Source organism: Ovis canadensis, chromosome 2, assembly GCF_042477335.2.
Source record: "Ovis canadensis isolate MfBH-ARS-UI-01 breed Bighorn chromosome 2, ARS-UI_OviCan_v2, whole genome shotgun sequence".
Taxonomy (NCBI): Eukaryota; Metazoa; Chordata; class Mammalia; order Artiodactyla; family Bovidae; genus Ovis; species Ovis canadensis.
In genome coordinates this window covers 251376275-251446007 of record NC_091246.1, presented here as the reverse complement: position 1 = coordinate 251446007, position 69733 = coordinate 251376275, and the positions used below count along the sequence as shown (strand labels likewise).

The window sequence follows — 69733 nt, the reverse complement described above, 5'->3', positions numbered from 1 at the left end:
CAAGTCTGGACACTCCCTCCCAGAAGTGGGGCCAACAGGTAGGACAGCTCCAGGCCCAGAGATCAGGTGAGTCCCCGATGCAGAGGTCTCTGAACCCACACTCACCTCCCTCCCCCTGCACCTGAGCACCCTCTTTCCTTCAGGAGGTAAGAAGGGTGGGGTACTAGACCCACCCTTAACACATCCTGGGCCCGAGGGACACACACAAATGGAGGTCTGCATCAGGAGCACCCCCCACCCCTCCTCTTCCCAGCACAGGTCCCATCTCCGCACGGCCCTCACCTGCACAGGTGGGGCCTGTATGCATGTGGCCAGGCCCTACCCACAGGCCTGCCAAGGGGCCACCCTCCGGTCATGCCTTAGACTTAGGGACACACACATGGGAAGTTCAGTCCAACAACAGAAGGACCCAGGGAAGAGGCCCCTGCAGGCCCTGAAAGCAAATTCAGGGCCTGAGCCTGGGAGGAGGTGTGGCTTCTGGTGGACATGCCCCCTTGACTTTGCAGGCTGCTGGCCCTGCGCTAATGGACTTGGCCCAATAGAAGCCAGACCCAGACCTTCTAAAGCACAGGCCCTGGAGGGAACACCCTGGAGGGAACGCCCTGGCGGGCCCATGGTTTGGACTCTGCGCTGCCGCTGTCTGCTGGGGTTTCGCTCCTGGTCTGGGAACTAAGGTCCTGCAAGCCCTGCAGTACAGCCCAAAAAGGAAACGCATAAAGCAGAGGCCCTGGGTAGTGGGCCCAGGTCCAAGGGCTAAGGGCAGTCCTGGGGAGTTTCGACTCTGGGGTCAGGTCACAAGAGGCTTCGGCGACAAATGCCAGGCGGATGGGCTTAGCCTGCTCTTCTGAAAGTCATAGACCTCCACTGATGAGTTCTGGGGACTCAGGAGGGTCAAGAGCAGATCTGGATTTGGAAAGATTCATTCAACATGTATCTGCTGATCATGTACTTCGTGCCAGGGCCTTGACCAGGAGCCAGAGAAACGACCACGTCCCCAGAGTGACTGTCAAGGAAACAGCTACACCTAAAGGGGAAGAAAAGAGAGAAGGCAAGTTCAGTTCAGTTCAGTTGCTCAGTCGTGTCCAACTCTTTGTGACCCCATGAATCGCAGCACGCCAGGCCTCCCTGTCCATCACCAACTCCCGGAGTTCACTCAAACTCACGTCCATTGAGTCGGTGATGCCATCCAGCCATCTCATCCTCTGTTGGCCCCTTCTGCTCCTGCCCCCAATCCTTCCCAGCATCAGGGTCTTTTCCAACGAGTCAACTCTTTGCATGAGGTGGCCAAAGTACTGCAGTTTAAGCTTCAGCATCAGTCCTTCCAAAGAACACTCAGGACTGATCTCCTTTAGAATGGACTGGTTGGATCTCCTTGCAGTCCAAGGGACTCTCAGGAGTCTTCTCCAACACCACAGTTCAAAAGCATCAATTCTTCGGCACTCAGCTTTCTTCACAGTCCAACTCTCACATCCATACATGACAACTGGAGAAACTATAGCCTTGACTAGATGGACCTTTGTTGGCAAAGGAATATCTCTGCTTTTCAATATGCTATCTAGGTTGGTCATAACTTTTCTTCCAAGGAATAAGCGTCTTTTAATTTCATGGCTGCAATCACCATGTGTAGTGATTTTGGAGCCCCAAAATATAAAGTCAGCCACTGTTTCCACTGTTTCACCATCTATTTCCCATAAAGTGATGGGACCAGATGCCATGATCTTCGTTTTCTGAATGCTGAGCTTTAAGCCAACTTTTTTACTCTCCTCTTTCACTTTCATCAAGAGGCTTATTAGTTCCTCTTCACTTTCTGCCATAAGGGTGGTGTCATCTGCATATCTGAGGTGATTGATATTTCTCCCGGCAATCTTGATTCCAGCTTGTGTTTCTTCCAGCCCAGCGTTTCTCATGATGTACTCTGCATATAAGTTAAATAAGCAGGGTGACAATATACAGCCTTGATGTACTCCTTTTCCTATTTGGAACCAGTCTGTTGTTCCATGTCCAGTTCTAACTGTTGCTTCCTGACCTGCATACAGATTTCTCAAGAGGCAGGTCACGTGGTCTGGTATTCCCATCTCTTTCAGAATTATTGCAGTCCACACAGTCAAAGGCTTTGGCATAGTCAATAAAGCAGAAATAGATGTTTTTCTGGAACTCTTGCTTTTTCGATGATCCAGCGGATGTTGGCAATTTGATCTCTGGTTCCTCTGCCTTTTCTAAAACCAGCTTGAACATCAGGGAGTTCACGGTTCACGTATTGCTGAAGTCTGGCTTGGAGAATTTTGAGCATTACTTTACTAGCGTGTGAGATGAGTGCAATTGTGCGGTAGTTTGAGCAGTCTTTGGCATTGCCTTTCTTTGGGATTACAATGAAAACTGACCTTTTCCAGTCCTGTGGCCACTGCTGAGTTTTCCACATTTGCTGGCATATTGAGTGCAGCACTTTCACAGCATCATCTTTTAGGATTTGAAATAGCTCCACTGGAATGCCATCATCTCCACTGGCTTTGTTCGTAGTGATGCTTTCTAAGGCCCACTTGACTTCACATTCCAGGATGTCTGGCTCTAGGTGAGTGATCACACCATCGTGATTATCTGGGTCATGAAGATCTTTTTTGTACAGTTCTGTGTATTCTTGCCACCTCTTCTTAATATCTTCTGCTTCTGTTAGGTCCAGACCATTTCTGTCCTTTCTTGAGCCCCTCTTTGCATGAACTGTTCCCTTGGTATCTCTAATTTTCTTGAAGAGATCTCTAGTCTTTCCCATTCTGTTCTTTTCCTCTATTTCTTTGCATTGATTGCTGAGGAAGGCTTTCTTATCTCTCCTTGCTATTCTTTGGAACTCTGCATTCAGATGCTTATATCTTTCCTTTTCTCCTTTGCTTTTCGCTTCTCTTCTTTTCACAGCTATTTGTAAGGCCTCCTCAGACAGCCATTTTGCTTTTTTGCATTTCTTTTCCATGGGGATGGTCTTGATCCCTGTTTCCTGGACAATGTCACGAACCTCTGCCCATAGTTCATCAGGCACTCTGTCTATCAGATCTAGTCCTTTAAATCTATTTCTTACTTCCACTGTATAATCACAAGGGATTTGATTTAGGTCATACCTGTATGGTCTAGCGGTTTTCCCCACCTTCTTCAATTTAAGTCTGAATTTGGCAATAAGGAGTTCATGATCTGAGCCACAGTCAGCTCCTGGTCTTGTTTTTTGCTGACTGTATAGCGCTTTTCCATCTTTGGCTGCAAAGAATATAATCAATCTGATTTCGGTGTTGACCATCTGGTGATGGCCACGTGTAGAGTCTTCTCTTGTGTTGTTGGAAGAGGGTGTTTGCTATGACCAGTGCATTCTCTTGGCAAAATTCTATTAGTCTTTGCCCTGCTTCATCCTGTATTCCAAGGCTAAATTTGCCTGTTACTCCAGGTTATTCTTGACTTCCTACTTTTGCATTCCAGTCCCCTATAATGAAAAGGACATCTTTCTTGGGTTTTAGTTCTAAAAGGTCTTGTAGGTCTTCATTGAACCATTCAACTTCAGCTTCTTCAGCGTTACTGGTTGGGGCACGGACTTGGATTACTGTGATATTGAATGGTTTGCCTTAGAAATGAACAGAGATCATTCTGTCACTTTTGAGATTGCATCCGACTACTGCATTTCAGACTCTTTGGTTGACCATGATGGCTACTCGACTTCTTCTGAGGGATTCCTGCCCGCAGTAGTAGATATAATGGTCATCTGAGTTAAATTCACCCATTCCAGTCTATTTTAGTTCGCTGATTCCTAGAATGTCGACATTCACTCTTGCCATCTCGTTTGACCACTTCCAATTTGCCTTGATTCATGGGCCTAACATTCCAGGTTCCTGTGCAATATTGCTCTTTACAGCATCGGACCTTGCTTCTATCACCAGTCACTTCCACAACTGGGTATTGTTTTTGCTTTGGCTCCATCCCTTCATTCTGTCTGGAGTTATTTCTCCACTGATCTCCAGTAGCATATTGGGCACCTACCAACCTGGGGAATTCCTCTTTCAGTGTCCTATCATTTTGCCTTTTCATACTGTTCACGGGGTTCTCAAGGCAGGAATACTGAAGTGGTTTGCCATTCCCTTCTCCAGTGAACCACATTCTGTCAGGCCTCTCCACCATGACCCACCTCTCTTGTGTGGCCCCGCAGGGCATGGCTTAGTTTCATTGAGTTAGACAAGGCTGTGGTCCTAGTGTGATTAGATTGACTGGTTTTCTGTGATTATGGTTTCAGTGTGTCTGCCCTCTGATGCCCTCTTGCAACACCTACCGTCTTACTTGGGTTTCTCTTACCTTGGACGTGGGGTATCTCTTCACGGCTGCTCCAGCAAGGCGCAGCCGCTGCTCCTTACCTTGGACAAGGGGTATCTCCTCACCGCCGCCCCTCCTGACCTTGAACGTGGAGTAGCTCCTCTCAGCCCTCCTTTGCCCGCGCAGCTGCCGCTCCTTGGATGTGGGGTTACTCCTCTCGGCCACCTCCCCTGACCTCGGGCGTGCAGTAGCTCATCTCAGCCACCGCCCCTGACCTCAGACGTGGGGTAGCTCCTCTCGGCCGCTTCTGTGCCGACGCAACCTGGCACTCTCGGTCGCCGCCCCTGACCTTGGGTGAGGGATAGCTCCTCTCGGCCACGCTTCTGAATGGTCTATCTCTGGATTTTGGAAAGATTCATTCAACACGTATCTGCTGATCATGTACTGCGTGCCACGGCCTCGACCAGGAGCCGGGGAAATGACCACGTCCCCAGAGTGACTGTCAAGGAAACAGCTACACCGAAAGGGGAAGAAAAGTGAGGAGAAGGCAAAGGGAGCATCTGTTCTGTGCTAGACTGAGTCCTGGGCATTTCATAGCAATGACCTTGGCTAATCCTCCCAGTAACCCATGAGAGGGGTGCTGCTGCTCCCTTTCACAGGTGGGAAAATTGAGGCTCCAAGTGAGCTGTCCTAGATTACACAGTCAGAAAGCTTGCGCATGCTGCATTCCACGGGCCGCAGAGGATAGGGCACAACTTAGGGCTGAACAACGACAATGCTCAGTCAGAAAGGGGTTGAGCTTGACTTGAAACCGGATGTGACTCCAAACCCAGGGTTCTCTCTGCTTCCACGGGGCATGGGAGTCTTCCTGCAGTGCCAGCGGAGGCTGGAAGATGGCTGCATTCCACAGCAAAGGGGGCCGTCTGCCCCTGAGGATGGGAAGCCCACAGCCCAGCCAGCTAGAGCATCACCATGGCCCTTTTTAGAAAGAATTAGAGGCGATGCAGAGCCGCTGACTCCCGTGGAAACAGCCTCCCGACTCCCTGGGATTTCACCGCCTTGTCTTCCTCCAGCACCTTGAATTCTCCATTCTCCTCTCAGAAGAGCCAGAAGTGAGTGAGGGAAGGGAGGTTCTTCCTCTCCAGGAAGCTTGGTTCTTTGTATTCTTTGAAGAGATTAAATATGGAACCAGCCAGGGAACAGCAAAAAGAAGGTTCCCCAGGATTTACTTAAGTGGAACCAGTAGCCAAGGCATTAAGGAATCTTCTGCCGAGACTACAACCTGTGAGTGTCTGTGCGTGCGTGTGTGTCGAGGTGCTCGCCTCTGCGTGTGTCTCCGTGAGTCTTTCTCTTTGTGTGTCTGTATTTCTATGTGCAAATCTGTGTCTGTCTGCGTGTGTCCAGGTGTGTCTGTAGGCATGCGTGAGTATGTGTGTATATGTGTCTTAGTGTGTGTCTGTGTGTCTGTATGTGCAGGTGACCCTCTAATGGCACAAATATTCCCTGTGGGCCCTGGGCTCTGGTTCTGTCTATACAATTCATTGGCTGTGGGATTCCTCAAGTTGCTTAACTCCTTGAGTCTCCTTCCGTTCCCCGTGAAACAGAGTGAGTGATCCTCTTGGCATCTAAGTTGCGGTGACGATTGAATGATGTACTATGAGCACTGTTCCCGTTACAAACCTATGGTAGATTTTTATGTTATTAGGGTCTTTTTCTCCTATTTTTGCTGATACCACTTTCATTCATTCATTCCACACTTTACTGAACCCCCGTCGTGTGCCAGGCGCTTTAGACACAAAATACCTTTTCTCAAAGGTGATAGAAAAGGAATAGAAACCAGACTCAAACAGTCCGGTTCTTACATATTCATTCATTCACTGAATATTTACTGCGTCCCTTTCTAGTTGTCCAACCTCAGGCGAGTCCTGTTCCTTCTAAGTCTCCGCTTCTTAATCTGTAACCAGGACATGGAAATGATGCCCACCTTGTCTGTGCATTGGAAGGACAAACTGAAAACAACAGAGTTGGGGCTTCCCTGGTGGTCCAGTGGTTAAGAATCTGCCTTGCAATGCAGGAGATATGGGTTCAGTCCCCGGGTGGGGAAATAAGATCCCATTTGCTGTGGAGCAACTAAGCCAACGCGCCACAAATAAGACCTTATGCAGCCCCCCAAAATAAATATTTTTGAAGAGGAAGAAGAAAACAGCAGAGTATAAAAGGCCTATTTCACAAACACTGCACAAATAGTAGCTATTACTCATGTGAGGCGGTACACCTCCATTTAGAGTACAAAGCTACACAGCTCAACCAGAGGAAATTCCAGGCTGCAAGTGATAAACACGGTGGAGATTCGCAGGTGCACAGCTGAACCCCGGAATGTCATTAGAGGACCTCACTTTACCAGGCTCTTGCTGACTCCATGCCCAGCCTGGTCCAGATGGCGCTGCTTTCTCTGGGCCTGCAAGTTCTTCCTTCCTCGAGACATTCTCCTTTTGGGTTGCTCCCAGTTCTCAGAGCCTTCTAATTAATTAGCTTCTGGCCAGCTCACACTCCAGAGACCATCATCCGTGGCCTCTCTTTCCAGGATGTAGTCACTCCTCCTCCAGGTCCAGCTGATCTCCAATCAGCTGTCCCCCCATCTGTCACTCTCCAGGGTAACTAACAACACATCCCCCCACAACGGAAACTTTTCAAGAACCTGGGTCACCCATGGGTGCTAAGTCGTTTCAGTGACTCTTTGCAATCCTACAGATCATAGCCCTCCAGGCTCCTCTGTCCATGGGATTCTCCAGGCAAGAGTACTGATGGGGGTTGCCATGCCCTCCTCCAGGGGATCTTCCCAACCCAGGCACAGAACCCTTGTCTCTTACATCTCCTGAAATGGCAAGTGGGTTCTTTACCACTAGCACCACTTGGGGAGCCAATGCTTACCTTCCAAAATGCTTTTGATTTACCAGTTGCCCAGGCCTGGAATTCTGCCTCCTACTCCCCTCCATAGGCCATACACACACACCAAAGTCTAGCAGAGAAGCAGCGGTTCAGGGCATACCCCAGTTCTACCTCCGATAACTGCACTTCCTGGTGAGTTGCTTCAGCTTCATCCCTTCATCTGTCAGACAGGGAAAGTGAGACACATCTCATAGGGTTTTTGTGAGAATCCAACTAGTACGTACAAAGTGCTTAGAACAGTGCCTGGCACATAGTCTGTGCTCAGTAAATGTTAGTTTACTAGCTCATTTTGCAAGAGTCAAGTCAAGAAGCCTCCCCTGGCCAGACGCTCTCTGAGCTATTGCTGACACTTGTGTGGATATTGACTTTCTCCCAACTTCATCCATTTTGTAAGCACTCATTGAGCTCTCGCAGAGAAAAGTAAAGCAGGGCACTGGCCCCAAGGCTCTTCACCCCACTTGGGAGGACAGGGAGACAGATCATCGCTGTCTGGGGTAAAGAGAACAGGGATGCAGACTGCCCCGGTGGTCCAGTGGCCAAGACTCTGAGCGCCCAACGCGGAGCGCCCGGCCTTTTGTTCCCTGGTCAGGGAACTAGATCCCATAAGCCTCACAGCGAAGACGGAAGCTCCTGCATGCTGAAACTAAGACCCGGCACAGCCAGAAAAATAAATACTTATTTTTAAAAGGTAGTGTGGAATCAGAAAAGTGATAAAGAGATCAATGGAACAGAAAAAGAACCAGATCCATACTTAAAAAAAAAATTCTTCCTAGGTGAGCTGACTGCAGGGAAGCTTAAAAGATGAATAAGTTGAAGGTTGAGAAAGGGAAACGGGTCTCCACAGACAGAACAGCAAAGGCCTGGCCTGTTGGAGGAACTGCAGGTAATTCAGGGTGGCCAGAGCAGACAGGGATGGGGTGATGGGCTCGAGATAGGCTTGGAGGTAAAAAGACACCAAGATCACAAAAGGCTCCTTATGCCCTGTTTAAAAGCTAGGACTTCTGGGTGCAACCTGGTATCCAGAAAAAGGATGATACTGGAAAAACAGGAGAAATCTGAAGGAAGTCTATAATTCAGTTAATAGTATTGTCCTAATGCTAATTTCTTGCATTTAACAGACATACTGTGGTTATGTGAAGTGCTGACATTGGAAGAAAATGAGTAAAGAATGCACGGAAACTGTGATTTTTTACAACTCTCCTGTAAAGAAGAAAATTATTTCAAAACAAAAAGTTTATTTTCAGAGCTAAGACTTAATCTTGGGAGTTATGGGGGAGCTGGTGAAGAGTTTATGGCTATGGAATAACCAGGTCAGACTAGTGTGCTATAAGGATTACTCTGGCTGGAACGAACTTACGGTTGCCAGGGGGAAGGATGAGGGAAAGGGATAGTTAGGGAATTTGGGATGAACATGTACACACTGCTGTATTTTAAAATGGATAACCAAGGATCTACCATGTAGCACATGAAACGCTGCTCAGTGTTATACGGCAGCCTGGATGGGAGGAGAGTTTGGAGGAGAACGGATACATGTATGTACGGCTGAGTCCCTTCACTGTCCACCTGAAACTATCACAACACTGTTAATCAGCTATGCCCCAACACACATTAAAAGGTTTCTTTAATAAAAATTTACTTTGGGTAAAGTGAGAGACTGGAGTGGGTGAGCCTAGACCCAGAGAGAGTCGTGAATCATCCAGGACGCTGTGGGGATGGAGAGAAGTGAGCAGAGGTTAGAACTCATTGAAAGATAGAGTTTAAGAAATCTGGCTTCAATTGGATGGGGAGGTAGAAGGGAGGGCTGAACAAGGAAGACGCTTGAGTTGCTGATTGGAGCAATGTGATCACAAGGATTCTTGGATGGCAAGTGACAGAAAAAGAACCTGGGCAAAGGGCAAATGCATTACCCATCCACTCACCCCTGCCCTGAAAACCAGCTGAGGAGAAGTCAGAAGTGGAGCTGCCTTTAGAAGCCACTGGAACCTGGGCCTCAGGTGCCTGCAGGATGCCCTCATCTGTCTTGGTACCACCCTCTACCCAACTGCAAAGAGCTCAGGACTCTTATCGTTAGAGCCCTATCATCATCCAGGAAAGGACATTTCCCTACCAGTTGCCATTAGAAGAATCCCGAGGAAGAGCTCTGATTGGCCAGGCGTGGCCCCAGGCCCCTCTCTGTGCTTGGTGCTGTGGCCTGAGGCCTGGGCAAATATGATTGGCCTGATTGGGATGATTCTCCCCCCACAGTCAGAACAGGTAGAATGCTAATGGGCTGGTTCTACCAGAAACTAAAATGGGGGGAGGGTGGGGGTATCCCTGGGCGTTTAGTGGTTAAGAATCTGCCTTGCAATGCAAGGGACGCTGGTTAGATCCCCGGCCTGGGAAGATTCCACATGCGCAGACTAACTAAGCCCATGCTCCACAACTTCCGAGCCTGCGCTCTAGAAGCCGGGAAAGGCCACAACTAGTGAAGCCCTCGTGCCTAGAGGCTGTGCTCCACAAGAGAAGCCACCGAAAGGGGAAACCCATGCACCCAGTGAAGAGTAGCCCCCTCTCTCTGCAGCCAGAGAAAGCCCATGGAACAGCAACAAAGACCCAGCCCAGCCAAAAATAAGTTACGATAAATAAATAGATAAATAAATCTTAAAAAAAAAAAAGAACTAAAATGCAAGAACAATTATGCAAAGAGAGCGGTGCTGTTACCTGAAGAAATGGGGAAAGAAGGATGAACAGACAGGCAAAAGGATTAGATGGTGCAGTCATTTCCGGAGCAAGAGAGAAGGGCAGGGAAAAACCAAGTGGAGGAGATGATGCAGAAAGGAAACGGGTTTACTTCTGGCTCGGGGGAGTTTAAGGTGCCCGGACAGCGTTAGGTGGAAACCCCCACACCTCAGGAGAAATGGAATCCCTCTCTGGGAATTCCACATGGCTTCCTGAGAGCTTGGAAGAGCCGCACTGGGCCAAATGCTTTCCGCCTTGATTGGTCCTCCCTGGCCCGTTAGACACACCGACCCATCACTGCCCGCTCACAGCAGAGCTGCACACCTCAGGCGGCTCTGGTCCTCCCCAGGGGACAGGATGGGAGAGGACGGCTCTGGCTGCCTGTGGGGAGTCTGTCTTCCTCCTCACCTCTGACCTGGCCCAGACAGAAGGCCCCTCATGGCTCTCTCTCTCTTCCCCTCTCTCCCCAGGGGCTAAGATCAGGAGCCTCTGTTCTTAGTAGAAAGGAAGTGGGAACAGGACAGGGAGAGGGCCAGAGCTTGTAAAGATGAAGACTGGAGGTGAGAGAGATTAGCACACTGTGGGGAAGAACTACAAGACAGCTTAAAGCATCCCCCCAGAAATATCCTCCACCACGGGGAAGCAAGAGGCCAGGGTGCTGCAGCCAGGTGACCAGGGCCAGCTCGCTCTGACACTGACCAGCTACGTGACATGGGCAGGTTCCTAAAACTCTCTCCGTGATACTTTCCTCATCCGAAACACGGTGATAATGATCCTGCCTCATGGAGTCCTGGGGAGACTGTAGCTTCATTTACTCATTAGTTAATACTTGTGCTACATTAGCGTCTGGGCTTCCCGGGCGGCGCTAGCGGTAAAGAACCCACCCGCCAATGCGGGAGACGCAAGAGATGAGGGTTGGATCCCTGGCTCGGGGAGATCCCCTGAAGGAGCGCATGGCAACCCACTCCAGCATTCTTGCCTGGAGAATCCCATGGACAGAGGAGCCTGGCGGGCTGCAGTCCCTGGGATCGCACAGAGGCAGACACGGCTGAAGGGACTGAGCGCGTACGCACACCTAGAGCTTAGGAGAAAAGCAGCCCCGGGGAAAGGATGTTTGCTTGTAGTCCGTTCAGTGTGGCTTCACTTGTGCAACTCTCTTGGGCTTTGAAAGAATAGACGCATGGTCACCTGGATATACGATGGATATACGATGGACGGAAAATGGTAGACAAGTGGTTAGCAAATGGACGACTGTAAAGATGCATGGACGATGTCTGCCTGTTGGGTGGATGGATGGACGGGCTTCCCTGGTGGCTCAGCTGGTAGAGAATCTGCCTGTGATGTGGGAGACCTGGGTTTGATCCCTGGGTTGGGAAGATCCCCTGCAGGAGGGCACGGCAACCCACTCCAGCATTCTTGCCTGGAGAATCCCCATGGACAGAGGAGCCTGGCGGGCCATAGTCGTGGGGTCACAAAGAGTCGCACACGACTGAGTGACTAAGCACACACATGGACACATGTTTGCTTGCTGGATGGATAGGTCGTTGGATGAGACACTAACATGTCTAATACAGATTTTCTAATACATATTTTCACTGAGCTCATAGTTCAGCGGAAAACAAAGGCACAGAAACAGATTATTACAACGACAGAGGGAGGCAGAAAATCCAGCTAGGAGAGGGCAGAAGGTAGCCGACCAGGAGTTAGCCTGTCAGAAGAGGGGAGGTAGTGGGGGGTAGTTTCTGCCCTTAAGAAACTCACGATCTAATTAAATAATTTGCCCCTTCAGATTCTTTTTCAAAGTGAGCCAGGTATAAATAAATCTGTAAACAGAACAGTTCAGTAAACAAGGTGTTCTTTAAAAAGCAGTGAGCTCAAATGTATAATAACTCCCAATTCAAAACATCATTTCCTCCTTGGAACAGCCTCAGAGTTAATTCCCCAAATTCGCCAGAACACACACACTTCTTTGTCCCTGCCGCTCGGCGTCACCTCCTCTCTGGGCCTCCTGCGCTACCGTGGTAGGAAAATAAAGACACGAAGCCACCCCCACCGGGCACGTCCCCGGCTGCATGCTACAGGGTAGAACGGGCCTGATCATCACAGGGAGCACTCTGCTCCCACCCCCGAAACAGGGGCCGCACGTCCACAAATTGGTGCGCTGCGTGACTTCCCATTAGTGGGTTAGGCTTTAGGCCTCAAAAGGGAAATCATTTATGGCATGAAATTTGATAAACACCCAACTAAGGGTCATGGAAGGCTGCCCCGGTGGCTCAGCAGTATAGAATCTGCTTGCAAGGCAGAAGATGCAGCAAACTCGGGGTTCGATCCCTGGGTCAGGAAGATCCCCTGGGAAGGAAATGGCGACCTGCTCCAGTATTCGTGCCTGGAGAATCCCATGGACAGAGGAGCCTGGCGGGCTACGGTCCACAGGGTCGCCAAGAGTCGGACACGGCTGAGGCAACTGAGCACACACACGGGTCGTTGATTTCACATCTCTCCTCCCAGCAGCCCCAGACTTGGCCTTGAACCCAGCTCTGCCACAGGTCACCGTGCAACCGGGTGGCGGGGCAGCGGGGGGCACCTGACGTCCCCATCTGTCAAACAGAAGGATCTGACGGGGGGTGACTTCTAAGCTCTCAGGTCTCACATTCAGCAGCATATAATTTTTATTTGTAGGTTAAAAATGAGAGACTATCAAGAGTTTTCGAAAGATCAAATGGGCTGAGGCGAGTCGCCGCTCCTCTAGGAGCCCCTGTCTGTCATCTGATGACAGAAGGCCGTCATCGTCCAGCCTCACGGCGACCTCCAGCCTCCAGTGCGACCGTGTCCCCGTGAAGGGGACAGTCCCCATGAAGGGGCTGAACGGTAGAGCTCCACCCCAGTGAAGAGGGAGGTGGCGTTCTGGCCATTCGAGGGAGGAAGCGGCAGAAGCCCGGGCAGCATCCACACGGCACACCAGCTCAGAAGGACCCTTGGAGATCCTTTAGGTGGGCAACTGAGGCCCAGAGGAGCCCCGGGCCCCCATCCCGAGTCAGTGGGGTGCCGGGACTAGACGCGGATCTTCTCACGCCCAGGAAGCTGCTATCACAGGTCCAGGCGTGGCCAGTGGGGGGGCTTCCTCCTCTGGGGTCTCAGATCCCGGGGTGAGGCAACAGCAGATTCTGCGTCTCTCCTCCCAGCAGCTTCCCCAGAGACGCAAACCACACGTCGGGGGGTGGGGCAGGCGAAGACACCCACCCTGGCGGCGGGAACAATGGTGTTCCCTCGGCAGCTGGGGAGTGGGTGGCCGAGAAAGGTGGTGTTTTCTCCTTGTGATACAGGCACGCTGGCGAGGCTCGTGAAGCTTGCTGCTGCTGCTGCTGCTGTCTCAGTGTGGGGAAAACGGGGAGGGGGACAAGAGACGAGGGTCTTGAAGCAAGTGGCAACAGTCTAGAGCCACCCCTGTGGAAAGGGGCGTTAGCCCCTTACTGCCCTTTGCTGGCTGCCTGTGACCAGGCTCCGGGGCCAGGCTCCGGAGGATGGTTGGAAGCTGTGTTGTGGAGTCAGGTCCCGAGTTTTACCTGTGTTCAAGTCCAAGCTCTACCACTTCCGATCTATGCAGCTGCAACAGAGATCTCACCTCTTTACTCCAGTTTCCCTGGGTGTTAAAAGAGTTTAATCATGGTATCTCCCACAAAGGATTATGGGGAGGATGACATGCAACAGTCCAAAGGGCTGTCTGACATCAGACTCCTGAGAAACATCCTCTGAAATGGACGGTCTAGATGCAGGAGGTTTGTCAGGGAAGGCTCTTGGCAGAAGGGTGGGTGGAGCAAGCAGGTCTGGGCAGAGGGAAAAGAGGACCCACTCCGCAGCTGCCACCATCTGAAGCTCCGAGGGGTGTGGGAGAACTCACCCTTTGCATTCTTCTACACTGAGGCCAGGCCGCTGTGCCCCAGGAACAGGCGTGACCTTGACTTGGGCTGAGGACAACACTCCTGGAAACCGGGAGATGAGTGTCTTGGTCCTGAAGAGGGAACCTCAACAGTGCATTGCATCACCCACTAACAGAGTTTAGGACTCAACACTGTTAATACCATCATCATCACCATCAGTGACATTATCACCACCACCCCCATCATCATCTTGTTTAACCTTCCTTCAAAACCACCCTGGAAAGTGGATGCTGCTAATATCACTTTACAGAGAAGAAAACCTAGGCTCAGAGAGGTGAACTGACCTACCCAAGGATCCACAGCTCTGCGTGACAGTCAATACTGGGAAACCAGACCTGTCTAGGCTCATTCCAGGGCTCACACCTCTTCACCCCAGGATGAAGTCTGTCCATCCCAATCACCCTTCCTTCCAGAGCTGGACAGATAGCCCCCTACGCCAAGAATGGGAGTTCACTCCCACCAGGGCAGCCAGATCCAGCACTGAGCCCTGAGTGATGGGGCCCAAGTCGGCTCTCCAAAGCCTTCACCCACTGAAGCCCTAGATCCATGTTGAAGAAGCCTGGCTCCCTCTCACATGTGTTTCAACCAGAACTGTCCACTTCCAGGGTGAGAGAAGGGAGCCCCAGGGGGTGGCGCTTTGAAAGAGCTGAGAGTCATAAGCCCACCCCCGTGTCTTCCCACGTGCCCGTGAGATGCACTTGGCCAGACTCCTTCCTGGAGAGACCCTGCTGAGGGGTCCCCAAGGCCCCATCCCTGACCCCCTGCTTCCCACCTCCCATCACAGCAGCCTCCAGTCCTCCCCACACACCCCGCCTGTTCTCACCCTGCCCCTCTGCCAGCCCCTTGCCTCTTGTGGGTGCCCCCCTTACCCAGTTCCTCTCCTGCCTTCCCTCCATTCACTCTGCGGGCCCCAGCTTAGACATCAGCTTCCCCAGGCAGCCATGGCCTCCAAAGCCCAGGCCCAGGGCCTTTCCTCCGCACCCCCAGTGCCCTGTGCCTGCTCTCCGCCCACCGCACCGAGAGCCTTGTGCGGGTGGGGGCTGTATTTTGTTGACCACGTGCAGCCAGTAACCGCACGTAGCCCGTGATGAATGAAGGATGGCAGGATAGTCACTCGGTGAGATTTACCCTCACTGCCTAGAGACAACCCAAGACAGGAGAGAGTCCTTGCCCCAAAGTCTCAGGACTCCTGACCCCTGTCCCCTGCCCCACATCACTCCCCAGTCTAACATAGAGGGAATCTCCCTGGAACCCAACCCAGTGAGAGCCAAACTGGCTCCCAGATGGCCATGTTGCAATTGTCCCAAAATCATAGCCACTAAGAGCTGGTGATGGACAGGGGGGCCTGGTGTGCTGCAGTCCATGGGGTCGCAGAGAGTCGGACATGACTGAGCGACTGAACTGAACTGAACTGAAGGTCCTTATTGACGGCAGATTAGGAAGTGAAACCAGAGAGGGCAAGCAAGCTCTCCAAGATCACACAGCAAGCTAGCAGCCCAGCCTGACTGGCTGCATCAGTCAACCATCCCTCCCAGGACCCCTGGAAATCCAAGCTGCCTCTTTCACAAAGTCCTAAGAGGCCTGCAGCCCCACTGGCCACTCCCTCTGGAGGGATCAAGCGGAGGACACCTCTCTCCTCTTTGTGCCGGGAAGTCCTCTAGAGTCCAGAGACCCCTGCCTCCCCTCATCCCCCCTTTCCTGTCTCCCTCCTCTCCTTGTTTCTCGGGCTGCCAAGCTCTGCAGGGGCGGGGAGCGTGGGAGGTTGGCACCAGGGAGGCTGCAGGTTGGAAATAAATTCTAATCAAACACAGAATCATTCCATCTTCTCCCTCTGCTCCGAGGACAGCGTTTTTTACTGGGTATTACTCATATGTTCGGAGAGAAATCTTTTGAGGCTTTCTCAGAGCCAGAGGGGAACTTGCAGGGTTGGGAGGATAAAAATCTTTTCTTTTTTTCCCCCCAGGCTGGCTCTTGCTTTTATTATCTTCTCTCTCTGCCTCTCATTAAGGCAGGACTTTGAGCAGATAGATTTCATCTGGCCCTTCTCTTCCCATCTTAAAGGCACAGGACGGTGGGGGTGCTCACAACTGACTAGAACCCAAAGGCAGAGAAATGCCAAGGTCAGGAAGGGTGAAATGGAGGAGAGGCAGCCCTACCTGTTACGAGAAAGAGACAGGAGGGGATAGCAGGGGATGGATTCTCGTGGCCGATGACGGCAGGGGCCACGAAGAGCAAGGAACTCACTGGGGAAAGGATAACCTTTCTCAGAAGCAAGGACCAAAGGAGCGCAGGATAATAACTCTACTGTTCAAGAGGACCTTAAAGCCTCTCTGTCCCGTGCTGTGCCAAGGCACTCGGTCGTGTCCGATTCTTTGGGACCCCGTGGACTGTAGCCCGCCAGGCTCCTCTGTCCATGGGATTCTCCAGGCAAGAACGCTGGAGTGGGTTGCCGTGTCCTCCTCCAGGGGATCTTCCCAACCCAGGGACTGAACCCACGTCTCTGGCAGGCAGTTCTTTACCGGTAGTGCCTCCTGGGAAGCCCTAAAGCCTCTCTACCCTTTAACTCAAAACCCACCTCCCTGGAGGAAGTCCCAGAAGACTTCCTGGGTGGCCCGGCCGTTAAGAATGTGGGGTTCGATTCCTTGTCTGGGAAGGTTCCGCCTGCCCCAGGGCAACTAAGCCCTAGAGGCAAGTACTGAAGCCCGCCTGCCCTAGAGCCCACACTTCTTGGCGAGAGAAGCCGCCAGAGGCCTCAGCACCGCAACTAGAGAGCAATTGCCGCCCAGCACCAGAGAAAAGCGCTCACGGCAACGAAGACCCGATGGAGCCCAAAATAAATTTTGAAAAATCTTTAAGAATATTATTTAAAAAAAAAAAAAACACTTAAGAAAGTTCCCAGGGTAGGGGTGGGTGGGAGGGAAGGGTCAGTGCTTAAGAAGACTCTTCTTCCAATGCAGGGGGTACAGGTTTGATCCCTGGTTGGGGAACCAAGATTCCACATGCCTTGCCACGCAGACAAAAAACAGAATAACAACAACAAAAAAACATGCACTTTAATGCTATCTCTGTTCCCAGATCAGATGCACAGTCTAACCACCTGTATCTCCCCTCCCAGCCAGCACCCAGTCCCGGCTGTCATCACGTCCTCGTTAAGCACTGTAGCAGCCCCACTTGCCCCCCACTCCGTCTTTCCCACCCAATCCCGAAGCCCCTCTTCCATCCAGCAGCACCAGTGAGCATTCAGAAGTTGAAAGCGAGCCACGTCACCACCCTGCTCAAAGCCCTTCGCACTGTGTGCCCAGACGCTCAGTCATGTCCAACTCTGCGACCCCATGGACTGTAGCCCGCCAGGCTCCTCTGACCATGGGATTCCCCATCAAGAATACCAGAGTGGGCTTACCATTTCCTTCTCTGGGGGATCTTCCCGACCCAGGGATCAAACCCGAGTCTCGTCAATCAGTTCAGTCGCTCAGTTGTGTCCAACTCTTTGCGACCCCCTGGACTGCAGCACGCCAGGCTTCCCTGTCCATCACCAGCTCCCTACCTCTCCTGAATTGGCAGGCAGATTCTTTACCCCTAGTGCTGCCTGGGAAACCCCCTTCTCACTGTGACCAGAACCAAATCCAGCATAGCTCATAGCGAGGCTCTGAGCACTGGGGCTCCTCCAGGCTCATCTCCAGGCCCCAGCCTCCCTGTCCTCTCTGTCCCTGGAAGGTGCCAGGTTCTCTCCCCCAGGTCTCATCACGCATGCCTCCTCCTCAGAGGGGCCTCCCCCGCCCATCTGAGCTAAAGAAACCCTTGCCCCTGTCATCCCTACCTCATCGCCCCCGTCACCGCTGAGTTAGCTTTGTGCTGTGTCTGTGGAGCTAACCCATTGCAGCTGAGATCCTGTGCCCTCTCCCGAAACTCCCTCCCCCGGCTGGTGCTGGGGTGGCGTGGGTAGCGAAAGTCAGCCTGCATGGGGTGTGGAGGGCGAGCCCGGAGGAGCAGCAGCTGGAAGCGTATAGCACGGTCTGAAGGCCGGTGGGGTGCGCCCTGACTGCTGCTCTGTGGCCCACCCTTGGCAAGGAGCAGCCCCTGACCCTGCAGCCCTTCCACCTCCCCGATCGCCCCCTTCAGCCTCTGGGAGTCCTGGACCAAGTGAGTGCGCAGCTCCACGGTGACAGCGGCCAGCTCACCCAGGAGGTCACCCCGGCATCAAGGTGGGCGTTGAGGAGACACATGGGTGCCAGTCTGTCCTTCCCTCCTTCCCAACCCCCAGACCGGACCTCAGAAGCAGAGGAGCAGCCCGCACACACGGCCCCACTTGAATAAGGTCTCTGTGTGTTAACAAAGCCTTGTTCTGGACCATTAGTAACAATGCTTCTCTAAGCCTGGTGGCTCTTATCTCCGTTTGATCTCAAAGCCAGCTGAGTTATAATGTGCTCACTGTCTTTGTCCCCACTAGAGGGGAAGATCCTTGAAGGCTAGGATCCTGCCCACTTTCTCTCAGCTGTACCCTCAGCACGTGGAACCGATTCTGGCACATAACAGGTGCTTAGTGGTTACTGAGGGATGGAATAGCTGCCATTAGACAAAGGTACCATTGACCTAAAAAGGTGACTGGTCAACACTGTGTCCACACCAAGGTATTGGATTGGCCAAAAAAGTTCACTTGAGTTTTGTCTTTAAGATGGTATGAAAAACCTGAACGTTTTGGCCAACCCCATATATGCACAGCACGAAGGAGACCCTTCCCTCTGCCTCTAACTGCGTCCTGCCCAAAGATGGCCCTCAACTCACGAGCACCCCTCCCCCTCACTGCCCACCTCCTCCAAAGAATGGCCGAGGCCCTCCACCTTCCCCGCCCACCTCTCCCGGCTCCCAACCTCCTGCGTTCTGCTTCCAGCCTCAAGGTCACAGAGGTGACCAGCCCCGAGGCCACCGTGCCCGGGTACCACCAGGCCCTGGATCTCCCCTAACCCTATTCCCACTGCCCTTTCCTCAAGCTCTCATCCCATCTCTGAGAACAGGCCTCTTCTGGCCTCCCAAGCTTTCAAGGGACTGTTCCTCAAGGCTCTCCCCTCCATTCCCCCTTCTCTTCTCTTCTCCCCCCAGCTTCTCACCATGTATCCCCCCCCAGACCCCAGCCCAGTAATACCCACCCTCATCATCTGACCCTTTGCCTCCAGGATCATAACCTCAAATCAGTAGTATCTCCCAGTCACGACGTCTCTCTTGCTAACCCCCATTCCCAACGGTCTACCAAAAGTGTGACATTTTGACACAGTCTCAAATGCAGGTGCAGCAGGCGGATGTGTCCAAGCGCAAGTTTATGCTTCTTGCTGAAGCTGAAGCTCCAATACTTTGGCCACCTGATGTGAACTGACTCATCAGAAAAGACCCTGATGCTGGGAAAGATTGAGGGCAGGAGGAGAAGGGGACGACAGAGGATGAGATGGTTGGATGGCATCACCGACTAGATGGCCATGAGTTTGAGCAAGCTCTGGGAGTTGGTAATGGACAGGGAGGCCTGGAATGCTGCAGTCCAGGGTGTTGCAAAGAGTTGGGCACTACTGAGCGGCTGAACTGATTATCAAGCAGAAGTCCCAAGCCACATAGCTGACCTTCAGTCTATTGAGTCTTGAGAACAGACGTTGGGACGGGGAGGGGAATGTCTCAAACCACTCATCAGACGGAACCAAGCTCAGTACCACCCCTGCCATCCATGACACCCTGTCTCACATGCAGGACTCAGCACACAGTAGGACTTTAGAAACATGGGCTGAATGAAGGTGAAGATGGATTAACGCATGGAGGGCAAGGCCTCTCTGAGGGATCTCACTGCCAGGGGACTGTCTTTTTTGCTGATTAAAACCCAGGGAATGGGCTTCCCCGGCGTTTCGGTGGTGAAGGGTGTGCCTGCCAATGCAGGAGACATGGGTTTGATCCCTCATCGGGGAAGATCCCGCATGCCCAGGAGCAACTAAGCCCAAGCACCACGACGACTGAGCTGTGCCCTGGAGCCCGGGAGCCCCAGCGTGTGCGAGGACTGAAGCCCGCATGCCCTAGAGCCTATGCTCAGCAGCCAGAGAAGCCCCACCACGGAAAGCCTGCACACCACAGCTAGAGAAAACCCGCGCAGCAACAGAGACCAGCACAGCCATAAACTGATAAGCGAAGTTATAGATTAAAAAACAGAGGAAAAGGAAGTTCCTCAGTTTTCCTTGCAAGCTCTCATGTATACAGGAGGTCTATGTGTTATAAAACTCTTACCTGTTTTTCTCTGTTTTAAAAGAAAATAAGGAAGGGGGTTGGACTACTTCGTGGGAGGCCAAAGTAAGGACAGAGAGGCATGGGGGGATGATGTGAATCCCCAAGGGAGAAAGTAAGAGAGGGCCCCCCAGTAGTGATGACTGAGACCCAGGGGTCATTGAGTGGGTGAAACCTCTACCCTCAGCTTGTAAAACTTCCTGCAAGGCTTTGTAATTAGACCCAGGGGAGGACAATCAGATATCAACCACTCTTAGGCCTTTCTGGTTACACCACCCGCCTGGACCCCACAACACAGCCAGCCCAGGGCACAGGCCGCGAGATGCGAGCTGAGTCCGAACACTCCCCCAGTCTCCAGCCCCTCTGCAGGGGGAACACGGGCAGGGCATTTAACACTCCTGGGGGGACTCTCCCACTAATACGATACCTGACTGTTTGCAACAGGCCCATCATCCAGGTAGGTGTTACTGTCTCCATTTAACAGATAAGCAAACTGAGGCTCAGAGATGTTAAATGCCTTACCCAAGAGCTAGCAAGAGGTTTTATGAGATCTGAACTCAGGCCCGCCTGACTGGGACCTCCTCCTCCTCCCTACTCCAACGTGCTGAAATCTAGACCCAAATGAAATTCACAGTACAGGCCCACGTGAGAAGTCCGGTCATGGAGTCAGTGCTCACATTTGGTGCTCAGAACACGTGATAATGACGCACAGTTGGTGTTGTTTGCAATAGGCATTTCACGGTGCACAGTAAACGCACACACTAGATCACGGTGGCGATGACAGAGAAAGTGTTACAGGAACATGGCAACACCCAAAGGCCCATCTTCACAAGTCGGTTTATCAGTCTAATTGTCATCTAGCAAGGATCAGGGCTCTGCGGACTGGTGCCCTTGACAGGTAGGGGGTAGGGATGGAGGAGTCAGGGAGAGTGGAGAAGAGAACCAGGAAAGGCAGGAGAGTAGGCAGGAGGGACCAGACGGGTTGGCAGAGAGGTCAGAGTGCAGGGACGAGGAGGCGTGTCAGGGGCCTATCCCATCTTTGCAGCTCTGATGGGAAAGAATCCGCCTGCAATGCGGGAGACCTGGATTCGATCCTTGGGTTGGGAAGAACCACGGGAGAAGGGAAAGGCCACCCACTCCAGTATTCTGGCCTGGAGACTTCCAGGGACCGTGTAGCCCATGGGGTTGCAAAGAGTCAGACACAAATGAGCGACTTTCCCTTTCACTTTGTGAATGACTCTGTTGGGCTGAGGCCCCACCACTGGTCAGAAGAATCTCAGTGGCGATGGTGATGGCAACGATGGTGCCCACCATGAAGTCTCTCCTGAGGCTCCAGGTGGGTGTCGGATTCCACCTCTCTTTACTCAGGACTTTGAGATTGCCCTGCCGCCTCAGTGCCTGGCCGCCTCTCTGCATCCCACACCACAAGCAGATCTGAAGCCCTAGGATCTAAGTATTTATCCACCATTAAATAGCTTGCTGGACTTCCCTGGCGGCTCCAAAGGTAAAGAATCTGCCTGCAAGGCAGGAGACGCTGCAGTTTCATCACTGGGTCGGGAAGATCCTCTGGAGAAGGGAATGGCAACCCACTCCAGGATTCCTGCCTGGAGAATTTCATGGACAGAGGAGCCTGGCGGGCTACAGTCCATGGAGTCACAAAGAGTCAGATATGACTGAGTGACTAACATATACATACACGCACACACACAAATAGCTTCACAATGGACCATGGATGGAGAGACAGATGGAGAGATGGATGGGAGGATTAATGAAAAATAGCGGGATGGGGATGTGAGACCTGGTAAGATGTTGCAGTAACGGTTATCATGGTCACATCAACCCTTATCCCAAAAAGAATCCAGAGAAAACTCAAGGTCTACCATAGACCCGCTAGGTCTGGGACCATCATCCCAAAAGACTAGGATTCATGCAACTCTTGGTAGAAGAACCTGAAAGAAGCCATGGGCCCTTACTCTCGAAAGGTCAAGACAGCTTTTGCACACCCTTCTCTCCACCAGGACGCAGGACAGTGTCCACGATGCAGTCATGCACACGGCCAGACCTAACAAAATTGCACTTGCATTGGCCCAGGAGTAATTACTGAACGCCTACTGTGTGCTCAGCACAGTCATTTGCCGGCCAGCTGGCCAGCCTGCCCTGGCAGACTGCCGGCCCGGCCAGCTGACTGACGGAGCCGTATCAGCTTACACAGCAGTTGGCGTTTCCTTCACTGTAAATGCCCTTGTCTCGCTGGATAGAGGGAGCGTGTGATGATGACAGGGTGGTCAGAATGATTTAGTTTCATCTCTGACGCACCCTGCCTGGGGAATTCTCACTGTCATCAGGTGGTGACAGCTTGTCGTTGTGGGTATTAAACAGCTCAGCTCCTTGTTTCAATAAGCATCATATAAAATTATTAAACAAGCCGATGAGAGACAAAAGGGTCAGCCTGATCTGTTTGGGGAAAGACTACCCTAGAACTGCTGACCCAGGCAGAAGAAAAATATATTGACATGCGTGTGTTCTCAGGGCGTCCCAGGTGTTAATTATGGAGGTGACCTGTGATCACGCCCCTTGAGTCCAAAAGGAAAGGATTCCTGAGTCTGTCTCCCCACTATTGTGGTTTGGGGGAAAAGCAGTTTATTATCCTCTCAGGATAATAAAAGAAATACATCCCTACTGTAAAATATTTAGGCAATATATTTTAGGGACTATTTAGGGAAATGGGGAAAAAAGAAAGTAAAAATCACCCAGTAACCTCATTCCCGCAAAAATACAGCGCTGACCTTTTCTTCCATCTTTTTTTCTTGTATATGTTTTCCATAGCTGCAAAGATAACAATAATTATTAAGAGTAAGTAGGGCTTCTCTGATGGTCCTTGCAATGCAAGGGACGCGGGTTTGATCCCTGGTCCAGGAAGACCCCACATGCCATAGCAACTAGCCTGGGGGCCACAACCACCAAAACCCTGGAGCCCTAGAGGTCATGCTCCGCAATGAGAAGCCATCTAGCAAGAGTACCTCCCACTCACCCACTGCAACTAGAGAGAGCCTGGGCGAAGAGACGAGGACCGAGCACAGCCAAAAACTGATACAGAAGAAAAACTAAATATGGGGAAAGAATCTGAAAAAAAAGTGGATATGTGTACGCGCATCACTGATTCCCTTACACGCATCACTGATTCCCTCTCTGCACACCGAAACCAACACCGCATTGCAAATCGATACTCTGAGAAAACGAATTACTAAATCTTAAAACAATATACACCAGGCATTGCTTTAAGTGCTTTACATCTATTTACACACTTAATCCTCCCTAAAGAGGGAGGACTATTGTTACGCGTATTTTACAGATGAGTAAACCGAGTCACAGAGAGATCAGGTTGCCTGAGTCTGCAGGACTAAGAGGCAGAGCTGGGATTCAAACCATTCCTGCACACCGTTCTCCTATCTCAGGTCCAATTTATAGTCTCCTTTTTGTCTTCAGCATTATGACATATACACTTTCCCAAGGCAAGAGCTACAGAAACATTATTTTTAATGGTTGCTAAATATTCCAAGTCGATGGACTACAGTTTACTTAGTCATTTCTCTATTTTAGATATATTTTTTTCTCCAAATTTTCAGGGTTCTGAAACCCTCTCCAGCACAGCAGTGAACGAACCCCCGCAGAAGAGAGCCACTGCCTCCCACTCTTTCCCTTCCAGAGAATGCTCATCCCCACACAGCCCATCACCGCCACACAAAGCTGGCCCCCGCTCCTTCCCAGGGCTTGGAAGCAACAGCTCCTGGCCCCCAACTCTCCACCCCATCCCCCGAGGCAGAAAGCTTGCAATCAGAATTATGAGCAGACTATATTACACCCTGGACCAAAAATATTACATTTCCATGCTTGCTTTAGGCAAGACAGTGTGGGCAGTGCGCCTGTCCACTGGCCACCTGGACAACACACCTCAAGTCTTCCGGCCTCGGTTTCCTCCTTGGAAACAGAAACACCAGTGGGACCCCTGCCTCCCTTGAATGACAAGTGCTCGGTGAAGATCAGATGACACAATTGCCATAAAAAAGGCTTTCGAAACTGAAAAAGAGCTCTACATATGCAAGAGATTGTTATTATAGCGTTAAGTCGACAGTGTTCCCTGAGGAGCTGCTTCGTGCCAGGCATTTGTGTGAAGCCCTGGGGACATGGAGACCCACAAGACAGCCCCAGGGCCAGCCCAGAGGGAAACACAGTCTGATAGTGGCGGACTGACCAGCAGTGACACACAGAGGAGCGAGTGCTTGGGCAGAGAGGCGCACAGGGCCGCAGGAGCCCAAGTCAGGGAAGGCTTCCTGGAGGAGGTAACAACTCGGCTGAAACCTGGGGGATGAGTTTGGCGAGATGCAAAGAGGTGGGAGGCTTGAGAGAACAGCATATGCAAAAGTGCGGAGACAGAAAAAGAATGACATTCTGGAAAGAACAGCGTGGCCAGGGTGTAGCGGGTTTCTGGAGAAGTGGAAGGAGAGGAGGTTTGTGGTCCACACCAAGCATCTGCTCTTTTAACTGCTGCTGATCCTGTAACCGTTGAGGGGATGAGGAAGGGGAGGCACGACCCACACCCAGCAAGCAGCACCACCCTCTCTCCAGCCTAAAGGCCGCACAGCATCAAGGGACCGGACCCGGGGAGACAGTCTGGGATTTACAGGTGCCACAATTCATCAAGCTGAACATGGCAGGGTTTAGAGGCCTCTTCCCAAGCCTCTGCACACCCTCACCGCCCCCCATCCCCGCCTACTAGCTCCACTGCATCCCCGGGATACCCCAAAGCTCAAACTTGATGGATTCCCCAAGAAGTTCAGGCAAAGAACCTACTAAGGCGCTGGGTATTCATTGTTATCGCCTTTAAACCTTTCCAGGACTTCTCTGGTGGCTCAGACGGTAAAGCATCTGCCTACAATGTGGGAGATCCGGCTTTGATCCCTGGGTCAGGAAGATCCTCTGGAGAAGGAAATGGCAAACCACTCCATTACTCTTGCCTGGAAAATCCCATGGACGGAGGAGCGTGGCAGGCTACAGTCCATGGGGTCGCAGAGTCGGACGCGACTGAGGGACTTCACTTTAATCTTTCCAGCAAGCCTGTGAGACCTGGATTCCTGGTTCCATTCCACCAATGAGGGCCAGAAAAGTCAAGTAATAGGCACTCGTGAAATGAAAAGTGTGTTTAGGATTCAAGGTGGTGTAGGCATCAGAGGCGGAGATTGAAGCCTCTGAACAAGTCCCCACCTGGCTGCTCCCAGGCCGGGCTGATATTTGCACCTCGAACAAGGAGCCTGCAGACGGCACGGCAGCTTGGGCAGGGGACGCGTCGGATGCCACATCTGTCTCTCCCAAGGCCCTGCAGGTAGGGGACCAGGATCAGATTAAATCAGGATCTCTCCGTATTCACCAGGGGATGTGGTACAAACCCCATCCCAGGCCCTAGACACATTCTCGCGCAGACTGCCTTCCGGGTTTGGTTCAAGTCCAAGAATCTAGTCCTTTCTGGCTCAGCTGGGACTCCAGGGAAACCCCAACCCGCTTGCCCTCTGGGCATCTCAGAAATGCTCCCACACAAGCTCCCTTCTTGCCAGCGGAAGAGCCAGGCTCTAGGGGCCTGGAGGAGACGAAACCACCCAGCGGCTTCCTCGGCCAAAAGGCAAGGGAGGCAGGAACTGCTTTGTGTCTCCAAATGAGATCCTCAACCTTTCTGCGCCTCAGTTTCTTCACAAGGGCAGGAGACTCATGGGCCCACTGGAGTCCATTGGAGGGTATCTGTATTTCCTGCTCAACAGTTATTTAGATGCTGTTCTAGACACTGGTGGGCTTCCCTGGTGCCTCAGACGGTAGGGAATCTGCCTGCAATGCAAGAGGCCCAGGCTCGATTCTTGTTTGGAGAAGATCCCCTGGAGAAGGGCATGGCAACCCACTCTAGTATCCTTGCCTGGAGAATCCCATGGACAGAGGGGCCTGACAGGCTGCAGTCCATGGGGTTGCCAAGAGTCAGAGAGAGAGAGGGAAACACCATCCTCGGGGACCTTCCGTTCTCTGGTGCCTCTGTTCAGTGGGGATTGTAATAGTGCCTTTCTCATGGAGTTGTTGCAGGGATTAAATAAATGAGGATCTGTAAAGAACTTAGTATAGGGCCTGATACTTAAGAAGTGGCTGTAAAAGTTGACTGTTAATAGGAGTAATACCCTCCTCCCTGGGTTATAAGGATTAGATGAGATCATATCTGTAAAGTACTAGGGTGTGACCAGCTACTTCCTCAAACATCAGCCAGTATAATCAGCCCATTTTAGGGAGGGGGCCACTGAGGCATGAGACTAAGGGACTTGCCCCAAATCTCACTTTGGTTCCTGGTAAAGGCTCTTAAGTAGATTCTAAACCAAGAGTTCTCAGCTTTGGTGCGCTGGGGGCTGGATGGTTCTGGGTGCCATAAGAAGTTTAACAGCATCCATGCCCTCTACCCATGGACCCCCAGAGCTCTACCCTCCTCCCACGCTGTCACAACCACAAAGGTCTCGGGACATCGCCAAATGGCCCCTGGAGGGCAAAACTGTTTCCCAACCCCACGAGCACTGCTCTAAACTGACCCTTGAGCTCACATTTCAAGAACCGCCCTCCCCGCCCCGGCCCCCCCCCCCCCCCCCCGCCTTCCCCGCCCCAGATCTGACCCGAAGGCCCCTCCTCTCCCCATCGCCAACATAAATGCCCTGTTCCAACCACCCTCCCAGAGAACCCACCCTTTCTCAGGCAACCCTCAAACTTGCCAGGCTCCCTCCGTCTGCTCCGGGTCCTCCCCACCCCCTCGCCCATCCGAGGCGGGCTGAAGCCCCACCCACTCACAGAAGGACCTCTCAGGGCCCTAGAACTCGCTGGCTGTGGCCAGCCCTCCAACCCCTATCACGATCAGTCACCAACCCTCCAACCATCACGATCAGTCACCAACCTGTCTGTGCTTGCCTGCTCCCTGGGCCCCACCCCCACCCCCACCCCCACCCCGCCCCCGCTCCAGACAGAAGCAACTGGAGGGCAGGAGCTGTCCCCGACTCCTCTGTGTCCCCAGCACCCGGCACAGCGCTAGGCATGGCCACTCACGGGTGCCACTGGCCCTCAAACCAAGGTCAGCATCAGCTCACTCTGCTTAGCAGTGGCTGAGAGTTCAGGGCGAGAGCCAGCCTCGGACTGCTCCCACTTGTGGCTCCTTCCTGACTGTGGACAGGATAGTAAAGTCCTCCAGGCCTCAGCTTCTTCATCTGTGAAATGGGGATGATGTACCATGTTGATAGGCAGCACCGCTGGGACAATCAAATGCTCCTGACTCCTAACCCAGTGCGTGCTCGCTCTCGTGCTCGCGCGCTCTCTCGCTCGCTCGCTCTCTCTCTCTCTCCCCCAAGTTCCCCCTGAGGCCTGACCATCGAACTCCCTCCCGGGATGGGGAGGAAGAGGGGCTACTGCGAACTAGGATGTGAACAAGCCGCGGGGGCAGGGAGGGCGGAGGCCGCCGGGGAGGCCGCCAGACGCGGTAAATAATTCACGCAGATGAACTGGAGATAAAGTGCGGCTTCGTGGGGGATTGAGTTCAGGTCGGAGGAGGCTCAGACGGCTGCAGGGCACTTGTGGTCTGCCCTGTCTGAGAGGGGAGAAGTAATGCGGCTCGGTCTGCAGGGAAAACGCGGCCCCAGGTGCCCGGCCCCGGCCACTCCCTGTCGGTGGCGGGAGCTCCCCGGAACTGCCCCGCGGGGCGACCAGCCTCGGCCGGCGGCCTCCGCCCAACCGTCCCCATGGCAACCGGCTGGCCTGGTCCAGGGTTCACCGCCAACCGGATCCTCAGCCTCCCCTCCCCCAAGGGAGGATGGGAGTCGTAGGCCCAGAACCTTGCTGCTCTCCCGGCTGCCGCGAGCGGTGCAAAGTTGCCTTCTACCCTCGGCTCTTATTGGAGCTCTTGGGCTCAACCTCCCCGGGGTCAGTGCCAGCTCCACGACTGTCTGGCTGTGCCACCTTCGGCAGGTGACTTCATTGCTCTGTGCCTCGATTTCCCTTATCTGCAAAATGGGAAGAACAATACTAACTCCCTCCTAGTGCTGTTGTGAAAAGTAAATGAATTAAATACAAAGAGTGTAGAACCTGGCCTAGAGCCAGCACCTGGTAAATATTGCTTTCCACTTCGGGTACAGGAGCCCCAGAGCCACAAAATGCCTGAACCCTGCGAGGAGCAGCACAGTGTCACTGACACATTTGTGGTCGGGACGCTGCTGCCAGTCTTTTCCAGGACACCCACTGCGGATGCTGGCGGCATGCCCTTGGTGTTCCCCAAGGATTTCCTAAGCTTCCTGTGGGCCCACCCCACCCCCCTTCTCAACCTCTTGAGGCCTCAGTGTCACCAGATGGTCATTGACCAGACTCTGAGGTCTCTGAAGGCCAGAAGAAGCCTTGTTTTCGTCAGCCCTGTCTTCCTGGGGCCAAGCATAATACCCTCCCCACCCCACCCCTGGCAGTTGAGTCCTTGAATGAATAGGGATTTAATTAATTAATTAGTTAATTTCCTCTACCCAAACGCCGGCCTAGACTGCCTCTTTCAGCCCTCAGCCACGGGGCTGTCTGTCTCTGCAGACATTCATTTCCCTGACAGCTTTTGGCCATCACTGCCTGACCCCACCCGCCCAGCCCCCTTCCCAGCTCTGCTAGGATTTCCCATGGCCCATTTCCCAGGTCCGCCTGGCCTCCCCGACCTCCCTTCCCCTCTAGTGACCCTTTGTCCTCAAACAGCTGCTTCTGGGTCGAGGACCTTCCTCCAAACCCGTGGGTGTGTGCGATCAACCAAGTCCTCATCTCAGAGAGGGAGGGTGAGCTGGAGGTGGGGGCCTAGTGCCGGCAAGGTGGGACTGTCTTTCTGGGACTCCCGGTCCCTCTGGAGAAGCGATTAGGGCCCATGGACGCAGTCTGTCTGTCCCTGGGGGCCACCCCACGAGCTCCAGCCCTGTCTCCCAGCTGCCAGGTTTCCCCGGATACAGCCCGGTCGCTGAGGATTTATTTTTGCATATGGTTTGGGAGAATCTCTGTTTCTGGAATAATGACAACCTTCTCCCCACCGCCTTCCCTCCAATAGGCGGATTTTATAAACCAGAGCAGCTGCCTGAAGGTTTCCAAGAGAAAATTCTGCACAGTTTCTAATCAGGGTGACAGCTCTCCCTCCACAGGAAGTTGCTTTTATTAATTTTGTTTAATCTTTTTCTTTTTTTTTGTAAGGCTCCATCTATCGGTTATCAGGCAGCACCTTGGGTCTCGTGGTGTTTTTGTTTTTCCCCCTTTTGCCTGGAACTCATGATTCCATCTAAACCCCAGTGGACTTGCCCAACACAGGGGCAACGTCAATCAGCTGAAAAGTGGGTCACGCATATCGCCTAGGCAGAAAAATCCCAGTAATTTATGGAGATAGTCCCCTCTCTGGGCCTCCCTGGCGGCTCAGCTGGTAAAGAATCCGCCTGCAATACGGGAGACCTGAGTTCAATCCCTGGGTTGGGAAGATCCCCTGGAGAAGGGAAAGGCTACCCACTCCAGGATTCTGGCCTAGAGAATTCCATGGACGTCCATGGGGTCGCAAAGAGTCAGTACAACTGAGAGACTTTCACTTTCACTCCCCTCTCTAGGAGAGGGAACATAACTTCCCACCCCTTAAGTGGGCCAGAATGAGTTCCTTCCAAAGAGCACTGTATGGAAACCGGAAGGAAATGAGTAATTTTGCCGTGGAGGATACCTGACAAATGCTGCCTCAGCCAGGTGATCAAGGTCAGCATCAACAGTATCCGTTATGTTGATAGCGTGTACCCTTGATGGGCTTCCCCGGGGAGCTCAGCTGGTGAAGAATCCTTCTGCAATGCAGGAGACCCTGGTTCCATTCCTGAGTCGGGAAGTTCCCCTGGAGAAGGGATAGACTGCCCACACCAGTATTCCTGGGCTTCCCGGGGAGCTCAGTCGGTAAAGAATCTGCCTGCAATACGAGAGACCTGGGTTTGATCCCTGGGTTGGAAAGATCCCCTAGAAGAGGGTATGGCAACCCACTCCAGTATTCTTGCCTGGAGAATCCCCATGGACAGAGGAATTTGGTGGGCTACGGTCCATGGAGCCACAGAGTCGGACACCACTGAGCAACTGAGCACAGCCTTGAGAGGATGTGATGAGAATGGTCTTCCTCTCAAAACCCATAACCCCAATGGAAGCATGAGAAAAGCTCAAACAAACCGCAATTGAGGGACAGCCTACAAAATACTTGAGCAGGACTCCATCAAAAACAAGGAAAATCTGAGAAATGCTCACAACCAAGAGAACCCTAAGGAGACACGATGACTTAATGTTATGTAGTATCCTGGGTGGAATCCTGGAACAGGAAAGGACATTAGGTAAAAACGAAGGAAATCCGAATGAATGGTGGATTTACAGTTCTTAGTACTGTGCCCATGTTGGTTCCTTGGTTGTGAAATGTCATCATGGAAATGTCAGATGTGTGAGAACAAATTGGGGGTACTCGACAACTGTCTACTACCTTCATAACTTCTCTGTAAATCTAAAACTATTCTAAAGTAAAAGTTTGTATTTTTTAAAAGTGGATCCTGTGTTTGGGTTTCAGCCCGTCCCCAAGACCCAGTTTTCTTAGCTTCCTTTTTGCCAGCGAGTAGGATCTGAGCTGCTGATTTGGGGGATCTCCAGGCTCCTGGCTCCCAACCTCATTGCCATGGCAACTGTCATCATTTCTCAAGCCTAGGGAAAACTCCCATTTCTTCACCATCGGATGCTCAGTTAGCCTAGCACAGGACCCGCCCCAAGGTGAGTGCTAAGTCAGTTTTTGTCAAGTGAATGAAAACTTTGGAGGACCTGTTGATGGAGGGGGTCCAAGAAGAAAGCCAAATTCTTTCCTTCCCAGGGCAGGAAGTCAGTATCTGCTAGCCTCCATCCAGAGAAGGAAGGCTTCTGGCAGTCTGGTTGGAAGGGGATAGGAGACTCTTCTCAACTGCCTTTGGAGAGCACACACACAGGTTTACTTAGGATCGTGTTGATTAGGGTATTTTGGGGAACCGATGGGGTAATGAGAGGCAAAAGGAGTCCTCTACCCTACCCCCTGCGGTGACACCTCCCCTCGCCTCTGTCCCCTCAGAGTATCAGCCCTGGGGTACCAAAAACCATCTGCAAAGAAGCTTCACATACTGTGAACTGTTTGCTAGGTCTTGAAAGTCCATTGCCTGGCACGCAGTAGGCATCTCTTGTGCAATCGTGTGATGACTGCCCTTTATAAGGCACCAGACCCTGTGCTCAGGTGGAGTGGGAGTTCCTGTTTAATCTTTTGTGCCTTTGGCACAATCCCATTTTCCAGAAGAAGAAACAGAGGCCCTAAGAACTTGAGAAACTGGCCCCGAGTCTCAACGAGAAAGTATATAAGAGAGGTTTCAAATTCAAGTCACCCAAGTCCCAAACTCATGCCCTCTGCGTGCCCAGGAGCCACCCTGAAATCTACCCCTTCTTTACAAATTTTATTTATTTACTTAGCTGTGTTGGATCTTAGCTCGGCACGCAGGCTCTTTGCTTGGGACGCGGTGTCTTTCCCTGCAGCGCAGGGTTACTCTCTAGTTGTGGTGTACAGGCTTGGTTGCCCCAAGGCATGTGGGATCTTAGTCCCTCAACCAGATATCAAATCCTCATCCCTTACGTTGGAAGGTGGATTCTTAACCCCTGGACCACCAGGGAAGCCTGAAATCTACCCCTTCTGCTAGGTCTTGAGGGCCAAGAACCAGCTGCCTGCTGTCTGCAGAAGTACCCTCAACTCGCCCCTTCATCTGTGGCCTCCAGACCAGCAGTAATTTTCGAGTCTCTTTCTTTTAAAACTGACTTTGCCAATTTCCCCCTTACAGGTGTTTTTGGATATTCCTTCAGGCTGTCAGCCTGGACAGGCCAAGGAGGTGGAATCCAGAGAGCTGGATGCTTATTACAAGCATTCAGTTAGTGAAGTTGGAACAATGCGACCCCCGATATTCGATTCATGCCTGGAGGCTTCAAGACACCCTCCCCCACCTCAAACCTTGAGTGGCCTTTTCCATATTTATTGATACCTAACCAACCAGATACTTCGAACATATCCCGTATTTGGTATAACAATTCGATGTCTGCCCAGTCCCCAAAGTGCCTTCTCAACAAATGTTTGTCCCAATGTTCCAGTGTATTTAAAAGATTTATATCCTTCTTTCGCTCGGGAAGGGCAGATTCAGCCTTCCCAGCCTGAGAATCCTGCCTTGGCAAAGGGGAAGGCCTCCAGCAGGAAGATTTTGATACATCACTTATCAAGGAGGACCGGAGCCTTGCCTGAGGGCTCACAGGCTCCCCGCTTCCCAGCAGAGGGCAGCTCCAGCTCTTAGCTGACCACATCCCAGCCCTGCCTCCCTCTGACCCCTGATGTAGTTATCTGTTGTCAGAATAGCGGGAGAGCCCAGGCTGAGAAGAAACAACCAACAAAAGGATCTTTAAGGCTGAAGGACAATGGCTGCAGCTGGGACTGAGCCTGGGGTCAGATGACCCTGTATCCCCATCCTGGAGCCTGGACTCCGGGTTCAAGTGCGCTTCATGCCTTACTAGCCGAGCGACCTCATGTGTGTGTGTGTGCGCACAGTCGCTCAGTCATGTCTCTTAGCAGCCCTTTGGACTGTAGCCCACCAGGCTCCTCTGTCCATGGAATTTCCCAGGCAAGAATCCTGGAGTGGGTTACCATTTCCTCGTCCAGGGGATCTTCCTGACCCAGGGATCGAACACACGTCTCCTGTGTCTCCTGCATTGCCGGCAGAGTCTTTGCCCAGGGCCACGGTGAGTGACCTCGTACAAGACACCTAGTGCCCCTCCCAGCCCTGGTTTCTCCTGTCTCATCAGGACATGGTTCGTAGAGCTGTGGCAAGCCCGGCATACAGTAGGAGCTCAATGGGTGCGGATGTCGTGCCGTCCTTTTTGCCCCTCTGGGGTGTCGAGTCCCTCATCGACTGAAGAGACGGAAGGGCTGTGAGTTTCCAGGGTTGCTGGGCTTGGATTCTGTAAGGCTCAGAAAGGAGAGTGTTTCGTAATTGCATGGTGCTTTGATCAAGTAAGTGGTAATTACTCCTGGGTGCGGACAGAGACCTACCTTCTGAAAGAATCTTTTCCTTTGGCTCCTACCCTTTTTGGCAAATTGCTGCTGCGCAGAGGGTGGGCCCAGCCCCTAACTCTCCAGAGCCGGGCTCCCCAGTGCCTAAAGGTCATCAGCTCTGAGCCCTGGGATTCTCTGGGGTCAGGAGGGACGAGGGCCAGGTTTGGGAACAGAGTCTCACCCCTGGGAAGATCAAGCTGGCACGCCCCCCGGCATCCTGAAGGCCCCACCAGCTCCACTTGGCCTGCCATTCCTGATGACGACAGATACGGACTCCACTGGTTCCCTGGAGGCTCTGGGCCTCCACTTCCTGAGAAGCAGGATGAGCCATCCCCCTCACTCCCCGCAGGCCCTCTGGAACCCCTCTTCCTCCCGGCTCCCCCGCCCCCCACCCCGGGGCCTGTCTTACCTGATGTCTGAGTCACACTCAGGCTCCTGCCACCAAGAGCTGTGTTGTGACTCCCTGGCAGACAGTTTTACAACAAACACATTAAAAGCTCCCCGAGCTGGAACTCCTGGATGCCAGCAGCCCAGGAGGAAAAAAACCAAAACTCTCCCAGCCTTTCTTCAGCCAAAATCTTTCTCGGAACCCCTCCTCCCCTAAGGGCCTGCTCCACTGTCATTAACTGTCCTGAGCCCAACAAGGGGCTGAGAATTTTTTTTCATAAGGAGACTTTTTGAGCAGCAGTTAAGGAGGGCCAGAGTCTGGGAAGCCTGAGACAATGGAATCAGGCTGTGGGCCTCGGAGGACCAGGCTGTTCCCTCCAGAAAGGACCTGGGGACTTGGGAAGGCGAAGGTGCCGGGCAAAGAGCACAGCTCCCCCTCAGTCCTGCCTTTGAGGAGGGGTGGCCCATGATGGATGGTCTGGGCATCTCATGCTGAGTGCTACTGTGCGCTGGGTGCTGTGTTCATCCTCCCATCAACCTTTGAGGTGGGAGCTGTATTACCCCCATTAAACAGATTTGAAAACTGAGGCTTCAACAAGTGAAGTGTGTGTTAGTCACTCAGTCGTGTCCGATTGTTTGCGACCCCATGGACTGTAGCCTGCCAGGCTCCATGGGATTTTCCAGGGAACGCTGGAGCTGGTTGCCATTCCATTCTCCAGGGGATCTTCCCGACCCAGGGGTTAAACCCGGCCTGGATCTCCTGCATTGCAGGCAGATTCTTTACTGTCTGAACCACCAAAAATGAATAGACTTGCTCGAATGCCTAGAGCTAGGAAGTGAAGGAGCTGGGATTTGAATCCAAGTCTGCCCGCCTCCAAACTTTGCCTTTCACAAGACTGACTCCCTGCCAACCAACACACCCCACCAGGGAACTCAGGGAAGCAGGGAGAGCCCAATGCAAATCCAAATTGGATGCACTTGCCCTTAGGGGACGGCCTTGCCAATCCACTTGTCTTTTCTATCATTTGAGCCCAACCCACAGTGGCCTCCACACTGCCTTTTTGCCTCTCCAACCAAAGCTACTGTCCCCTCCTCCCTTCTCCAGCCAGCAGAGACAAAAAGCAAATCCCCCCTTCCCTCCCAGCCAAAGCTGAGAAAAGAGCGCAGTGAGACACAGGAACAGCTCTTTTATTGTACATCGGAGAAATAGCCCTGTGTGCTGGTTCAAGGTGCAACATACAGAATATCGAATTAAGAAAAGAGGGGACAACAGGGTAGGGTAAGGAAGAAACCTCTGGAGGTCCAAAGTTGCAACAACAACAACAAAAAAAGGGCAGAAGATTTCCTCACGCAAGAGGCATTTTTGCAAATACCATGCAAAACAGGCAGCTGGTGTGCCTTAAGAGAACCCCTATAAATAACAGAAAAAGACACTCCAAGCATTCCTTTACGTGGACTCAGAGCACAGGGAAAAGAAAAGAAACCAAAATGCCTTTTGGCATTTCAAGATATTTGGCACTCTCGTGATTACATTTTTTTTTACAGTCCATTAAAGAGAATAAACTGACACAATATTAGAGAAAAAAACAGGCTGCTCACACAACAGACTGCAGGGAGAGGTTAGAAAAAGCTCAAGCATTTTTTTTCTCTGCTTTTTTTATGTGTGTTTTTTTTTTCCTGACATATAAAATGTGTTCGTTTGCATTAACTTGGGCAAATAGCTTGTAGCAACAAAGAAACACAAGCTTTACAATTCATTTTAAAATAAAGCAAGGATTCCTTCTATGCATGATTCCTTAGAAAAGTTCTCTTCTTGTTTTAAACACACTCTTGATAACTTCAAAAGATGACCAAAATAGGATGGAATATCTATAGAGATATTTTCTGATTTGTTTTGTACATCCAAAGATAACAACATAAAAAAAAATAACCGAACAGCATTTCACATCCAAGTGCACAGAATCATTTTTGTAAGATTAAATAATGTAAACATTGGGAACAGCCAAATCATTGAAGAATGCCAACACCTCAAAACACCCGGTGTTGCTTCATTATTTAAGTGGTTCAAAATCCAGATCTATAATTGCGCAATATTCACTGTATATAAAAAGAAATGGATATTAACTTTGACAAATAGCTGCAACTGAGACTTTTTATTTCTTTACATGTGTGTATATAGTGATTTCTTTAATTTTTAAAAATTTTTTTTTCATTTTTATTTTTGCAAAGGAGCCCAGAGCCTTTTCCTTCTCGCCTCATCTGTCTCCCGGCCTGACACGGATACAGGTTGTTGATTTCCTCGCGGGTAGCAAGCTAGCAATCAATTTCAAAGTGCTTTCTCTTTTCATGCTCTTTTTGCCAATATCTGTTAACCGCCGGTCTCACTCTTATTCTCTCCCTTAACTCATTGTCTTTGGGGGAGTTAGACACCAGGAGGTGCCTTGTCTGTCATATTTTTCAGCACGTCATCAATCCTATCATCTTCAATAACAACTGCAAAAAAAACGGGGAGAAAAGCAGAAGTGAGCGCTCTTATTTGGGCCTAGCCGGGGGAGGGTCTCTGACAGGCAGCGACGGAGGGAAAGAGAGGGAGGGGGCTCCACACTCGCCGAACAGCCCCATCCTCCTCGTCTCAGCCAGGGGTCCGTCTCTGGCTTTCCTCTGACCCACCTCCACCCCGAGGCTGCGTCCCAACACGGTTCTGAGAACTGGAAGCTGAAAGGGCAGAAAACCCGCAGCCCTGCCTGCAGCCCGGGCGCGCACCGGCCTGGTTTTCACCCCGCGGCATCCCCACCGCCACTCATCCTGGAGAGCGCATCTCTTTCGAAAAAAGGTTCCGGGGTCAGAGAGGGGGCTGGGACCCTCCCCGGGTGCCCCGAGCGCAGCGCGGGGGCAGCCAAGGCCAGGGGGGTGGGTGGTGTTCAGAGGTGCGCGAGCCAGCGGGGACGTCAGGGGGCCGATCACACAGCGTGCAGCCCGTCAGGGGGTTCAGGCTTCGCTGGGGCCAGCCCCCCGCCCCTCCGCGCTGCCTGCGGGCGGACTTGGCCTCTCCGCACTCGCGGCTCCCGAGGTCGGAGCCTCTCTCAGCTGCCGGCCGGGGGCTCGCCCGCCTCTCCGCATCCGCCTCTCTCTCCATCTCTGCCTAGCCTGCCCATCCTCGGTTTCTCCATCATCTCCCAGTGCGACGGTCACCTGTCGAGGTCTCCAGGCCTCTCTCTCTGTGTCCGGGGTGTCGGTCGCCCTCATTGTTTCAGCGGCTCCTGCGTCCCCGCTAGACTCGCGGCCCCGGCTCGCGGTCTCCCCGGCTCCGGCTCGCTCTCTCCCGAGCTTTGTCTCGGGCTCTGCTCTTCCCGGCCTCCCCCTGCCTCCGCCAGCGGCTTCCCTCCCTGTCTCTGTGCCTCGGTCTCTCCCGGCGACCGTCGGTCTCCCTCTTGGTCCCCGCGCCTCTGGAGCTCCTCTTGGAGCCTCGCCGAGTCCCGGTCTCTCCCGGGCTTTTCCAGCTCCCGCGCCGAGCCCCGGGGCTCCGCAAACACCCTCCCCCTGCCAAGTAACAATGAAAAGCCCCTGCGATCCGCAAGCCCCTCGTATTCCCCGCAGGAACCGGGCCTCCGCCCGCAGTCCCCGCGCCGTCCCCTGGGGAGCCCTAGGACGCCCCCCCCCAGCACACACACACACACACACACACACACACACACACACCCGGGCTGTAGATGGAGTGCAGCTGCAATTACATTGCGCAAAAGGGGCGCAAAAGGGGGCAGGACTAGAAATCAGAAAGCAAACTTTGGCTCGGGCAGGGACCTGGGAAAACCTTTCTGCCCCCTGCGGCAGCGAGTGGCCGCCACGCCCCCTGGGTGACCCCAAACGCGGGTCGGGCTGAGGGGGAGGGGTTCCCAAGGCCAGCCGGAGCTGAGCCCGCAGTGCGGGATCCCCCAGCCCCCACTCCCCGCAATTCTGCGCGACGAGATTTTAGTGGGTCGGAGCGGTCCCCCGGGTGCCGGAGACCCTAGCGAACAGCCACCAGGCCGGGGTGCCCGAGAAACGGGAATCGGGGAGTGGGGCGCGAACTCACCCCGCTTGCTCCGACCGATCTGGCCCAGCTTGGGCGGCCGCTTGTTCTGCCCGGCGCCGAAGAAGTTGTTGGTGTCCTGCAGGCGGCAGGAGAAGACCTGGCCCACGTCGCCGCCGTCGCCGTAGGGGCTCAGCTTCTCGTCGCCGTAGGGCAGCACCTCCGACATGGTCGCGTCCGGGGGCTCCGCGGCGGCACCTCCTCCGCCCGCGTCCCCGCCCGCGGCGGACAGGGTCAGCGGCGCTGGGGCCGGGGCAGGCCGGCCGGGAACGGCCCGCGAGCTGCGGCGGCGGCGGCGGCGGCGCCGGCGAAAGGCCCGGGGCGGCGGTGCGGTGGCGGTGGGGTGGGGGCGCCGCTGGATCGGGAGCGCGCGGCCGGCCCGAGCGACCCCGCCAGCGCCCGCGGCTGCGCTGCGCTGCGCTCCGGCTCGGCGCGCCGGGGAATGCTGCTCCGGGAGAGGCGAGCGGGACTCACATCCTCGGCGCGCTCGGGCGCGGGGCTGCTGCCGGGCCGGGCGGGGCCGAGAGCCGGAGGCGGGGGGTAGGCTGAGCCGGCGAGCCCCGAGGGCGCGGGGCCGAGGAGGGCGCACCCCGGGGAGCCGGGCCGGCCGGTCCTGCGGCGGCGGCGGCGCAGGTTCGGGGAGGCTGACTGGGGAGCTGCGAGCGGCGGGGCTGCGAGGGGCGGAGGGGGAGGGGAGCGAACGAGGAGGGAGGGCACGGGGGGCGGGGGGCGGGAGAGGATGCCCGGAGGGAGGGGGGAGCGAGAAACCCGGAGGGAGACGCGCGGAGAAGCGGAGACGCAGAGAGAATGGGAGGCAGGGGGACTGACCGAAAGAGACAGGGAGAGGAAGGAGAGAGAGAGGGGGCGGAGGGAACGTCCAGCTCGGGAGCCGAGAGGCCGGCGGGCGACAGGAGATGGGGATCGCGAGGGAGAGAAAGGGAAGGAGGAGAGGAAGAGGGAGCAGGAGGCGGCTGGGACCCGGAGCCAGCCCGCGAGCGAGATATGCCGGCCGCGGCGCGGAGGCGAGGCCGGGGGGAGCGCGGGGAGGAGCGGACCCGGGCCGCGGGGAGCGATCCCTGGAAGCCGGGCGACGTCACGGGGCCGCGGCTGGCTTCCTGCCCCCGCCCCCGGCACCCGCGTCCTGCCCGCGCCGAGGGGGCCCCCCGGCGAGCCCCGCCCCGGCCCGGCGGCCTCCGGGAGCCTCCTCCCCGCCCGCTCCCCCCGCACCCCCTCCTGCGGGTGTTTACCCGGTCCCGAGCTGGTGCGCGGCGGCTGCGCGTGGGACCAGCCCCCACCCCGGCTCTGCCTCCCGCCGGGGCAGGGGAGGGGGGCAATGGGGGGGGTTCCGGGAGCGGGGTGCAGGGGACCTACGACGCGCACACGGGGAAGGACAGATGGATGCCGGTCTCCCTGGAGGCCAGAGACGGGACCAGAAGTCGGAGGGCACCCGGCGACCTGTGGACCCATCTCCCCTGCCGGCGCCAACCGGGGAGCCCCTTGCCCCCATCACCACGCGACCACTTTAGACTCTCGGGGCTCGGCCCCTTGGGCCTCACACTCGCCCTGGAAGGCCCGGCTCCCCGCCCGGGCTCTGGACTGGGGCCGCAGCGGGGCCTCGGGGTGGAGGCGGAGGTGGGGCGGCCCCGCCTCCCCGAGGAGAGGGGAGCACCTCATTACGCCGGCTCGCCCGGGATGCCCGGCCCTTGGCGCCCGCTGCCTCCTCTAGGGACGTCGCGGGCCTCCAGCCCTCTGCCCTCGGGGACCTCCCTTCCAGCAACAGCCACAAGCCCTGGGGAGAGACGATGGCTTCGGGGCCGAGGAGCGGGCTCTGGATCCCGGGAAGGAGACACGGGGGCAGCCCCCAGAGGCCTGGGAGGCGTGCCTGCCGAGCAGATGGTAACTCCGAGGGGGGCAAGGTGCGTGAGGAGGGCTCGTTATCCTCACTCAGAGTCAACAACACCTGCCCTCCCCCCGGAGACGCCTTTAGCAGCAGAGCCAGCTTGACCACCGAAAGGGGCGGCTGTGCCAAGGGCACGGAGCATGATGAGAGCAGGGCAGGGGAACACATCGTGGTCCCCCGATGAGTGTCAGCTGGCTCGACCAGCTGCCCTTTGAGGAGTCCCACCAATAGCAAAAGGGCAGCCTCAGCTTCACTTGCCCCTTAAATCTAGAACTCTGCGTGGTTTCAGTGCTAGAGGGGTAAAGGGGCATCCTGAGAGGGGCCAGTCCAGCCCCCTCCCCAAACTGTCAAAAGAGAGGCTGGCCTCCCCAGGCCAGACGCCCCAGGGAGATGGGAGGAAGGGGGCTGAGAACCCGGGAGGCAGATGCAGTGGGCATGGCCTCTGGACTCAGGCCTGAGCTTGAATCCCTGTCCTGCCATTGGCTCGCGGGGTTACTTTGGGCACGTCACATCCCCTCTCTGAGCTTCCATGATCTCAGCTGTGAAATGGGGCCTGTGGCTCACTAGCTGCCTGTGTGCCTCACAGGACCGTTAGGAAAATAAGGTGACATCAGGCTTCCAGCGCCAGGCCGGGCGCAAATGTGCACCGAACACTTGGGAGATGGCTTAGCGAGAAGGAACAGAAGCACTTCATTCATTCCCACTTCAGAGCCGCCAGAGCTGGAAGGATCCGCAGAGAGGACCCAGTCCAGTCTCCTCGTTTACGGTCTGGGAAACGGAAGCCCAGAGAGGGTCAGGAACCTGCTCCAAGTTTCCCAGCTTGTCAGTGGGAGAAGCCGCAGGCCTCTGGCCTCCTTTGCTTCGCTCCACAAGCCGCCTGTCTCCATTCATTAAGGCTTTCCTGAGCGTCTGCTCTGAGGTTCGCACCAGGCCAAGCGCTGGAAGAGAAAACAAAAGCATCAGAAGTAGGATGATGGTTAAAAGAAGCTCTTGGTCTTGTATCAGGCTTTCTCTTCCTCCCCTACCCCCCAAAAGCATCCTCACATCCGTTATTGACCTTGCTTCTCAAACACATTTTGAGACAGAAAGAGGAGACAGTACATCCCTGTTTAACTGTTAGCAAAAACAGTATGAGTGACTTGCCAAGGTCACAGGCTATAGTGATGGAGCCAAGAAAATCTACTTTTCCCAGCTGTGACTTCAGGTCCCCATAGGGGACAGCCCACACTGGCCACTGAACACGGGGCTGGGACCACCCTGCTCATCTCATACGCCCCCGGCTCCTTCCTTATTGCCGAGTAGCAAAGCGGTGTCCATGCTGAGCAGCCACCACAGTCCCACCATTCAGAAGATTCACGGAAAGGCGGAGAGGGCTGGTGAGTCCCTGCACGCACAGCGGGCGAGAACAAGGAGAGAAGCCATCTGTCTGTGTGTTTACCTTGTGCTGTTGTTTAGTTGCTCACTGGTGACTTTCTGCAGCCCCATGGACCGTAGACTGCCAGGCTTCTCTGTCCATGGCATTTCCCAGGCAAGAGTGGGTTACTGTCTCCTTCTCCAGGAGATCTCCCCAACCCAGAGATCGAACTCACATTTCCTGCATCGGTCAGCAGGTGGGTTCTTTACCACCGAGCCGCCTGGGAACCGCGATGTTTGCTTCGCCTTGTCCCACATAAGGTGAAAGGGGGCAGCATCACACCTTCCCGACTCAGTTGCCACACCCTTACTGAGCCACGCATCCCTCTCAGGCACATGGCACTTTGCAATCAGAAAGGTGTTTCCATGACTGTTCCCTTCACAGAGCCTCCCTTTAGCCTTCAGAAGTGGCGGGGCCATGTCACGCAGGCCCATTTGACAGATAAGGTTCCTGGAGGTTAAGTGATGCCTCCAAGAGCACACACTCGCTCTTCAAGAGAAAGTGTGAGTCAGTATGGTGTTCCTCCCTCCCTACGCCGCCGCCCCCCAGCTGTCCCTATTTCAAAGGCCTCGCTCCGTCCTCCACTTGTTCAGCCTTCCGTGGGCCATTGCTTTATTCCGGAGCCCCAGACGTGTACCCTGGGTCTCCATCCATCCCTGTCTTACCTGCCAAAGCCAAGCGGCTGGCTCTGAGCCAGACGTCTAGAGCTGTGTTAAAGATGCCAGGTGCAGATGGAGGAGCGGACCAAGTAAGGCAGGAGTGGAGACCCCTTTGTACACAACCCATCAAGGAAGCCTGCGTCTAGGGCAGCAGTCCAGGGTGAAGGGAGCGGCCTCCATGAGGGCAAGCCAAGTTCAAATTCCTGCTTGTCATCTCCTAACTCCGTGGTTCTCTCACCTCATGGTGCCTCAGTTTCCTCACCTGTCAAATGGGGGTAAAATTGTTTCTACTTGGTGGCTTGTTCCAGGGAAGGAGATTATATATGTATCACGTGCCTGGCACACAGTAAGTCCTCAGTAAATGGAGTTATAATTATTAGCTGTTGACTCTCTTTGTGACTGAAGAAGCTGATTCTCTCCTCTAGGCCTCTAACTCTGCATCACAAAGTGGGAAACTTGGAGAAAAATCACATCTTTTTTTTTTTTCAGCTGCAAAATCAACCAGGTCTGTCAAATCTAACGTAGATAAAACCTTGCTTGAGGCCAAGGTGGGAGCTTCCCCCTCAAACCTCACCTGAAAGCCCTTTCACCAAACCCTGGGGCTCTGCAAACTGAGAACCACAGGACAGGGACCATCTCAGTGAGCTTTTTCAGCACGAATACTCCACGGTTAAAGATGCATGTTTGCAAGGCCTTGCCGTGCCCTGAGCCTGGCACTAGGGTCCGCAGAACAGAAAAGGAGAGAGCCAGCCCCAGATGGGTCCCAGCGTCAAATACACGCTCTGCCTGCCTTTGCTCCCTGGCTCCCTTCCCCTCTCTCCTGCCCAGATGGGGAAACCAAGGCATGGTCTGCAGCATCAGAGAGTAATGGGGAGACTTAGAGAAGAGGGAGGCTACAGGATGCCTCAGCCCTGGGGTGGGGACTCTCCTGGCAGCTCAAGCCCAGGTTCCCGTGGGGCGGAGCCCTGGGAATGCTGAGCCTGACGGGGCTGGCTCAGACCCTTGATGGTCCATCAGGCTGGGATGCAGTGCTCCCTAACGGCCAGCGGGTCACCGCCAGAGATGCCAAGAGTCCTCCCAGCAGGGGACACCCCTCTGAGCCAAGGCTGGATAAACACCCGCGTTGCCTCCAGCCTTCTCACCTTGGTGACTGGAACCTGGTGCCACCAGTTCCCCACCCACCTTGAAAGGCTGGGCCTCTGCCGCCCACCCCCCCCCGCCCCCCGCGCATATGTACAAACACACACACGAACATAAGCACAGGGTGAATAAAAGCCTGGTAGCCTACTGTGTGGAGAAGGCAATGGCACCCACTCCAGTGCTCTTGCCTGGAGGATCCCGTGGACGGAGGAGCCTGGTGGGCTACAGTCCACGGGGTCGGGAAGAGTCGGACACGACTGAGCGACTTCACTTTCACTTTTCACTTTCATGCACTGGAGAAGGAAATGGCAACCCACTCCAGTGCTCTTGCCTGGAGAACCCCAGGGACGGGGGAGCCTGGTGGGCTGCCATCTATGGAGTCTCTCAGAGTCTGACACGACTGAAGCGACGTAGCAGCAGCAGCAGCCTACTGGGGGTGGCTCAGACCTAGACTCAAGCAACAACCCAGGAAGAGTTGACTCACCTTTCCTTCATTCAGCAAATATCTGCAGAGGACTTTCGTGACAGCCACAGTTCTTCCCTGCAAAAACTCAGAGGAGTGGCTTCTTCGCTTTGCCTTATTTAATCACCAAGACCCTTTCTTCAGATAAAATCTTACAGGAAACCTCAGTAAATACAAAGTAGATAAAGGGCAAGCTGCTGGGGAGCTAGGGGCTCAGGACCCCACCTTTTAGGCCCTTCATCCTCCCCAGAGGGTCTCCAAAGAGTGCCCAGAGTTCTAGAAAGCTCTGCACGAAACTGCCTCTAGAGTTCGTCTGGTCCCACCACCTCCATCACAGGCGGGGGAGTGGGGGCCCTTGGTGGGGACTGGACTCCTGCCCCGGGTCTCACACCCCTGCACATCACCGCAGCTCAGAACGGTATCTGGAGGGGACCTCCGGCCACACACACAATCAGTCACAAAATAAGAGGGTTCTTTGCAACGACAAGGTCTGCTGTGTTCCTTTAGAATAAAAAGATCAGAGGGCAACTTTTAAAAAGATTTTATTATACCAACGACCCGGCAAAGTGAGAGTCCCACGGGCTCTTCAGAATGTCAGAAACAGTGAGGACAGGTGAGGGCAGCCAAAGAGCCCAGATTCACCAGGAGATGGTGGGTGTGGGGTGAGGGGTGGATCACTGGTGCCCTGCCTGCACTCTCCCTGCTCAGCCACTGCACACCCTCACGCAGAGGGTGGGAGGGACCGGGGGCGGGGGGCGGGGGGGAGGGGGGGTGGGTCCTCGGACCTCTGAGAGACCAGCCCAGAACCAGCAGGCGGGAGGCGCTGGGGCTCCGTGTCACCCTGGGGGACAGTTGCCTCGCTCAGGCCCAGGCCAGGAGGAGAGCTGTGGCCGTGTCTGCGTGACCCTGAGCGTTGCAGACAAGCCCAGGGATGACCGTAGCCTAGCGGACAGACGGTGGGGATTCAGGAGGCTGGCATCCGTGGTCTGGCTTCAGCACCTGGGCTCTGAATATCTAACCAGGCTCCTGAGAGGCCTGAAGTCTGACTCAAGAACCCCTGACCTCATCAGTGGATGAGCTGAGTAAACCATGACCGCTAACGGGGACTAAGGAGGAGCTGACCCCACTGTGTTCAGAAAGGGTAGGCCCCTGACCACAACTCCATCTCTGGGAAGAGCTTCCCACACCCCGGGAACACATATCCACACTCAGTAACCACACAAGAAGTTGAGTGAGGAGCCCAAAGCAGTACACCCGGTCCTGGAGAGGCGGCAGGTCTGAGTCCGGGCCAGCCTCTCAAACGTTGGGTGATACTGCCTCCCTGTGGACACCTGGGAGTCAGGCAACCCAGGACAAGCCTCTTCTAGTCTCACTTCGTCCCACCCACAGACCGACCGAGGGGATAGAGGTTATGGTCCAAACCTCTTGCACACGGAGGTCAGCCCTGTGGGGGGTCAGCTCCGGGAAGAACCGTGTGACCGTGGCCTCTGAGCCCAGACTCCCAGCAAGGGCACAGGCCGCTCTGGCCTCTCGGGTCCCACACGGTTACTCGGGCACGTCCCCATCCAGCAGATGCAAGGTCGTTTGGTGTCCATGACAATCTGGAAGGTCGGCAGGACAGACAGGGATCTTGGTCCACTGCACAGTGGGAAGGAGTCGGCCCCAAACGAGGAAGGTGAGCTGCCCAGCTGGAACCAGAGCCTGGGCCGAGAGCCCAGGCCTCCCAACAACCAGCTCAGAGCTCTGTCCGCTGGACCTGGTGATGAGCAAGTGAAATGAGGGGAAATCAGCAGCTCAGCCCCAGCTCCACCCCTTCTTACCTGCACGGCCTCCCAGCGGTCACTTTGCTGTCTGAGCCAGATTTCCTCTCAGTGGTGCAGTGGGGGTAACAGATAAGCCTCAAGGGGATACTGAGGATCAGGTGAGGTGCTGACTGGGTCTCTAGGAGGAGACCTAGCGGGACAGCTGGCCAGCAGTCAGCTCCACGCAGTAAGTCCCACCACCTGGAGCCCTCCAGGGCCTGCGAGGGTGGAGAGAAGGGCTTTCTCTTCCTAGGAACTCCTTGGGTAGGAGGAAGGGCAGCAGCTGGAGAAGCCAGGGCCTGGACACAAAGGCCCTCCCTACCCTGCCCTGCCAGACCCTGGGCATCCAGAAGAGGAGAGACGGGTCTGGGAGGGGAGGTGCCTGGTGCAGGTGAGAAAGATGCGAAGAGAGACAGACTCACAGAAGCAGATGGAATCCAACAGAAGCAGAGAGACTAAAAAAGCCCAGAGAGGAAGACAGATCCACGGGAAGAGGAAGAAACTCGTTCACACACTCAAAGACAAGAGGCAACAGGGTAGACGAGAGGCGGGCCTGTCAAGCGCAGTCGCTGACAGTTCTATCTCTTTGCAGAGGAGGAGACAGAGAAACTTGATACCTAGGCAAGGGGGCAGAAGGCAGAGACAGGACAGAGGAGAGGATGGCAAGGGAGCAGGCCAGGCTGGGAGAAGCAGGATTTCTCCACTGAGAAAAAGCTTCTGGGGAGAAAAATCAAAATCTATGCCATGCAAATTTTTTCAGCATCCCTTACCAGTGTGAAGTCATCTGGGTATTTTAAGAACATGTGATGCTTTATGCACGTCTTATTTTTTTGTTGAAAGAAATCATGGTTAGTATATTTAAAGATGTGAATGCTGGGGAAATTATAGGGAGGGAAATGTGGGTTTTTTCCCCCCTGAATTTTCTGGGATTCTCAGTATTTTCACATCTGCACCCGGCTTCCCGGTGTGTTGGGCAGACAAAGGAACTAGAGAGAACATTCCTGCTCTTCCCCTTCCCAGCCTGTGCCCAGCTGCGTCTGGTGTCAGCAGCCCCAGGTCCTTCTCAGGCTCTGTCCTCAGGCCTCTTCTCCAGCCCCCAGGAAAAGAGAAACTTGAACCCGCCTTTGGAAGCGCCACCTCAGCGTCGCCTGCAAGGCCGCTGGCAGCCGCAACCATAGGAGCACAGCGCCACCTGGGGGCCATGGTAGAAATCAAAGCAAGAGAGGAATCCCATCACAAGCCCTGGGGCAGCGAAGGGCAGGAAGAAATGCATATTATGCGCCAACGTACCGCAAACACGAATGAAGCCCAATCTGATGAAACATCTTATATACTAGGGAAGGCCGTCGGGGGGTGGGAGGCCTGACGTTATGGCCATGTGGACATTTATATTGGTGTGTACCCCTGTCTCCAGCCTGGAGACCATTCAGGTTCAAGATACAAGGTGTCTGGTGCGCTAGGTGCTTAATAAGACTTCAGCTGAGGCCTTCCAGGGTCACAGCCCAATCCAAGAGGACTCTGGAGTTGAGTCACCGAAGGTGAGGCCACGGCTCCGGCGGGAGCAAAGGGTAAATGTCAAGAGCAGAGGGCCCTCCCCCAGGCCGGGGCAGCTCCTGGGACCGGTGCCAGTGTCCCTGGCTTGGCCCCATGTGACCCACGCTTGCAGAAGGGAAATGCCAGGTCCCTCGGCTGGCATCTGAAAAACAATAAGGCAGCAGCTGCGAGCGAAATGACTAACGAGCACTCTGGGGAGCAATTCAGGACACTGCACACGGAAACTTATCTCATTCAAAATTGATCAGCTATCACTCTCTAATTAGGGAGAAAATGTGCTGATCTCCCCGGCTTTCCGGGAACGTGGTCCTGGGGCTGCGGCAGGCAGCTCTGCCGAAGAGGGCCCTCAGGCCTCAGACAGCAGCCCTGAGAAGGGCTTTGAAACTGTCACCCTGCAGCCTCGCTCATCCACTTGCTGTGTCCCAGACAGGCCAAATACCAGAACTGGATGGAGCCTTGGAGAGCTAATCCAGCCTGCTCCTTTTACAGACACAGCTGAAGCTCAGAGAGGTTACACCACTCCATCGAGATCACACAGCAACAGAACCCGAGAGGAAGTCAGCTCCCAGCCCAGACCATTTGCCACCAGGCAGTGATGCCGGCCCGACTTCTCCTGTGTGGAGCCCCGGAAGCTCTGGGCAGCTCATCGTACATGGTGTTCTCACGTAATGCATTGCAGCTCCAGGCACTGAGAGGCCCCTGCCCTTGTTCTTTACAATCAGGCCATTACCCTCACCTCTGATCCAAAAACCAACTCCCACAGGCAGCTTTCCAGGATTATGGGCCCACATCCATCATCTCATTCACCAGTTTACTCATTCATTCCATGTACATTCAGCAGTTAAGAGCTGGGGTTCTGGAGTCAAAGTGCCTGGGCTTAAATCCTGTCTTTCCTGGGTGCTTGAGTGAGACACTTGACCTCTCTGAGCCTTGATTTCCTTTTGTTTAAAGTAAGAATAATACAAACACATAGCTCACAGTGAAGATGAAGTGACATTAATCATGTCCATTCCTTTGCAGGCCCTTAGCAAAGAGTAAGCCCTAATGTGAGCTCTAATTAGTGTAGAGTGACAGCCTAAAAAAATGGTGCTGGAGCAGAAATAAGACACAGTTCCTGCCCAAGCGTGGGCAAGATGGCTCAGAGAAAGAACAGGGGACTGGATAATGGACTTCAGAGGAAGGGCACCTAACTCCACCTAAGTGGGGAGGGTCAGGGGAGGTTTTCTGAAGGGAAAACCTAAGGCTGAGTTTTAAAGGGTGAGGAGGTGAAGAAAGCAAGCACCTAATACAGCAAGGTGAAGAAAGGACCAGAATGCCAGGGGCAAGACTCAGCAATAGCAGAGGCCAGGAGGCAGGAACAGCAAGCGCGCTTAATGACGCTCAGAGGCTCGGTGTGGCTGGAGCCACAGGTGAGAGACAGACGGACGGGGAAAGGCCTGGAGGGACTGCCAGGGGCTGGCTCACACACCTCCATGTGCCTTAGAGGACCCAGAGCTTAAGCCTGGAGGAGACAGGGAGCCTGGGGACCTTCCAGGCTCTGCTTCTCCTCAAGCAGAGAAGGCACGTGGTCAGACTGGTGTTTCTAATAGATCATTCTCAGCTCTGTGGGATGGATGTTCTCTGCTTGGCTCCCCTTCAGCAAAGATACCCTACCCTTGGTGGCTTTATTTTGAACTGTCAGGGCATCTGCTCTAACCAGGCCAATCTCAAAGGCCCTGCCAGCTACATTCTGTGAACCAAAAATGCCCTAACAGCCATCACCCATCCATCTGTAGGGCTTATTCATTTTCAAACAATCAGGCCACTTTAAAAGACAACGCTGAGTGCTTTGAGGGCAGAAACTGCGCCATATTCATTTCTGAATTCCCAGGCACAGAATACATATTTAGCTGATGTTTGGGGGATGAATAAATGCCCACCAAGGATACCAAAACTTGAGAGCTCTTCCTCTGAGCAGCCCCAAGGCCCTTCGTGCTCATCCACATCAGATCTGTCCACATCCAGGCTAGGACCAGGGTTGCAAACGGTGTCAGAGTTCACCCTAGTTTGTCATGATGCTTGCTGTTTGAATTTTCCATCGTAATTCTGAATGAACTAGGATTTCGAGGACCTGCCTTCTGGCTCCTCCTCCATCAGGATAAGCCTCAAACTGCTCTCTGTAAAACCAGGGGTGACTGGTGATTCTCAGGGTGCTAACAGGCTTCAAAAACACTGTGCGTAACATTCACTTCTCTCTTGGACAGTTTTCCTTCTTAGCCTGTCAGGTTCAATGCGATTTAAAGGGAAAGGGCTTTATGCTCAGACTTTGATAGCTTTGAGCAAATCACATAAGCTGCAAAAAGGGGTGATATAGCCTCCACTTCCAGTTCACTCTAAATCTAAAAAACACACCTGATACCAGGAGAGCCCAACACTACCAGGTTGGTGATGATGTGTGGCCATCAGTAAACTGTAACCCCACCAGGAAGTTCTCATTGGTACAACGGGGTGAACAATGCTCACTTTGTTGGACTGTGAGCATCTACCCGTATCAAGTACCTCGCAAAGAATTTCAAAACACCAGGAGCAATTATTCAAGACCATCCTGGCTGAATGCTGTCTGGGGCAGATTCAAGTGGCTGAGCCTAAGGGTTGAATTGAAATTCACAATCCCATGGTTAGTCCCCCACCACCAGCTTGCATGGACTTCCTTGATAGCTCAGTTGGTAAAGAATCTGCCTGCAATGCAGGAGAGCCCAGTTCGATTTCTGGGTCAGGAAGATCATCTAGAGAAGGGATAGGTTACCCACTCCCATATTCTTGGGCTTCCCTGGTGGCTCAACTGGTAAAGAATCCACTGCAATGCAGGAGACCTGGGTTTGATCCCTGGGTTGGGAAGATCCCCTGGCGAAGGGAAAGTCTACTCACTCCAGGATTCTGGCCTGGAGAATTCCATGGACTGTATAGCCCATGGGGTCACAAAGAGTCGGACACCACTCAGCGACCTTCACGTTCACTCTTTCACCGGCTTCCATCCCACAGATCAGTCTAAGCCCCTTCAAGCCTGCTGGAAAGGAGCTCCTTAAACCAAAGGCGGGGACTTGCGTGGGTGACGGAGAGCATGGGGCAGTCTCAGCCCAGCCAGGCTAGGACCTCGCGTGGACCTCAGGTCTGGAGTCTGGGTGCGTGTGAGCTCATGTTCCCAATCAGCTGTCACCTAGAGGCTGCTCCTGTGTCTCTCACTATGGGCACCTTAACTCCCTTGGAGGAGCCTTCGAGACAGAAGAATTGGTCTGCCCAGGGTATGAGTCGGTCTGGGGAAAAGGGCAGGCTGCCTTCTCTGCTTTTCATTCACTTGATCAGATTTACTCATGAAATCCACGCCGAGGGCTGAGCGCTTCATAGATTTAACACAAACCCTCCTCCCCCACTCACCCCTACACACGGCAGTTCACTCATCCTCATAACCTGGGCTCTCTTTCAAAGCGCCTGCTAAAGGGACACAGAACAGCAGATGCTTTTGAGATGCGCCAAGGTCAGCCCCACCAGTCCCCCTCCCATCCTGCCACCCCCGCCCAACGCATCTATATAAAGCCAGGGCCGTAACACCTCCCCGGCCAGGACTCACTGGGCATGTGGGCTGTCACCAATGGGCCTCCTCCCCGAGAGCATGGTCTCCTCCACTAACACGGGGAACATCATCTTGTGGGGCGTCCTTACGAGCACCAAGGGAACTGCCCCACCGCTGGTGAGCAGGAGGGTCAGGAGCCTGAACAGCTTGGAGTTTCAATGTAGACCACCCGCCTCACGAGTTGTATGCTTTTGACCCAGGGAACATGCCCCCTCGGGACTGGCTTCTTTGCTTGTAGGATGAGATGCCGTGCGAGCCCACAGGGCCTTGTGAGAATTAACTCACCTTGAAATTCAGGTCGGAAGGAGCACCGCGTACATCTGCCAGTGCCCACCTGTCCCACTCTCACCACAGGTGAAACCTCACAGCCTGCGTTCAGGATGTCAGGACAGCGCTCTTCAGGGACAGCTCTGGGCAAGGCCGGGCATGACCTGCACGCAGTCTCCGGGCTGCCAAGGCTCCCCACTCAGCCCTCCTCTTTTAGCGTCACCAAGCTGCCCCCACCATGGGGAGGCCCAGACCACCTTGCAGCCAAGGTCTCCAATTCATCCTATTGAGACCGGATGCCATCCCCCCAGGGAAGCGTCAGCCTAGCCACCGAACCCGTTCACAGCAACATGCTCACACTCGGTGAGAAGGAGTTTTATTAGCGCTGTCCACACTGGACACTGCATACAGCTGGTGTCAGCCCCCGAGAGCACACCCCCTTCCCCTGCACGAAGGGCAATGAGGGCATGGATGCTCAGAGCCAGGGAAGGGAGAAAAGAAAGTGCTGCGCACGTGACTTTAGTGACCCTGGACACTTGACAGGCAGTGCGAGGGGCTCGCCCGCTTCTCTCACTCACAAACTCAAGTGGGACGGGGAGGGGTGAAGGGGTGGTGTGATGACGCCCCTGGGGTGTGAGCTCTTCAGTGGCGGGGTTAGGGCTAGCCTAGACAAGGCCCCAGGCTCAAGATGCTGGCTGCTACTTTTCCTTGGTGGGAGCCTCCGTGAGAAGCTGAGAAAACTGCAGGCCGGGATAGCAGCATCCTTATTGCTTCCTTTGGGGCTAAGACCTTTCCAGCTCAGCCTGGGCAGAGAAAACCAGAGCCAGCCCTCAGCCGGTTCGGGCCTCTGAGTTCCAAGTCAGGGCGGACTGCGTGCTCCCAGCGCCCTCTTTAGGTCCTGCGGCCCCAGGAAGGCTGCAGCTAGGCAGCCCTGTCTGCACCGTGCCAGGGGAACAATGAATGGGCACCATTCCAAGTGGCCCTGCCAGCAACCTGCCTCCCTTCTCCGACCAGAGTCCCAGCCTGTTAGGCAGAGGGCAGCCGCTGCATTCACTGCCTTTTATGCTGATCCACGTGCGCATACATGGGAATCCGGCAGGTAAGGGACATGACCAGCCTGGAGACTCTTCCCGGGGAGTTGCAGGGTAAGCAAGGGGGAGGAAGACTGCCCCACAGCCTGCTCTCAGGCGGCTCCTCAAAGCAACTCTGCTCTCCCCTCTGGCCAGTCTTTCAGGCTCTGGTCCACAGGGACCCACACCTGGGGGGAGAGGGGGGAGTGGGGAGAAGACAGGGACAGAAAAGCTGGAGGCCACGGACTTTGGTGCTTGGGCGGTGAGCTCTTCTCAGCCACACACGGGCTCACCTGGCTCCAGGGAAGGGACACGGCACCCCCATCACCCGTGCCAGGGCGGGGCATGGGGTTGTGCGCCTGTGCTCCAGGCTGGCAAAGGCCACCCCCACACTGGACAAAGGCAGCCTTCCACGGCTGGTGGCGGCCCCGTCACTACTCTTATAAGGGCCCAGAGATGCTAAACACCCCAGAAGCGGGGCAGGGTCCCCCCGCACCCCGCCTTAGCTGTTGTACAAGCGTACCACCCGGCTGATCGCCTGCCTGCAGATCGGGCACCGCCGGGGTTCGGGCAGCGCGCGGTAGCACTCAGTGCAGGCGCACACGTGGCCGCACTCCAGGAAGACGCACGACCGGAAGTTGCTCAGGCACACGACGCAGGCACCCTTTGGGCCTTCTCGGTCCTCCTCGGGACGGTCCTCCTCGGGACAGGTGCGCTCCCGGAACTCCTCCTCTGGCCGCCGCCGCTCGCGCCGCCGCCGCAGGTACTGCTTCCGGAGGAGGAAGAAGAGACTGGCGCAGGCGGCGAAGCCGAAGACCAGAACCAGGACCTTCCAGAGCCGGACGCTGGACTCCTGCCGCTGCAGCAGGCTGTCGAAGTCCTGGCCGCTCAGGTAGTACTGCATGCCCGGCCCCTTGGGGGGCTGCAGGCGCACGCAGCTGTGGTCCAGCACCAGCTCGCCCACCCCCGTGAGCGGCGCCCCCACCTTCAGCATCTCCTCCGTCTCCTGAATGCCCTTGGGCCGCTCCCCACTGAGGTAGTGGCCAACGACGTCGGTGAAGGACGGCGTGGAGGGGTGGAACCTCTCGTACACCGTCTCCAGGCCCAGGTCCACCGCATCCAGGGGCTTCAGCACGCGCACAGCCACGCCCGCGCCGTCCTCGTGGGGCACCAGGTCAAAGGGCACCGTGTTGGTCCTCTGGTGAATGACCTTGGAACAGTCGTTCCTGCAGGAATGAGGGCGCATGGTAAATCAGAGGACCGCAAACACCTCACAGCCAGACAGGGCTGGAGACCACCTGGAGGCCAGGGCAGGATCAAGCGTGAACCAAGAGCAAGAGAAGACGACAACAGACACCACACTCGTCCAGCGCCTCAGAAGAGGGAAGCGCAGGTTTTCCGGTTCTCCGGCCGCCTCAGTGGGCAACAAATGCCATCAGAGATCACCTCTACTCTTTTTATCTCCCTCTGCCCCTGTTAAGACAGATCGATTTTTATCTTAAATCCCTCAAAAAACTTAAAAACAGAACTACCATATATGACCCAGCAATCCCACTTCGGACCATGGATCTGGAAGAACTGAAATCTAGATCTGGAGAGAGATCTGTGCTCCCTGGCTCACTGCTTATTCACAGCAGCCGAAACACGGCAGCACCATCAGTGACTGCCGATGAGTGAACCTAGAAAATGCGGTCCATGCATACAACAGGATGCTACTCAGCCTTTAAAAAGACAAGAAAAGAAAAAGGAAATCTCACCACATGCGACAACATGGTGAACCTGGGGGACATCAGCAAAGCGAGCTAAGGCAGCCACAGAAGGACAGGGACTGCAGGATTCCATTTGCATGGAGTATCTAATGTAGCCAAACCCATCGAGACAGAGCAAAACAGGGATTGCCAGGGGCTGAGGGAAGAAGAAAACGGGGAGCTGACATTCCCCAGATGTAAAGTTTCAGTTCTACAAGAGGAGGAAGCTCGAAATCTGCTGTACAGCCTGTGCCTGCAGCTAACAGTTCTGCGTTGCTGCACTTACAACTGTGTTAAAAGAGGAGATCGCAGGTTAAGCAGCCTTAATAAAAATTGAATTCTTAATTTTTAAAATTTTAATTATAATTTTTACAATAAAAATTAAGATAAAACTCCAAAACAGAACCCCCTGAGGACCAGTTGGAAAAATGGAACTCCATGTTACAGCATGGAGCACTGGAAATCATCAATCCATACCATCAGTCAGGGCTTCTCAACCCTTAGTGTGCATATCTACAGACTCCAGGTCCCCTACCCTGGAAATTCTATCCAGGCAGATCTGGAAGAGGCCAGGAATCTACCTTTGGACAAGATGCCTAGGAGACTGCAGTGGCAGAGATCTCAGTGGCACTGAGAGGCTGGTCTCCACCCTGTCTCAGGAGGAGCTTGAACACCTGGAGACAGGGCCAGGACGCCAGCTTCTCAGCTGACCATCTTCGAGGTCTGGGCCCCTGGAGCAAGGATACGCACCAGAGGTGGGTTGTCCGGTTCCACACCATCTTGTGCTCCTGAAGCGTCAGCCGCTGAATCACCCCCTTGCAGTTTTCCACAAACTGGCTGTTAAGCGTTTCTTTAACAGATCGAACAGCTCCTAAATGGAAACAAATTATTTTACTTCTGTAGAACTCTTCTGTCCTTTCCTTTAAAGTAATTTAGATTTTGTTTTTAGTCTGAGTCAGTTTAATTAATCAAAGTGATGACACTGTTATCGCCAGCAGTTATGCTTTGGGGGCACTCTGCTGAGCAGTTTACATGGATCACGTCATTTCAGTGTTATTACCACCCTGTAAGGTATATTCTGGGCTTCCCTGGTGGCTCAGACAATACAGAATCTGCCTGCAATGCAGGAGACCCAGAGTTTAATCCCTGGATTGGGAAGCTCCCCTGGAAAAGGGAATAGCTACCCACTCCAGTATTCTTGCCTGGAGAATTCCGTGGACAGAGGAGCCTGGCGGGCTACAGTCCGTGGGGTTGCAGTCAGACACGACTGAGCAACTTTCACTTTCAGATCAACTTTCACTTTCAATGTATATCTTAGAGATGGGGCAATGGAGGCTCGGAAGCTGGGGTAATTTCCTCAAAATCATATAGCAGTAACCCAGGTCTTCCTGACCCCAAAGTCCAAATTCTGAACCCCCACCCCAAGGCTACAAAAGACCGCCAATGTCAGCCAGGAAGATCTGTATCAAACTTTGAAAGACTGAGTTATTTTTCATTTTACCAATAAATAAACATACCTTCAATAACAGCATAAGGCACACACTTCCCTGGAGCTTCTGAAAGAATACTCTTTAAGTCTTCACCTAAGTGGATTCTTTTAGCTCCCTAAATGGAAACAACAGATTGGACTGACTGTTCAATACTGACATGCTCAATCAAACAAGTGAAGAAAGAAAATGACTCTTTTTTTCACGTTGAGAGAATAAGGGAACCAGGCAGGAAGGTGACTAAGGACGGTCAGATTCCAAAGCTGTGTCCCAGCTTCACCATATAAACAGGCACCTTGTTTCCGCCACCTGCAAATGGGGCTGCCATGTACACCAGTTAACCAAACACACAGTCCTTTTCGGTTTCACGTGCTAAGATGAAAATATTAAAGGCACTAATCAATCTGCATACCGTGACTGAATGTAATTTGATCTCTTCTTGATGACACAGAACCATGCATCCAAAGAGTTTACGTGTAAAAGCACATAAACCAGCGCCCTGTACATGGCAGGGGCTTGGGCGGTGGTAGGCATTATCATCACCAGGCCCTTGTCAGTTCATGCCCTGCATCACACATTATAATAAAGCACTGCCTTTGCACTGTAGGGCATGGCTTTGTGGACGGTGCTAAACATTACCCTCCACCTCCGTCTGCCTCCTTCCCTCTCATAAACAGCCGAGCACAGCCACCTCTGCCGCTCCCTTCCTCTCACAGTCCCCGGTTTTCCATTCCTTCCTGTTCTCATCCCAATCTGCTATACTTGGGAACCAATCAAGCCTGCTACTGCTCCATCAAAATAAGGTAAAATTAATAAAGCCACTGAACATTTCCTGAACCAGGCCCTGTGCTGGGGGCCAAGGATTCAGGGTCGAATGAAGGAAACGGTTCCTGCTTTCAGGTATTTTCATCAACACCATCTTACGGATACCAGGCAAGTAACCTCGAAAGAGGTGGTAGTACTGGATAGGTATTAAGGTCCCTCTGAGTTTAAGCTGTTGCCACCCAGTAAACAACAGGAGCAAGGTCAATAAAAATTATTACCCACACACACTGCGAAGGTAATAAAAACAACGGGCAGTAACAACTAACACTCAGGTTTATTTACTCGTTTATTGTCGGTCTCCCCCTCCACTGGGCTGTAAGCACAGGAGGGCTAGGGCCTTGCTGGTCTTGCTCACTGCCGTCCCCCTAGTGCCGAGATAGTGCCCCATCAGTTCAGTTCAGTTCAGTCGCTCAGTCGTGTCCAACTCTTTGCGACCCCATGAATCGCAGCACGCCAGACCTCCCTGTCCATCACCATCTCCCGGAGTTCACTCAGACTCACGTCCATCGAGTCCGTGATGCCATCCAGCCATCTCATCCTCGGTCATCCCCTTCTCCTCCTGCCCCCAATCCCTCCCAGCATCAGAGTCTTTTCCAATGAGTCAACTCTTACCCATCTGATGAAGAAATTAGTGAATAACTAAGCACTTACATATACTACATTCCCAGCACTCTGCTAAGCATTTTAAATGCATAACCCCATTTAATGCTCACACCATCCCTCTGCGGTAGACATTATCATCCCCAATTACAGATAAGGAAACTGAGGCTCAGAGAGGTGAAGTAATTTGCTCAAAGTCACCTAAATAGTCAAGTATCCACCACAGGATGGTCTAAACATTTTTTAGAAGGAAAGGAGGTGAAATTCAGTCAGAAAGCCTGCGACTAAATCAAGCTTCAAGGCATCTATTGTGACTCTGGGCAACTTAATTTATCACAGTCTATTTCAAAGCATGTAAAAGGTGGGGAAAACAATCTTACAGGATTTTCATGTGAATTAAATGAAACTTCAGGTGTGAAAGAATCCAGACCAGGGGCTGGCACACAGTAGGTATGCAATAAATATGCATTCCCACCACTGTGAGAGATGTAAAAGGGTAAGACACAAATCCTAGTCCGGAATTTTTGTAATCAGATCAAGAAAATAGAGCTTAAGCTAGAGTCCCAACTGTTTTTCCAGGCAGGAGCTACTTATTTCATCCTCATTGAGGAACTAATTGGCAAAGCTTTTAAGGTCACCCAAAGATGGATCCCAGAGCACTCACTGCTTCAAAGGGTCCCATCTCTAGCCAACTTGATGCCAATGCGATTTCTGATTCAGAGTAAGAAACTGAAGTATCAATTACAACCACAGCCAATCATTTCAGAAGTAATTTAATTAAGCAGACAAGAAGGCAGCTGGAATCTCACCAGGCTGTGATTCACACCCCAAATTCAACTCCCTGGTAATTAGGTGCATTCCAAAACTCACACACTTGTTGCTAAGCTCTCAACGCATATTATCTGATGATAATGAAGCGTGTCAGGTTGAGGCATCCACCTTCCAAATAAATGTCAAATTAAGTCCTGCTGTATTATGAAATTTCAGCCAGGACTTCCCTGGTGGTCCAGTGGTTAAGAAGCCATCTGCCAGTGCAGGGGACACAGTTTGATCCCGTCCATGAAGATTCCCGCATGCCTCGAGGCAACTAAGGCGTGCGCTCCAGAGCCAGTGCTCTGCAACCAGAGAAGCCACAGCAATGGCAAGCCTGCGCACTGCAACTGAGGGGAGCTCCTGCCCCTGCTCACCACAGCTAGAGAAAGCCTGGCACGGCGCTGCAGAAATCCACCTTCTTTAAACAAGAAATTTCACCGAGCACAAATCCACAAGTATTTATTGAGTGTCTACTCTCTGTTAAGCATTGAGTTTGAACCTAGAAAGGAGGAAGGGTAAGGTCTCATTTCTGACCTAATGAGGTTCATCTCTCATGAGCCACTCACACATTCATAATAAAGCAATGTGGTCAACCCCCCCAAAAAAAAAAAAATCTACACTCTGAATCAAAAGACCTAAGTTTAAGCTCCAAACTGACACTGTACAGACCTTTCCTCTGAGTTTCGACTTCTTGATTGGCAGGTTGGAGTATCTTTTCATCTGCCTAAAATTACTGTGAAGCAGAACTAAAACCAAGATGGGAATATGTTGTGTAAATCGTCAGGTGCTGCATTAGAAAAGTGAGCAATATTCTTAAACGGCCATAATATAAAAAGCCAGAGTCTGCAGAAGCAAGGAGCTGTCCCCTCCCAGGCACCTGCACGCTCGCCTCAAATCCTCCTGGGCTCTGCTCAACTGCCACCCTGTTTAAAAGAGCAAACCTCCCTTTCTCCAGCACTCCCATTTCCCCTCTTCTCTGCACTAGGCTGTAGTTTTTATCCCCACGTGTCACACCATCTGGTTGGACTAGAATGCACTCTCCATGAGGACAGGAATTTGTTCCACCCAGGCTCGGCGCCTGGGGCATAGCAAGTGTTCAATAAAGATTTTTTTCGTCAACAAAGTGATGAAGTCAAGGTTTATTCTGAGTAACGAGAGGGACTTGGGGGAAAGGAGGAAGGGAAGCCGTTATCACGCGACCCGAACTCTGATCCTGGCTCCTGGGGGCCGGGCGACGCCCTCCCAGGGCCTGGTTCCTCTCTGGGGCCTTTTCCCGAGGGTGGAGCGGCCCACGGCAGGTCGGGGGGCTCACCGTTCCCCCGGGGCGGCATGGCCGGCTGAGGCCGGGCGGGCTCGGGCACTGACCTTGAGCTCCTGGGCGACCTGGGCCTTCTGCCGGTACACGGAGTACAGGAAGGCGGTGACCACAGAGCTGGTGCCCAGGAGGATGAACTGACCCAGCGAGGGCCGCCCTCCGCTCTCCATGGCTGCGCCGAGCCCTGGCGAGGCCGCCGCGCTAAAGCGACCCCGCAGCGCTCGAGCGAGCCCTCACCCCTCAGCCTCCCGCCACCCGGAACCACACCCCCGGAGACGGCTCCTCCCGGAAGCCCGCGGCCAGCCGCCCGTCGAAGGCACAGGACCCGGAACCGGAAGTGGGGAGGGGTAGGGCGGGCAACACAGACCGGAAGGTGCTGTTGCCAGGGTGATGGACCAGCATCAGCTGCCTTCGCTGCAGTCGGAGATCCAGGAGTTGGCAGTGCGGAATGGTTTGCGGAACCTGAGCGATCTCTCGTCCCTCCGCGACCATTTCAACTCTGGCCGTAGTTGTATCGCTTGCGGTGCCAAGGTTTCAGGCCTTCTGCTTTCCTGGGGTTATTTCCTGGTTGTTCGATGACTCCGCCATTGGATGGGAAGGAAAGAACGTGGGGTAAGCATTTAGGGGGAGTACACATTTAAGCTTCAGGGCAAACCTTGGGTCTTGGCTTTTTTTCTTCAGCTTTAGAAGACAGGCCAGAGAGGTTAGTGGATGTGCTCAAAGTCACACTGCTACTGGAGAGGAATTTACCGGACTGCACAGCTTATTACCTCCAAGACAGGAGGTTAGATCACTAAAGTAACTCTTTAATCTGCCAGCACCACACATAACAACTTACTTTACTAATTTATAATTACAGCTACAACTGTTGTTTTCCAGTAGTCATGTATGGATCTGATAGTTGGACTATAAAGAAAGCTGAGCGCCGAAGAATTGATGCTTTTGATCTGTGGTGTTGGAGAAGACTCTTGAGAGTCTCTTGGATTGCAAGGAGATCGAACCAGTCCATCCTAAAGGAAATCAGTCCTATTCATTGGAAGGACTGATACTGAAGCTGAAACTCCAATACTTTGGTCACCTGATGCGAAGAGCTGACTCATTTAAAAAGACCCTGATGCTGGGAAAGATTGAAGGCGGGAGGAGAAGGGGAGGACAGAGGATGAGATGGTCGGATGGCATCACTGACTCAGTAGGTATGAGTCTGAATGAACTGCGGGAGTTGGTGATGGACAGGGAGGCCTGGCATGCTGCAGTCCATGGGGTCGGAAAGAGTCGGACCTGACAGCGACTGAACTGAACTGTGACAAAAAGTTTCACCAACATCAAACCACTTAATCCTCACCGCACAGTTAGAGAGCAGATTTCAAAATGTTTTCTGATCTGTACAGCAGTGATTCAATATGTTTGCAGATTATACTCCACATAGGTCATCACAAGATAATGCCTGTAATTCCCTGTGCTGCACAGCATGTCCTGCTTGCTTTCATATTTGGTGGCGTGTATCAGCTAATCACTTAAGCCCTATGTCGTCTCTCCCGACCGCCCCCTCCCCTTCGGTAGCCGCAAGAGTATTTTCTGCCTCTCTGAATCTGTTTCTGTTTTGTATGTACCTTTATTTATATTGTTTTTAAATTCTCCATATAAATGATATCTTACAGAATTTGCCTTTCCCTGTCTGACTCATTTCATTAAGCATAATATTCTCTAGGTCCATCCAAGTGGCTGCAAATGGCAGTATTTCAGCCTTTTTTTAATGACTGAGTGAAATATCACAGCTTCTTAATCCAGGCATCTGTTGCTAGGCACTTGGGTTGCTTCCATGCCTTGACTATGCTCAATAGTGCTGCTATAACACTGAGGAGTATTTATCTTTTCAAATCAGTGTTTTTGGTTTTTTTCCAAATATATACCCAGGAGTGGAATTGCTGGATAACTTTATTTTTAATTTTTTGAGGAGGCTGCAAACTATTTTCCACAGTGGCTGTACCAATTTACATTCCCACCAACAGTGTACAAGAGTTCCCTTTTGTCCACATTTTCTCCAACATTTGTTATTTGTAGACTTTTTGATGATACTCATTCTGACAGGCGTGAGGTGATATGATTGTTGTTTTGATTTGCATTTCTCTAATAATTAGTGGTGTGGAGCATCTTTTCATGTGCCTGTTAGCCATCTGTGTGTCTTCTTTGGAAAAATGGCTATACAAGTCTTCTGCCCATTTTTTGATTAGGTAGTTGTTGATGATGATATTGTTACTGATATTGTTTTATGAACTGTTTGTATATTTTAGATACTAACCTCTTGTCAGTCACATCATTTAAAAATATTTTCTCCCATTCCATAGATTGTCTTTTTATTTCATCAATGGTTTTCTCTGCTGTGCACAAGTTTTAAGTTTAATCAGGCCCCAACTGTTAATTTTCGGTTTTATTTCTGTTGCCTCAGGAGACTTATCCAAGAAAATAGTGCCACAGCTATGTCAGCAAGTGTTCTGTCAGTGTCCTCGTCTAAGAATTTTATGGTTCTCATTTTTTTTCCCCCATGTTTTAAATTTTATTTTTTTATTGAAGGACAATTGCTTTATAGAACTTGGTTGTTTTCTGTCAAACCTCAACATGACTCTACCATAGGTATACATATACCCCTCCCTTTTGAACCTCTCTCCCGTCTCCCTCCCTACCCCACCCATCTAGACTGATCCCAGTTCTCATTCTTATTGTTTAGGTCTTTAAGCCATTTGAGTCTGTTTTGTATGTGGCGCGGCATGCGTGCATGCTCAGTTGCTCAGTCCTTTCTGACCCTATGGACTATAACCTGCCAGGTGGAGAAGGGAGGGTCCAACACCAGATTTCTTTCTTTCTTTTTTTTTTTAATTGTAGTTGATTTACAGTGTTCCCAGTGTACAGCGGGCTACCCTGGTGGCTCAGAGGGTAAAGCATCTGCCTCCAATGCGGGAGACCTGGGTTCGATCCCTGGGTGGGGAAGATCCCCTGGAGAAGGAAATGGCAACCCACTCCAGTATTCTTGCCTGGAGAATCCCATGGAAGGAGGAGCCTGGTGGGCTACAGTCCACGGGGTCGCAAAGAGTCGGACACGACTGAGCGACTTCACCGCCGCCAGTGTACAGCAAAGTGATTCAGTTGTACATATGTCTCCATATGTGTTCAGTGACACATATTTATCTGTTCAGTTACATGTGTATCAATTCTTTTTCAGATTCTTTTCCATTATAGGTTATTACAAGGTGTCGAATGTAGTTCCCAGTGCTAGGACCTTGTTGTTTATCTATTTTATGTAGAGTAGTGTGTATCTGTTAATCCCCCTTCCTAATTTATCTTTCCCCCACCTTTCCCCTGCATAAGTTTGTACTCTATAAAAGATTGTCATTCTTAAAGCAGTTTGCTCTTAAATAGCTCTGCCTTTTTTTTTTTTTTTTTTTTTTTTTTTGCCAAAGGCTGAAATCCTTCAGTAGCCAGGCTGGACTATTGCGACATTTTGAGATTTCCATCATGTGGACCTTGTTAGAAGTGATGGACGACGGGCACTTTCAGCTGCAGCCAGATGTCCCCAGGGCGCGGTTCTCAGCTCAGCATGACTGTCCTCATTGAATCACAAGTTACAGAGGAGCCCTCTGACTTAGAGAAAGTGAGGTTAAGTTCCCAAGAGGAAAGTGAGGTGCCAGGCAGAGGATCTAGGAGGAGCAACCGGAAGGGGAGGGGTTTACTAAGGACAGCGCCACCGCTGGAAGCATTTCACAAAGTCCCTGAGTTCCCAGTGAGTCACTGGGTAAATGCCCTCGCAGGCGCTCCTTTCTGGTGAGACACTCGGCAGGGTCCAGGCACCAGGGAGATTTGAAAGATGAGACCTCCTGCGTTAATGTTGCCACACAGCTGTGCCGAAGGAAATTTAAAAAAGGTTAACAATCACATCAGGTCGTCACTCACTTTGCTTACAGAGCTTTCCCATGGGAAAGCCCTTAACTTAATCATTATTAGGAATTATCAAGTGTCAGCATACTTTTAATGGACATTTAACCCACTGGAATGCAGGGATCGATGCAGGACATGCCCTCGGACCTCAGGCAGGGTGTCGGGGAGACCTTTTTCTTTTTATAATGAGGTAAACCCCGTCCCATCCCCAGGTGACCACAGAGCTGTTTGCTGCCACTGTAAGTCTGCATCCTCTAAAAGTTCATACAAATAGAATCACATGGTATGTACTCTCTCTTCTCTGGCTTCTCTCAGAATAATTATTTTGATATTTATCCATACTACTGCATGTCAATAACAGATTATGCCTTTTTTTTTTTTTTTTACTGCTGAGTAATGTTCCATTGTATAAATATATCACAATCTGTTTATTCATTGACCTGTTAATGGACATTTGGATTGTTTCCAGTTTTTAACTATTACAAATAAAGCTGCTTTGAGCATGCATGTCTAAGTCTGTGTGTGGATGGATGCTTTCATTTCTCTTGGGTAAATTCCTCAGACAGGAATGGCTGGGTCATGCATCAGATGTATATTTAACTTTTTAAGAAACTACCTAGAAGTTCCCAAAAACGGTTGCACCACTGTACATTCCCACCAGCAGTGGGTGAGAATCCCACATCCTTCACATCCTCAGCAATATTTGGTAGAATCAGTCTTTTGATTTTAAACATCCCGATACAGTGGTCCCCAACCTTTTTGGCACCGGGGGCCAGGTTCGTGGAAAACAATTTTTTCCACAGATCCAGGAGGGACGATGGTTTCAGGATGATTCAGACGGATTACATTTATTGTGCAATTAATTTCTATTATTATTACAGTCTGTGGAATTCTCCAGGCCAGAATACTGGAGTGAGTAGCCATTCCCTTTGCCAGAGGATCTTCCCAACCCAGGGATCAAACCCACATCTCCCTGTGGAGATCAAACCCACATCTCACTGTGGGCAGATTCTTTACTAGCTGAGCCACCAGGGAAGCCCAAGAATACTGGAGTGGGTAGCCTGTCCCTTCTCCAGGGGATCTTCCTAACCCAGGAATTGAACCTGGGTCTTCTGCATTGCAGGCAGATTCTTTACCAACTGAGCTATCAGGGAAGCCCATTATTATGTACAAAAAAGATCTTCATGACCCAGATAATCACAATGGTGTGATCACTCGCCTAAAGCCAGACATCCTGGAATGTGAAGTCAAGTGGGCCTTAGGAAGCATCACTACAAACAAAGCTAGTGGAGGTGATGGAATTCCAGTTGAGCTATTTCAAATCCTAAAAGATGATGCTGTGAAAGTGCTGCACTCAATATGCCAGCAAGTTTGGAAAACTCGGCAGTGGCCACAGGACTGGAAAGGGTCAGTTTTCATTCCAATCCCAAAGAAAGGAAATGCCATACAATGCTCAAACTACCGCACAATTGCACTCATCTCACACGCTAGTACAGTAATGCTCAAAATTCTCCAAGCCAGGCTTCAGCAAAACGTGAACCATGAACTTCCAAATGTTCAAGCTGGTTTTAGAAAAGGCAGAGGAACCAGAGATCAAATTGCCAACATCTGCTGGATCATGGAAAAAGCAAGAGAGTTCCAGAAAAACATCTATTTCTGCTTTATTGACTATACCAAAGCCTTTGACTGTGTGGATCACAATAAACTGTGGAAAATTCTGAAAGAGATGGGAATACCAGACCACCTGACCTGCCTCTTGAGAAATCTGTATGCAGGTCAGGAAGCAACAGTTAGAACTGGACATGGAACAACAGACTGGTCCCAAATAGGAAAAGGAGTACGTCAAGGCTGTATATTGTCACCCTGCTTATTGAACTTATATGCAGAGTACATCATGAGAAACGCTGGGCTGGATGAAGCACAAGCTGGAATCAAGATTGCTGGGAGAAATATCAATAACCTCAGATATGCAGATGACACCACCCTTATGGCAGAAAGTGAAGAAGAACTAAAAAGCCTCTTGATGAAAGTGAAAGAGGAGAGTGAAAAAGTTTGCTTAAAACTCAACATTCAGAAAACTAAGATCATGGCATCCTGTCCCATCACTTCATGGCAAATAAATGGAGAAACAGTGGAAACAGTGGCTGAGTTTATTTTTGGGGGCTCCAGAATCACTGCAGATGGTGATTGCAGCCATGAAATTAAAAGACACTTACTCTATGGAAGGAAAGTTATGACCAACCTAGACAGCATATTAGAAAGCAGAGACATTACTTTGCCAACAAAGGTCCGTCTAGTCAAGGCTATGGTTTTTCCAGTAGTCCCGTATGGAAGTAAGAGTTAGACTATAAAGAAATCTGAGCGCCAAAGAATTGATGCTTTTGAACTGTGGTGTTGGAGAAGACTCTTGAGAGTCCCTTGAGCTGCAAGAAGATCCAACCAGTCCATCTTCAAAGAGATCATTCCTTAGGTGTTCATTGGAAGGACTGATGTTGAAGCTGAAACTTCAATACTTTGTCCACCTGATACGAAGAGCTGACTCATTGGAAAAGACCCTAATGCTGGGAAAGATTGAGGGCAGGAGGAGAAGGGGAGGACAGAGGATGAGATGGTTGGGTGGCATCACTGACTCAATGGACGTGAGTTTGGGTAAACTCTGGGAGTTAGTGATGGACAGGGAGGCCTGGCGTGCTGCAGTCCATGAGGTTGCAAAGAGTCGGACACGACTGAGCGACTGAACTGGTACTGATTATTATTGCATGGTGGTGTATAATGAAATGGACCAGTACCATAATGTAGAATCTGACAGGAGTCAGAACTCAGGTGGTGATGAGTGACAGGGAGAGGCCATGCATACGAATGAAGCTTCCCTTGCTGGCCTCCTGCTGACCCCCGATGTGTGGCTCAGTTCCTAACAGGCCGTGGACCGGTACCATTCCAGGGTCCAGAGCTGGGGACCCCTTTTCTAGTAGGTATGTAATGACATCCCATTGTGGTTTTAATTTGCATTTTTCTAATAATTAATTACATCAAACATCTTTTATGTGCTTGCTTGCCACCCACATATCTTTGCGAGAGAAGTATCTGCTCAAATCTTTTCCCTATTTTTTAAATTGAGTTGTTTTGTTTGCTAATTATTGAGCATTCTTTGTATATTTTGGATACAAATCCCTTACAAAATATGTGATTTGCAAACATTTTCTTCAGTATTGTGGCGTGACTTCTCATTCTCTTTGTCTTTTGAAGAGCAGAAGTTCTTGATTTTTATGAAATCCAGTTTGTCAGTTTTTTTTTTTAATGTATCATGCTTTCAGTATTGCATTAAGAAGTCTTTGCCCAATCTAAGACCACAGTCATTTTTCTCCTAGGTTTTCTCCCAAAAGTTTGATAGTTTTATGTTTTACATTTAGGTCTGTGATCCATCTGAAGTTATTTTTTCCCAGTTATATTGAGAAATAAATAAAACATCCATTACTGTGTAAGTTTACGGTATAGAGCATGATGATTTGATTTATATTACTGTGAAATGATGACCACAACAGATTTAGTTAACATCCATCATCTCCTATAGATACTAAAAGAAATTTTTTAAAAAATTATCTGTGTGATAAGAACTCTTAGGATCTGCTATCTTAACCACTATCCATCACACAAGTTAATTTTTGTATGGGGTGTGCCAAGCACCGCCCTTTCCATGCCATTCTCCCATCTGCCTACAAACTGGTTAGGTGCTTTTTTTTAGGTCATGCGGAGTGGCAGGTGGGATCTTAGTTCCCCAACCACAGATCAAACCTGTGTCCTCGGCATTGGGAGCACCAAGTCTTAACCACTGGACTGCCAGGGAACCTCATTAGGCATTACTTTCCTCCCCATTTGCAGATGGGGATCACTGAGGTGAAGCCGCAGCTCACACAACTCTTTCTTTCTCCAGAGCTCCATGCCCGAGCACTAAACTCTACCGACTTTCCCCTCTTTCATGGTGTTTGGCCCTAGAAACTGCTTGTTGACAGGTAGGAGTCATTCCCGACCCTGAACCACACACATTACTCCTATTCGAAGAATTAGTCATGAACAGAACATTTGGGAAACCCTAGAAGACAAGATTCTACCGAGAAAAAGGGAAACAATTTGTAAAATAATCTCTAAGGGTCCTTCACCTCCCTCTTTCTATCTCTGCTATTTCTCCCCTGCTGCTGCTGCTGCTAAGTCGCATCAGTCGTGTCCGACTCTGTGCATCCCCAGAGATGGCAGCCCACCAGGCTCCGCCATCCCCAGCATTCTCCAGGCAAGAATACTGGAGTGGGTTGCCATTTCCTTCTCCAATGCATGAAGGTGAAAAGTGAAAGTGAAAGTGAAGTCATGTCCAACTCTTCACGACCCCATGGACTGCAGCCCACCAGGCTCCTCCGTCCATGGGATTTTCCAGGCAAGAGGACTTGAGTGGGATGCCACCGCCTTCTCCGATTTTCCCCCAGGAACAGGTGTGATCAGTGCTGCAGTGGATACGTTCAGCCACAGCGGGGCAGCAAGAGCACGGAATGCAGAAGGCAGTCAGGAAGCAGCGGGGGCCTGGAGAAGGGAGATGAAGGAATAATGGCCCATGTCAGGAGACTTAAGGGGAACCCTGAGGCTAACTGTGGCCCCACAAGGGGCTGTGTCAGGGGCCCAAGTAAGCCCCAGGCCCTGTGACTACCTCTGCCTCCAGCCCCACCTGGGAAATGCCGAATCCTCATCCCTGCACACTCAGCCCTCTCCCCTCCCACCCTCATTCACCCACCCTTAACACCCACCCACCCTTAATTATTAACAGCAGCTGTAGCTCAATGTATAAGGACAGGATGACTCAATTCAGGCTTCGGAGTCAGGTGCCGGGCTCTTCCATCAGCTCGTTGGTTTACTGACCGTGCGATTGCCGTCAAGTCCAGCACCTACCCGAGTCTTGGTTTCTCATCTGTAAAATGGGAAAATAGGAGTAGATGATTCCCTGGTGTCTTCCAGCAGGAGTTCTAGTCAAGAGGCTTGAAAATTGCAGGAAGAGGGACTTCTTGGGGTCTAGTGGCTAAGACTCCACGACGGCAGGGCACTAGGGTTTGGTCCCTGGTCAGGGAACTAGATCCCACATGCCACAGCAGAAGATCCCGCCTGCTGCGAGGAATACTGAAGATCCCACGTGCTGCAACTAACACTCAGCAAATACATTTTTTATAAAGCTTTAAAAAATAAGTAAAAAATGAAGGAAGAACCATTCTTCTCCCCAGTTTGAAAAACCATCTGATATTCTAAACCTTAGTTTTCTCAGCGGAAAAGGGAGGATAATGTTCCTGCTTTCTGCACAGGACTACTGTTGGCCCAGATAAGCTGATGTACGGGAAACTGCTGGAGATATATTAGGACACCTTCTCTTTTTAATTAGTTTGTGTTCTTGGCTTGCAGATCATAGGCAAAGAAGTGAATCAATAGGAATAATTCTTGTTTCTTAACTAGTTGAATCTGGTCCTTTGGTAGGTTAATGGTATAGTTGGAGGCACCAGGTAAACAAATTCAAATTTTAGTAATAAAACTACTGCTGAATGCTGACAAAGGTCCATCTAGTCAAAGCTATGGTTTTCCCAGTAGTCATGTATAGGCATGAGAGTTGGACCATAAAGAAGGCTGAGCACTGAAGAATTGATGCTTTTGAACCATGGTGTTGGAGAAGACTCTTGAGAGTCCCTTGGACTGCAAGGAGATCCAACCAGTCCATCCTAAAGGAGATCAGTCCTGGGTGTTCATTGGAAGGACTGATGCTGAAACTGAAACTCCAATACTTTGATCACCTGATGCAAAGAGCTGACTCATTTGAAAAGATCCTGATGCTAGGGAAGATTGAAGGCAGGAGGAAAAGGGGACGACAGAGGATGAGATGGTTGGATGGCATCACCAACTTGATGGACATGAGTTTAAGCAAACTCCGAGAGATAGTGATGGACAGGGAAGCTTGGCATGCTGCAGTCCATGGGGGTCACAAAGAGTCGGAGATGCCTGAGGGACTGACAACAACTGCTGAGAAGCAAATATGACTACTCAGATGGGGCTTCCCAGGTGGCTCAGTGGTAAAGAATGTGCCTGCAATGCTGGCAATACAGGAGCTCTGGGTTCAGTCCCTGGGTGGGGAAGATCCTTTGGAGGAGAGCATGGCAACCCACTCCAGTATTCTTGCCCAAAGAATTCCACGAACAGAGGAGCCTGGTGGGCTACAGTCTGGGTCACAAACAATCGGACACAACTGAAGAGACGGAGCACGCATGCACACACAGGGTCCTCAGATGCAGACAGCATAGAAGACACACACGGTCCTCAGATGCAGACAGCATAGAAGTTTGGAGCAGACAGACATTCCCCGTAGGCTCAGCGGGCAGGGAATATCTATAGTAGTAGCAATTACTGAACTACCTATGACACGCCAGGCACTGACAGAAGTATTTTACATAGAAAATCATAAGTCTTTGATTCGAAGGGATTTTAAGGATCATCTTACAATACCTGCAACTATATATCTGTCTGTAAAATTCTTCACTCAAGGCCCGTCTCCCCTGCTAACCTCTAAGCTGAATGACCCCAGGCATATTTCTGTCTTGTTAACTCTACATCCTCAGTATTGAGCCCAGTACCTAGTATATAGTAGGTGCTCAATAAACAAATAAACAAAACCAGTCCAAACTCACTCCCAATAGGAGAAGCCTTTCTACATTGACCCAGAGATGGTCACCCAGTCTTTGCTTGAATGGTTTCTTTGCCCCTGGTTCTACTTTCTTGAGCTTTTGTCCATTTTGAGAGAGAGGCTGAATATAGAGTCCTAATGCACACCTCAGCAACATCGTTTGGGTTCTGCAAGTCATTAGCCTACCTAATTCTGATAGAAGGAAGGAAAGAAGTTTGGTGGCTAGAAAGGGTGTAGGGTCAAATGAAGAGCTTTTCCCAGTGGTGGAAGGGAATTCTCTATGTGCGAGGCAGATGGAACCAGAAGAGAGAACAGACTGTCAGCACTGGGGAAGAAGGGACCAATAAAGGACCCACTGTGGGACCTGTGCAGCAGGGTGGCCAACCTTGGCTCAGTCCCAGCCAGTTATGATGGTCTCCTCCTCCTTGCCAGAGACTGGCTTGGGAGTGAACACATGATCCAGTTCTGTTGGGAGAGAAGGTCTGTGGAGGGGCTTCAGGGAAGTCCTCTCTTAAGCACAGGCTAAAAGAGATGGTCCCTTTTATTCCCCTGACAAAGGCAGGAGTTAGTACTTCTGGCAGGCACAGCTGGTTCCGGTCCCACTAGTTTCAAGAAAAATTCTGGAACTGAGTCTCATGGACTGCCTTGGCTCACATATCCATCCCTGA

The 69733-nt window shown here is 52.3% G+C and overlaps 2 protein-coding genes, 2 long non-coding RNA genes and 1 other non-coding gene across 6 annotated transcripts; 1 reads left to right on the top strand and 4 right to left on the bottom strand.

Annotated features, from left to right (window-relative positions):
- Window positions 1-12596: 12596 nt before the first annotated feature.
- Window positions 12597-26958, bottom strand: LOC138433056 (uncharacterized). 2 transcript variants are annotated; one of them, XR_011254120.1, is made up of 4 exons: window positions 26897-26958; window positions 25398-25509; window positions 24987-25112; window positions 12597-13925 (listed from the first exon to the last, which is right to left on the bottom strand). It is a non-coding gene; the product is annotated as an uncharacterized lncRNA (long non-coding RNA). The 2 variants fall into 2 exon arrangements; XR_011254121.1 differs by lacking the exon at window positions 24987-25112 and having other exon boundaries at window positions 26897-26955.
- A 7911-nt stretch (window positions 26959-34869) lies between these two features.
- Window positions 34870-39007, bottom strand: CAMK2N1 (calcium/calmodulin dependent protein kinase II inhibitor 1). Its single transcript, XM_069575081.1, has 2 exons — window positions 37772-39007; window positions 34870-36192 (listed from the first exon to the last, which is right to left on the bottom strand). Exons 1-2 carry the CDS (start codon window positions 37935-37937, stop codon window positions 36122-36124), a joined length of 237 nt encoding a protein of 78 aa, XP_069431182.1. The 5' UTR covers window positions 37938-39007; the 3' UTR covers window positions 34870-36121.
- An 11929-nt stretch (window positions 39008-50936) lies between these two features.
- MUL1 (mitochondrial E3 ubiquitin protein ligase 1) lies at window positions 50937-58776 on the bottom strand. Its single transcript, XM_069575080.1, has 4 exons — window positions 58486-58776; window positions 54913-55000; window positions 54146-54266; window positions 50937-52873 (listed from the first exon to the last, which is right to left on the bottom strand). The coding sequence occupies exons 1-4, from the start codon at window positions 58603-58605 to the stop codon at window positions 52150-52152; spliced, it is 1053 nt and encodes a 350-aa protein (XP_069431181.1). The 5' UTR covers window positions 58606-58776; the 3' UTR covers window positions 50937-52149.
- A 3-nt stretch (window positions 58777-58779) lies between these two features.
- Window positions 58780-62879, top strand: LOC138433054 (uncharacterized). Its single transcript, XR_011254119.1, has 3 exons — window positions 58780-59047; window positions 59295-59628; window positions 61891-62879. It is a non-coding gene; the product is annotated as an uncharacterized lncRNA (long non-coding RNA).
- A 567-nt stretch (window positions 62880-63446) lies between these two features.
- TRNAC-GCA (transfer RNA cysteine (anticodon GCA)) lies at window positions 63447-63519 on the bottom strand. The gene has a single exon. It is a non-coding gene; the product is annotated as a tRNA-Cys (tRNA).
- Between the last annotated feature and the right edge of the window lie 6214 nt (window positions 63520-69733).

Excerpts from the sequence above, each read along its gene's own strand:
- MUL1 (XM_069575080.1), bottom strand. The coding sequence starts at position 58,605 with ATGGAGAGCGGAGGGCGGCCCTCGCTGGGTCAGTTCATCCTCCTGGGC. Across the intron at positions 54,267-54,912 it reads GCCTTATGCTGTTATTGAAG|GAGCTGTTCGATCTGTTAAA; the intron begins GTATGTTTATTT and ends GTTTCCATTTAG. Across the intron at positions 52,874-54,145 it reads AACCGGACAACCCACCTCTG|GAACGACTGTTCCAAGGTCA; the intron begins GTGCGTATCCTT and ends TCATTCCTGCAG.
- CAMK2N1 (XM_069575081.1), bottom strand. The coding sequence starts at position 37,937 with ATGTCGGAGGTGCTGCCCTACGGCGACGAGAAGCTGAGCCCCTACGGC. Across the intron at positions 36,193-37,771 it reads GATCGGTCGGAGCAAGCGGG|TTGTTATTGAAGATGATAGG; the intron begins GTGAGTTCGCGC and ends TTTTTTTTGCAG.